We start from the raw sequence: 72,089 nt of genomic DNA, 5'->3' as shown, positions 1-72,089 counted from the left end.
CAGAAGACAAAATGCCTTTTTATACATATCTGTAAACAACAATGTCACTCTAACCACTATAACTTTTCTGAGAACATAATATAATGTTGGAAAAGTACTATGTACTTAAGAAGATTTTTCTATGGATTAGAATTAAATGTAGAGAGTCACATTCCAGTTAGTCTATTTATAACCTTGTGATCTTGATATTTTTACCTGAACTGTCTCTTCAGTATCCTTGTTGGAAAAATTTGTATGTATTCTATCTCATAAACTTTATGAAATAATTTACAGAAAGTAATTGGTACTTAGGGCTTCCCTGGTGGCTCAGAAGGTAAAGCATCTGCCTACAGTGCAGGAGACCCAGGTTCGATCCCTGAGTTGGGAAGGTCCCCTGGAGAAGGAAATGGCAACCCACTCCAGTACTCTTGCCTGGAAAATTCCATGGACCGCGGAGCCTGGTAGGCTACAGTCCATGGGATCGCAAAGAGTTGGACACGACTGAGCAACTTCACTTTCTTTCAGGTATTTATTTATTTATTTTAATTGGAGGCTAATTACTTTACATTATTGTATTGGTTTTGCCATACATTGAAATGAATCTGCCCTGAGTATACATGTGTTCCCCATCTAATAATAAATATAATAATAATATCATGATATGACTACTCCATGCTTAATTTGCTAAATTAATCCCTAATGTACTCTTGATTTAAGTAAAAATTGTCATATCATTATATATGTAGCTGTGAAAATTTATTTCCATTGTCATTTTTCATGAAATTTGAAGTTTTTAATGTGAGAAATCCATATCAAATGATTTGGTAAAAATATTTTAGTGAGATTTTTGCTAACATACATTAGCATGCCAATATTTGAGAGGAACATAGTTAGAGGAGCTTGTATACTAAAAACAATTGGACACATGCTCCCACTTCTCATTCCAATGGCCTCCAGTTAGAAAGACACTAGATCCAAATTATGTTTCTTTGGTATTTCCATCATAAGTTTTAAGCATAGATTTTGCAGTTTTATTTTATATTAATAATTTTGCCTTAAAGAAAATTCTGTTGAGACACTGACTTAATCTTCCTGGCACTTAGTGAACTCATTTTCAGAGTACAGTAAGAATAATTATTTCATATAATTATTGAGAGGATTAAGTTATTTAAGATGTAGATGATTATAAGAAGTAAAACTTGACAGAAATATACATTTTCTTAACATTGTTTAAAAGCTTTTCCTTAATTTTTCATTGGTACACCCAACCTTTTCTATTCTATATCTTTCATATCTAACTTATCATCAAATATTTTTAATTTGGGTAACATTGTATTGCAAATATGCCTATTATTCTTTATATTCATTGGTACCATTCTAAACAACCCCTTACTTCTTACCTACAACAAAGGAATGTTAACATTTTTCCACTCTTATTTCAGTTTTCACAACAGCACCCAGATCCAGCATCATAACATTCATATCATAAACCAAGCCAAAATTTTGTTTCCTGTTGTTCTTGCCATAAAACCTAGATCACCTACTCTCCTTTAAAAAAAAAAGAAAAAAAAAAAAGAAAATGTTTTTCAAGAAAGTTAAGCACATTCCTGCCTCTGAACTTCATGGTAGCCATACACTAAAATCTTTCTTCTGATTATCTGAATACACTGTTGACTAGATTCAGTTTTCAGTTGAATTTTCATGTCCTTTAAGAAAATTTCTTTCTTGATTTATATTCAGTCATTCTTCCTCATTCATTTCTGTGAATGGCTCTCTTTATGACACTATTATCATGAGGAATTATCTTTTTATTTATTTATTTTTTTTACTTATGTTTCTCAAGTAAAAGTTTTATGAGAGTAGGGACCTTGTTTGTCACATTGAATGCTTTGTTTTTAGTGTGGATTAGAACTGAGACAATGGATGTTGAATTTTAATCACTAGCCATTATGGCAGAAGGCACACAGATCAGATGGAATTAATGATGAAAGGGGTTTGTATGTTCTGGTGTGACAGATTCTCAATTTTAAGAGCAAATGCTTTCAGTTCAGTTCAGTTCAGTCACTCAGTTGTGTCCGACTCTTTGCAACCCCATGAATCACAGCACGCCAGGTCTCCCTCTCCATCACCAACTCCCGGAGTTCACTCAAACTCATGTCCATGGAGTTGGTGATGCCATCCAGCCATCTCATTCTCTGTCATCCCGATCTCCACCCAGCCCCAATCCCTCCCAGCATCTTTTCCAGTGAGTCAATTCGTCGCATGAGGCCAAAGTATTGGAGTTTGAGCTTTAGCATCAGTCCTTCCAATGAACACCCAGGATCGATCTCCTTTAGAATGCTTTAGTACTTCTCTATTAAATTAGTAGTTGTAAACAAAAAATAAACACAGCTGTAGAATCAAGTTAGTTTAATATTTTATTAGTCAAGATGTTGTGTATACAAATATTGATATCTTCACCATATTTTTTTCTTAAAGAGCTTGTACACATGGTAGACATATAAATATATATTATTAGGAGTTTAGCAGAAAGCATTTCAAAACAAGTTTGTTTTTTTGTTAAAAATAGTCCAATGTAACACAAAATATACAGTTAAAACATAGTACATAGTGTTATTAGGAAAAGTTTGGTTTAGACTAAAACTATCACTTAAAATTTCATGGAGAAATTAGTCAACGGCAATCACCACCATTGATTAAGAATATTTAGATAACTAAATGTTTAAGGTACAGGTTAAATTCTTTTTCAAAGGAACTTAAGGAATTAAAACCTTGCTGTTTAATAGGCATTTTTATGTAATTTTATTTTAGAGAAAGCTTTTTAGAAAAAATATAACAATATAACCAGTCAAAGCAAACAGAAAGCTTTTTTCAAAGAAGTAATTATTAAACGAGGCCACTGGCATCATTGTCACTCTAAGCAGTACAGGAAACAATTAAAAGTTGCCAGCTGCACAAGGCCTCCACTGGCAATACCAAGCTATTCATGTTGAGTGAGATGACATATTAGCAAACAAAATATAATGCTAAAAGTATTTTTACAAGTTAAAGGGTACTGAATTGGGCTTGGCATCTGAAATGCTTGATAGGGCAGCATTTCACAATGTGTTATAGCCCCAGAATATTTCACTGGAGATATATCCTGATTCCATCATTAAACATATAGAACTCAACCAAATTGACAGTTCAGTGATTCCTAAGTGATGAGATAGATTAACTTCAAAACAGTTGATTCTGAGCATTGACTTTAAATTTTATTTATCAAATACACATGGACAGCGCTTTTATTCAGTCCAAAATACTGTGTCCTTTTATGTTTGGTTAGGTAAAATTTATTTTGGTTTTTATTTCTATCACTCTAAGAGATGGATCCAAAGCAGTATTGCTGTGATTTATGTCCAAAAGTGTTCTGTCTACATTTTCCTTTAGTTTTATAGTACTCAGTCTTAATATTTAGATCTTTGGTGGGTGCGTGGCACTGGAGTGGAGAGCAAGAGGAGATACCCTATGTCCAAGGTCAGTACCAGCGGCCATGAGGAGGTACCCCACATCCAAGGTAAGGATCAGTGGCTGCACTTTGCTGGAGCAGCTGTGAAGGGATACCCCACGTACAAGATAAGAGAAAACCCAGTAAGACAGTGGGCACTGAGAGATGGCATCAGAGGGCAGACAGACTGAAATCACAATCATAGAAAACTAACCAATTTAATCACATGCACCACAGCCTTGCTAACTCAATGAAACTAAGCCATGCCATGTAGGGCGACCCAATACAGATGGGTCTTGGTGGAGAGTTCTGACAAACATGGTCCACTGGAGAAGGGAATGGCAAACCACTTCAGGATTCTTGCCTTGAGAACCCCATGAACAATATAAAAAGTCAGAAAGATAGGACACTGAAAGATGAACTCCACAGGTCATTAGTTGCCCAATATGCTACTGGAGATCAGTGGAGAAATAACTCCAGAAAAGAATGAAGAAATAGACCAAAGCAAAAACAACACCTAGTTGTGGATGTGACTAGTGATGGAAGAAAGGTCCAATGCTGTAAAGAGCAATATTGCATAGGAACCTAGAATGTTAGCTACATGAATAAGGCAAATCGGAAGTGGTCAAACAGGAGATGGCAAGAGTGAACATTGATATTTTAGGAATCAGCAAACTAAAATGGACTGGAATGGGTGAATTTAACTCAGATGACTATTATATCTACTACTGTGGGCAGGAATCCCTTAGAAGAAATGAAGTATCCATCATAGTCAACAAAAGAGTCCAAAATGCAGTACTTGGATGCAATCTCAAAAATGACAAAATGATTTCTGTTCATTTCCAAGGCAAACCATTCAATATCCAAGTCTATGCTCAAACAGTAATGCTGAAGAAGCTGAAGTTGAAAGGTTCTATGAAGACCTACAAAACCTTTTAGAACTAACACCCAAAAAAGATGTCCTTTTCATTATAGGGGACAGGAATGCAAAAGTAGGAAGTCAAGAAACACCTAGAGTAACAGGCAAATTTGATCTTGGTGTACAGAATGAAGCAGGACAAAGGCTAGTAGAGTTTTGCTAAGACAATGCACTGGTCATAGCAAACACCCTCTTCCAACAACACAAGAGAAGACTCTACACATGGACATCACCAGATGGCCAACACCAAAATCAGATTGATGATATCCTTTGCAGCCAAGCTCTATACAGTTAGCAAAAACAAGACTGGGAGCTGATTATGGCTCAGATCATGAACACCTTATTGCCAAATTCAGACTTAAATTGAAGAAAGTAGGGAAAACCACTATACCATTTAAGTATGACCTAAATCAAATTCCTTATGATTATACAGTGGAAGTGAGAAATAGATTTAAGGGACTAGATATAAGAGAGTACATGATGAACTATGAACAGAGGTTCGTGACATTGTACAGGAAGCAGTAATCAAGACCATGCCCAAGAAAAAGAAATACAAAAAAGCAAAATGACTATCTGAGGAGGCCTTACAAATAGCTGTGTAAAGAACAAAAGTAAAAGCAAAGGAAAAAGGAAAGATATACCTATTTGAATGCAGACTTCCAAAGAATAGCAAGGAGAAATAAGAAAGTGTTCCTCAGTGATCAGTGCAAAGAAACAGAGGAAAACAGTAGAATGGGAAAGACTAGAGATCTCTTCAAGAAAATTAGAGATACCAAGAGAAATTTTCGTGCAAAGATGGACTCAATAAAAGACAGAAATGGTATGGACCTAACAGGAGCAGATGATAAAAAGAAAAGGTGGCAAGAATACACAGAAGAACTGTGCAAAAAAGATCTTCACAATCCAGATAATCACGATGGTGTGATCACTCACGTAGAGCCAGACATCCTAGAATGTGAAGTCAAGGGGGCCTTAGGAAGCATCACTACAAACAAAGCTAGTGGAGGTGATGCAATTCCATTTGAGCTATTTCAAATCCTAAATGATGATGCTGTGAAAGTGCTGCACTCAATAGGCCAGCAAATTTGGAAAACTCAGCAGTGGCCACGAGACTGGAAAAGGTCAGTCTTCATTCCAATCCCAAAGAAAGGGAATGTCAAAGAATGCTCAGACTACTGCACAATTGCACTCATCTCACATGCTAGTAAAGTCATGCTCACAATTCTCCAAGCCAGGCTTCAGCAATAGGTGAACCATGAACTTCCAGATGTTCAAACTGTATTTAGAAAAGGCACAGGGACCAGAGATCAAATTGCCAACATCCATTGGGTCATCAAAAAATCAAGAGTTCCAGAAAAACATCTATTTCTGCTTTATTGACTATGCCAAAACCTTTGACTGTGTGGATCACAATAAACTGTGGAACATTCTAAAGAGATGGGTATACCAGACTACCTTACCTGCCTCCTGAGAAATCTGTATACAGGTCAGGAAGCAATTGTTAGAACTGGACATGGAACAACAAACTCGTTCAATAGGAAAAGGAGTACGTCAAGGGGGTATATTGTAACCCTGCTTATTTAACTTATATGCAGATTACATCAGGAGAAACTCTGGGTTAGATGACGCACAAGATGGAATCAAGATTGCCAGGAGAGATATCAATAGCCTCACATATGCAGATGACACAACCCTTATGGCATAAAGTGAAGAACTAAAGAGCCTCTTGATGGAAGTGAAAGAGGAGAGTGAAAAAGTTGGCTTAAAGCTGAATATTCAGAAAAGTAAGATCATAAAATCCAGTCCCATCACTTCATGGCAAATAGATGGAGAAACAGTGGAAACAGCGACTGACTTTATTTTGGGGGGCTCCAAAATCACTGCAGATGGTGACTGCAGCCATGAAATTAAAAGTCGCTTGCTCTTTGGAAGAAAACTTATGACCTAACTAGATAGCATATTCAATAGCAGAGACATTACTTTGCCAACAAAGGTCTGTCTAGTCAAGGTTATGGTTTTTCCAGTAGTCATATATAGATGTGAGAGTTGGACTATAAAGAAAGCTGAATGCTAAAGAATCAGTGCTTTTGAACTGTGGTGTTCGAGAAGACTCTTGAGAGTCCATTGGACTGCAAGGAGATCCAACCAGTCCATCCTAAAGGAGATGTGTCCTGAGTTTTTATTGGAAGGACTAATGTTGAAGCTGAAAGTCCAATATTTTATCCATCTGATGGGAAGAACTGACTCATTGGAAAACACCCTGATCCTGGGAAAGATTGAGGGCAGGGGGAGAAGGCGATGAGATGGTTGGATGGCATCACTGTCTCAATGGAGATGAGTTTGAATCAATACCCAGGTGTTGATGATGGACAGGGAGGCCTGGCGTGTTGTGGTCCATGGGGTTGCGAAGAGTCGGACATGATCGAGCAACTGAACCGAACTGAATCCATTTTTACTTTATTTGTGTATATGGTGTTAGCGAATGTTCTAGTTTCTTCCTGTTGCATACAGCTGTCCAGTTTTCCCACCATCACTTACTGAACAAGCTTTTTTTTTTTTTTCATTGTATATTCTTACCTTTTTTGTTGTAGATTAATTGACCTTAAAAGCTTTTGTATAGCAAAGGAAACCATAAACAAAACTAAAAGACTACCTATGAACTGTGAGAAAATATTTGCAAATGATGCTACTAAGAAAGGATTTTCAAAATATGCATATAGTTCATACAACTCATTATCAAAAATATTAAAAATATATATATAAAATGGTCAGAAGACCTAATTAGACATTCTCCAAAGAGGACATACATATGACCAACAACAACAAGGAAAGATTCTCAATATTGCTAATTATTGGAGAAATGCGACTCACATCTACAGTGTGGTATCAACTCACACCAATCAGAATGGACATCATTAAAAAGTCTACAAACAACAAATTCTAAGGTGGTATGGAGATAAAGGACCCCTCCTGCACTGTTAGTGGAAATGTAAGTTGTTACAGCCACTATGGAGAACAGCATGGAGATTCCCTAAAAAACTAAAAATAAAGTTGCCATTAATCCTGCAATCCCACTCCTAGGCATATATCCAAAAAAAGATAAATATTCTAATTCAGAAGATACATATATTTCAATATTCATAGCAGCACTATTTACAATAGGCAAGATATGCAAGTAACTTAAATGTCCATTGATAAATGAATGAATAGAAAAGATGTGGTACATATATACAATGGAACATTATTCATCCATAGAAATGAATGTAATAATGCCATTTGCTGCAATGTATAGATAGAGATTATCATAATAATTGAAGTCAGACAGAGAAAGACAAATATCATATAATGCTACTTATATGTGGAATCTAAAAAACAAACAAAAAAACGAAATGAATTTATTTACAGAACAAAAATTGACTGGCAGACACAGAAAACACACTTGTGGTTATCAAAGGGGATTAAGCTGAGAGATAAATTAGGAATTTGTGATTAACAAACATACACTGTGATATATATCTATGTATTGTCTAATGATTACAAAGGTGTTCAAAGGGTAGAAAGAGTGAAAAGGAGATATTGGAGCAACTAGAGATTGATATTTTCAGGAAGCCTCTCCCACAGCTGAGAGCTGTATAAAACAAAGAAAGGTTCATATTTTCCCTTGACTCAGCTGGAAACTGTCAATGCCAAATTCTCCAAAGACTGCTGAGGCCTGCAGCTACTCACTGCCTTAGCCATTAGTGTTCCTGAAAGCCTCTGTAGCCTGTACCTCCGACTACTACAGGGAGTTTCCCACTGCCACTGCTGCTGGATTAAAAAGGATTGAAGTCATTCACTATTCACTGACCTGCTGCCTGTCTTCCTCCTAAAATCCTACCAGTAATCTCTAGGGCATTATGCTTGGTAAACAAATACCAAAAGTTTACATATGGTGTGATTCTATTTAGATAATATTCTTAAAATGATAAAACAATAGATATGGAAAACATAATAGTGCTTGTCAGGTGTTATGGAAAGTGAAGGGGTAGGGAAGTGATGTGAGTGACTATAAAAGATGAATGAAATCTTTGTGGTGCTGAAATGTTTTTGTATCTTGCTTGTGGTGTAGGTTACATAAATCCATATAACTGATAAAATGAAATAGAACTGTACATATATTTTACAAATGTCAATTCCTGGTTTTGATATTGTACTAGAATTATGTAAAGTGTAACAATTGGGGGAAACAGAATAAAACGTGTGTTCTACTTCTGTTCTTTCTGGGAGAGGAGTCTGAGAAATTTAATATTTAGGGGTTCATAATCCTTCAATATAGAGCAGAAAAATATATGATAGGAGTGATGCTGATAACTTACAGATGAAGAAAGAAACGCCAAAGTTCAAAGCATCTTAAATGTCTACCCATTGGTTAGAAAATTAAACTGTACATTAAGAAATATTTGTAGAACTAAACATATTAAAATTATCCATACAATACTAACCAGTATCAATACCAATGATATTTAAGGCTGTAAAAAAATACTTGGAAATAGCAATGGTTGGGGAAAGCTTTTATTATACTCAAGAAAACAATATTCAAATATTATCATATTCCTACCACAAATACAAGATAAATAATATTTGTCAAGTGGCAGAAATGAATGAACAAAACCTAATAATTATTCTATCATGGTATTTTTCTGGTTAATACTATAAATTTTTTTAATAATTTTGTATTTGCAGTACTAAATAGCTGGGTACTAACATGGAGGATCTCAAGGAGTAAGAGCCTACTAATTCAGTTCAGTTCAGTTGCTCAGTTGTGTCCAACTCTTTGCAACCCCATGACTGCAGCACGCCTGGCTTCCCTGTCTACCTCCAACTTCCAGACCTTGCTCAAACTCATGTCCATCGAGTTGGTGATGCCATACAACCATCTCATCCTCTGTTGTCCCCTTCTCTTTCCGCCTTCAATCCGTCCCAGCATCAGGGTCTTTTCCAGTGAGTCAGTTCTCTGCATCAGGTGGCCAAAGTATTGGAGTGTCGGTTTCACAATCAGTCATTCCAATCAATATTTAGGAATGATTACCTTTAGGATGGACTAATTTGATCTTCTTGAAGTCCAAGGGACTCTCAAGAGTCTTCTTTGGCACCATAGTTCTAAAATATTAATACTTTGGCACTCAGCTTGCCTTATGGCCCAACTCTCACATCCATACATGACTACTGGAAAAGACTTAGGTTTGATTAGATGGGCTTTTGTCGGCAAAGTGATGTCTCTGCTTTTCAATATGTTGTCTAGGTTTATCATAGCTTTTCTTCCAAGGAGCAAGCATTTTTTAATATCATGATTTCAGTCACAATCTGCAGTGAATTTGGAGCCTAAGAAAAGAAAGTCTGTCACTGTTACCATTGTTTCCCCATCTATTTGCCATGAAATGTTGGGACCAGAAGCCATGATCTTCCTTTTTTGATTGTTGAGTTTTAAGCCAGCTTTTTCTGTCTCTTTTTTCATTTTCATCAAGAGGCTCTTTAATTCCTCTTCACTTTCTGCCATAAGGGTGGTGTCATCTGCATATCTGAGGTTATTGATATTTCTCCTGGCAATCTTGATTCCAGCTTGTACATCATCCAGCCCAGCGTTTCTCATGATGTAACCTGCATATAAGTTAAATAAACAGGATGACAATATACAACTTTGAGGTACTTCTTTCCTGATTTGGAACAAGTCCATGTTTGGTTCTACCTGTTGCTGCTTGACCTGCATGCAGATTTCTCAGGAAACAGGTAAGGCGTTTTGGTATTTGGTATTCCCATCTTATTAAGAATTTTCCACAGTAAGTTGTGATTCACATAGTGAAAGGCTTTACTGTAGTCAGTGCAGCAGCAGTAGATTTTTTTTCTTGGAATTCTCTTGCTTTTGCTACAATCCAGTGGATGTGGGAAATTTGATATCTGGTTCCTCTGCCTTTTCTAAATCTAGCTTGAACATCTGGAATTTCTTTGTTCACGTACTTTTGAAGTCTGGCTTGAAGAATTTTGAGCATTTCTCTGCTAGCATGTGAGATGACTGCAACTGTGCGGTAGTTTGAGTAATCTTTGGTATTGCCTTTATTTGGGATTGGAATGAAAACTGACCTTTTCGTTCCGTGGCCACTGCTGAGTTTTCCAAATTTGCTGGCATATTGAGTGCAGCACTTTCACAGCATCATCTTTTAGGATTTGAATTATCTCAACTGCAATTCCATCACCTCCACTAGCTTTGTTCATGGTGATACTTCCTAAGGCCCACTTGACCTAGTACTCGAGAATGTCTTGCTCTAAGTGAGTGTTCACAGCATTATTGTTATCTGGGTCATAAAGATCTTTTTAGTATAGTTCTTCTGTGCATTCTTGTCTATAGTTATCAGTTCAGTTCAGTTCAGTTCAGTCGCTCAGTCGTGTCCGACTCTTTGCGACCCCATGAATTGCAGCACGCCAGGCCTCCCTGTCCATCACCAACTCCCGGAGCTCACCCAAACTCATGTCCATAGAGTCAGTGATGCCATCCAGCCATCTCATTCTCTGTCATCCCCTTCTCCATCCGCCCCCAATCCTTCCCCGCATCAAAGTCTTTTCCAGTGAGTCAACTCATCGCATGAGGTGGCAAAAGTATTGGAGTTTCAGCTACCTTCCTAAATGGAACAACACCTTATTAGTGCATTTCTAAACAAGCATTTGTATATGTTTCTTCAGAAGTCTGTTTCATAATTTAGCTCGAAACACCAAATTGCATTTCCTTTATTTGACTTTCCTAGATGCCTCGTAAGCTAGCAAATGTGGGGAAATACTAAATAAAATCTGAATATTTTTCTTTTATAACTACTTTATTCATAATTTAACTTTAACCTAATGATTTAAATCTAAACAGATGTACAACAGAATATATGAAACAGAAACAAAAATTCACATAGATATATATCATATCAGTTCAGTTCAGTCACTCAGTCTGGTCTGACTCTTTGCAACCCCATGAATTGCAGCACTCCAGGCCTCCCTGTCCATCACCAACCCCTGGAGTCTACTAAAACTCATGTCCATTGAGTCGGTGATGCCATCCAACCATCTCATCCTCAGTTGTCTCGTTCTCCTCTCACCTTCAATATTTCCCAACATCAGAGTCTTTTTCAAGTGAGTCAGCTCTTCACATATGGTGGCCAAAATATTGGAGTTCCAACTTCAACATCAGTCCATCCAGTAAAACTTCAGGACTGATTTCCATTAGGATGGACTGTTTGGAACTCCTTGTTGTCAAAGGGACTCTCAAGAGTCTTCTCCAACACCACAGTTCAAAAGCATCACTTCTTTGGTGCTCAGCTTTCTTTATAGTCCATCTCTTACATCCACACATGACTCCTGGAAAACCATTGCTTTGACTAGATAGACCTTTGTTGGCAAATAATGTCTCTGCTTTTTAATAGGCTCTCTATGTTGGTCGTAACTTTTATTCCAAAGAGTAAGCATGTTTTAATTTCATGGCTGCAGTCACCATCTGCAGTGATTTTGGAGCCCCCAAAATAAAGTCTATCATTGTTTCCACTGTTTCCCCATCTATTTCCCATGGAGTGATAGGACCAGATGCCATGATCTTAGTTTTCTGAATGGTGAGTTTTAAGCCAACTTTTTCACTCTCCTCTTTCACTTTCATCAAGAAGCTCTTGAGTTCTTCTTCACTTTCTGCCATAAGGGTGGTGCCATTTACATAATTGAGGTTATTCATATATCTCCAAGGCAATCTTGATTCCAGCTTGTGTTTCATCCAGCATAGCCTTTCTCATGATGTACTCTGCATATAAGTTAAATAAGCAGGGTGACAATATACAGTCTTCATGTATTTCTTTTCCTATTTGGAACCAGTCTCTTGGTCCATGTCCAGTTCTAACTGTTGCTTCCTGACCTGCATACAGATTTTCCAGGAAGCAGGTCATGTGGGCTGGTATTCCCATCTCTTAAAGAATTTTCTACAGTTTGTTGTGATCCAAACAGTGAAAGGCTTTGCCATAGTCAATAAAACTGAAGGAGATGTTTCTATGGAACTCTTGGATTTTTGATGATCCAACAGATGTTGGCTATTTTATCTCTGGTTCCTCTGTCTTTTCTAAAACCATCTGGAACATCTTGAAGTTCATAGTTCACGCACTGGTGAAGCCAGACTTGGAGAATTTTGAGCATTACTTTGTTAGCATGTGAGATGAATGCAATTGTGTGGTAGTTTGAGAATTCTTTGGCATTGTTTTTCTTTGGGATTGGAATGAAAACTGACCTTTCCCATATACTAGACAGCAATCTCTTTTCGTTAGGCAGAGATACAGTTTGTAAAAGCTGAAATGATTTTAGACAGCTAGTCCACTGAAAGTTTGCATCATGAACAGATGTTGAATTTTGTCAAATACTTCCCATACATGCATTATTATGACAATATGGTTTCTCTTCTTTATTATTATGGTAAATGACATGGATTGATTTTACAAATCCATTGACTCTGCATAACCACTTTTAGCTATTTACACTAGAGAAATAAAAACTTGCAGTGGTCAAAAAACGTCAAATGGATATTTATAGCAGCAGTATTCAGTTTTGCCACAAATGAAAAACCCAGGTATACCTCAACATGTGAATGTGTAACTAGAAAGTAGACTTTGATATATCCACACAATGAAATATTATTCAGCAATTAAAAAAACAGAAAAGCAAACTATCAATTTTGCAACAACATGAATGAATCTTAACTGCAGAATGCTAAATGAAGGAGGCCAGTCTCAAAATGTTATAAATATGTGATTCCTTTTTAAAGCATTCTTAAAAAAGGCAAAACTGTAGCAACAGAGAAAACAGAAAAGTAGTTTCAGGGCATAGGTGAGTAGAGAGTCTGAACACAAAGGTGTTTTCTTGAGTGTTGAGAGTGTTCTGAATCCTGTGATGGTGGCTCTTTGTCTAAGTATATAATCTCATATCTCTTTCCAACAAAGAAGTGAATTTTACTGTGTGTAAATTTTGCTAGTAAGTAATGCTTAAAATTCTCCAAGCCAGGCTTCAGCAATATGTGAACCGTGAACTTCCAGATGTTCAAGCTGGTTTTAGGAAAGGCAGAGGAACCAAAGATTAAATTGCCAACATCCACTGGATCATCAAAAAAGCAAGAGAGTTCCAGAAAAACATCTATTTCTGCTTGACTGACTATGCCAAAGCCTTTGACCATGTGGATCACAATAAACTGTGGAAAATTCTTCAAGAGATGGGAATACCAGACCATCTGACCTGCCTCTTGAGAAACCTATATGCAGGTCAGGAAAAAACAGTTAGAAATGGACATGGAACAACAGACTGGTTTCAAATAGGAAAAGGAGTACGTCAAGGCTGTATATTGTCATCCTGCTTGTTTAACTTGTATGCCAAGTACATCATGAGAAATGCTGGGCTGGAAGAAGCACAAGCTGGAATCAGGATTGCCGGGAGAAATATCAATAACCTTAGATATTCAGATGACATTACTTTGCCAACAAAGTTCTGTCTAGTCAAAGCTATGGTTTTTCCAGTAGTCATGTTTGGATATGAGAGATGGACTCTAAAGAAAGCTGAGTGTGGAAGAATCGATGCTTTTGAACTGTGGTGTTGCAGAAGACTTTTGAGAGTTCCTTGGACTGCAAGGAGATCCAACCAATCCTTTCTAAAGGAAATGAGTCCTGAATATTTACTGGATGGCCTGATGACACCACCCTTATGGCAGAAAGTGAAGAGGAACTAAAAAGCCTCTTATGAAAGTGAAAGATGAGAGTGAAAAAGTTAGCTTAAAGCTCAACTTTCAGAAAACTAAGATCATGGCATCTGGTCCCATCACTTCATGGGAAATAGAAGGGAAACAGTGGAAACAGTGTCAGACTATTTTGGGGGGCTCCAAAATCATTGCAGATGGTGACTGCAGCCATGAAATTGAAAAACGCTTACTCCTTGGAAGGAAAGTTATGACCAACCTAGAGAGCATATGAAAAAGCAGAGATATAGAACAGTCTTTTGGACTCTGTGGGAGAGAGGGAGTGTGAAATTATTTAGAGAATGGCTTTGAAACATGCATATTATCATATGTGAGACGAATCGCCAGTCCAGCCTCGATTCATGACACAGGATGCTCGGGGCTGGTGCACTGGGATGAACCAGAGGGATGGTATGGGGATGGAGGTGGGAGGGGGGTTCAAGATGGGGAACACATTTACACCCGTGATAGATTCATGTCACTGTATGGCAAAACCAATACGGTATTGTAAATTAATTATCCTCCAATTATAAAAATAAATTAAAAAAAAAGAAAGAACTGAAACTCTAAAAAAATAAATAAAATTTTAAAAGTCCAGATGAAATCATCTGAAACTGAAATTTAGGTAAAATACATCTTTTCATTTTATCCTGGGGAAAAAAAAAAAAAGCAGAGATAGTACTTTGCCAACAAAGGTCCATCTAATCAAAGGCTATGGTTTTTCCAGTGGTCATTTATCAATGTGAGAGTCGGACTGTGAAGAAAGCTGAACACTGAAGAATTGATGCTTTTGAACTGTGGTGCTGGAGAAGACTCTTGCAAGTCCCTTGGACTGCAAGGCGATCCAACCAGACCATCCTAAAGGAGACCAGTCCTGGGTGTTCATTGGAAAGACTGATGCTGAGACTGAAACTCCAATACTTTGGCCACCTCATGCGATGAGTTGACTAACTGGAAAAGATTTTGATGCTGGGAGGGATTGGGGGCAGGAGAAGGAGACAGCAGAGGATGAGATGGTTGGATGGCATCACCGACTTGATGCACATGAGTTTGAGTGAACTCCGGGAGTTGGTGATGGACAGGGAGGCCTGGCGTGCTGTGATTCATTGGGTCACAAAGAGTTGGACATGACTGAGCGACTCAACTGAACTGAAATTTTACAGAATTCAAAAACAACTAAAAAAAAAAAAAAAGACCCCAAACCCCTCTTTTTATTAAACTGTCCTCAAATAACTCAACTTGTTTCCTACTGAAGCTCAATACAAATTGACACCACATCTATATGCAGATCAAGAAGCAGCAGTTAGAAACTTACATGGACAAACTGTCTGGTTCAAAATTGGGAAATTAGTACAACAGGGATTTATATTATCATCCTGCTTATTTAAGTTATATGCAGAGTACATCATGCAAAATTCCTCTTTGGTGAAAGTCAAGCTGGAATCAAGATTACAGGAGAAATATCAACAACCTCAGATATGCAGATAACACCGCTCTAATGGCAGAAATTGAAGAGGAACTAAGAAACCTTTTGATGAGGGTAAAAGAGTAGAGTGAACTAATTGACTTGAAACAGCATTCAAAAAACTAAGAACATCTATCCAGTCTCATCACTTTGTGTCAAATAGAAGAAGGAAAAGTGGAAACAGAGACAGATTTTCTTTTCTTGGGCTCCAAAATCACTGTAGACAGTAACTGCAGCTATAAAATTGATACACTTGCTCCTTGGAAGGAAAGCTATAACAAATCTAGACAGTGTATTAGAAAGAAGAGACATCACTTTGCTGACAAAGTTCTGTACAGTGAAAACTGATTTTTTCAGTAGTCATGTATGAATGTGAGAGTTGGCCCATAAAGAAGGCTGAAGGCGGAGGTACTGATGCTTTCAAATTGTGCTGGAGAAGACTTTTGAGAGTTCCTTGAACTGAAAGATCAAACCAGGCAATCCTCACTCACTCAATGGACATGAATTTGAACAAACACCAGGAGGTAGTGGAGGACAGAGGAGCCTGCAGTGCTGCAGCTCATAAGTTCTCAGAGTCAGAAGTGACTTAGTGATGTACAAACCTTGTCTTTAGCACCCCCCCCCATTTGGGTACTAAAGGACTATTGAAAAGGATTATAAATCCTTCAAGGACTATTAACGAGGAAAAACCTATTTCTTCCATTTCTTCTGGCTTCCTCATATTTATTCACACAAGGGGAGAGATATGTCTTGTTTAGTATTGAGACTTTATGGAATTTTACAATAGCTACTCATTTTTCACTTTTTTTCCCCCCAAGTGCTTGGTAAACCAATATTATAAAACATGCTTTCTAATATTAGCTATTTCTGATACTCTTCTTTATCACTAAGAATACAGAACTGTTTCATGTAATAACTCTATTTTCTCTGAATTAAATTCAAGGTCAACCCTTATCAAAATCATATGATAAGTACATGTTTTTGAATTCTTTCTCAGTTTTACTTTTTTCTTCCTACATTATGTGCCTTATTGAGAGTAGCTTCTGAGTTTTTCTCTTTCCCCCAAATCAATCATGCTTTCTCTTAATAAATCATCTGACAGTGTAAATGAAGAAATATTGATTGTATATCCACTGTTTACAGGAAAATATAAATGAGTGAATAAAAAAGTGAGTCCCCTCTCTAGGATATTTGCATTTTAATGAAAATAAAAGTCAAACACTGCACCAAGAAAATAAGGATCCAATTTGTATCCTTAGATATCAATGACATCATTTTGGGTCATTTTTAGAGAAGAGAGGGTTTATTGAAAATCATCACAAATAACTATATGACCTTCTCCTTTCCCATAAAAACAGAATCACATATTCCAAATTCTTCAAGATCTTTTCTCTTCTTTTTAAAAAAGACTAACTGAAGTTAAAAGTTCTCTAGTATAAATCATTTTACTAGACTTTATACTATTAATATGAGATCTAAAATTGTATGCTGACTTTAACTTAATGGCAAAAAAGAAATAAAATAAAACAATAAAGGCACTTTGGTTCACACAGATCATGGTGGTGAATTTGCAAATTAAACCTAAATCTATCCGATGAAATATTTAACCAGATCAGTTATGTCAGTTAACTATTCATCAAAACTGAAATTTTTGATCAAAAGTATTTATTTGAATATGAAATTTGCTCAAATGGCCTTCTATTTTTGTCTTACTACTCTCTGTACTTTTTTCTTTAGCCAATTCTTACATTGAAAAAATATGTGTTGGGGGATCATAACTTAGAAAAGGAATATGGCAAGTGAGGATAATGTGTGCTCCCAATGTATGCAGTCATTGTGAGATCATGACTTGTGTTAGATATGTTTTAGGGTCAGATTTTGAGGGCATGTCATGAATGTACTATTGTCAGTATTTTATTTCTAGGACATACTTAAGCATAATGCAGCTGGAATCAGCCAATGAATGCTCAGATTTGGAGTTTTTGGAACTATACTTTTTGTATCTTTGTAAAAATACTATTTTACAAATTATAATGTTTCATATAAAATAGTAGTCAGCTCTTAGGCTGAGCCAAAGATAAAATAGTTGTAAAAACTAATTTTCAATGTTGCAGTACATTTTTACCCATTAGACTAGACTCAGAAGTTTCAATTTCTTGTATTCTTATAAAAACTTCTGAAGTATGCAAATTCAATCTCTTGTGAATATTGGTATTTTAATATATAAAGATATAGGTTATAAATGGAACTGTATAAAACAATTCAGATTTACATATAAGTGATCTTGATGCTCTGTTCTTAGGTGATGCATAGATTTTGTAGTGAATGTCTAATATTTTATTGGGTATAAAAATTGTTTGATTATGTTGCTATCTGGGTAGATGTTAAAAATTTCCTTTTTCTGTGTTTTTTTTTTTAATTTAAAATGTGCTCAAACACCACTATTGAAATAATTTAAAATTCTCTCTCCAGGGCACTGGTGAATATACACCTGTGCTGAATATTTTAAGGAAGCAATAAGAAATATTATTGCATAAATTATAAAGTTGAATGGTAAGTTGATTTTAAAGAAGAGGTTAAATAGAATAAAAAGAAAACAAAATTGGTTTGATTTATATTTGACTATATGAGGAAAATTAATATTAAAAGTGTGGGAATTAGTAAAAATGAGGGTAGGAAAGATGTTTTAATTGGAAATGAAGGATTATACTCGGTAATAAAAAATCACTCTTTCTGATGATTCTTTTTCCCTTCTTTATCCAAGTGAAAGTGAGTTTTACCACTTTCAAGAAAGTAATATCGGAGCATACTCCCTTTGAAACAATAAGAGATTGCTAGTGAAGTAGTACATAACTAAGTAAAATATTTGGAAGACCCTTAATTGGAAAGCCAAGACTCTGCTAAAACTAAATGAAATTTAAAAATTTAAGCCCATCTAATCATGTAATTTGCACTGCTATAACATTAAACAATTCCTTTCCATCAATTTTTCAAAATTATAATCAGAAGACTGAAAATATTTCACAAATCATGTGTGGTTTCTTTGGATAAAGAGGTATCTTGCTGTGTAAAGTCATCTGTCAGAAACATATCATGGAGTCTATGTTCTCTATGTATTTGTGATTTAGTCACTAAGTCATGTACAATTCTTGAAGTACCATGGACTGTAGCCTGCCAGGCTCCTCTTTCCATGGAATTTCCCAGGAAAGAATATTGGAGTGGGTTGCTGTTTCTTTCTCCAGGGGATCTTCCCAACCCAGATATCGAACCTGGGTCACCTGCATTGCAGGCGGATTGTTTACTGACTAAGACACCAGTGCTATAAACAACTATTGTAGGGAAAGAATGCCAACCTGAAAACTCTATCCAAGGAAAAGAAGAGTAATGGAAAGGACCATTAAGTTCTTATTACAATATAATTAGACTTTATTTTTGCATGTGGACTTCTCTACAGAATGTGTTTCAATTACCTTATAATAAAAAGACATATGTTAAAATTTTAAAAGGTAAAAGTGAATTTAAGTGTCTTAGAAAATAAACAATATAGCACAAAAGTTTGAGTCAGATATTATATTTAAGAAAATGTTGAGAGCCAGTTGAGAGTAAATATCTCATTAATCTAATTCAGTTCAGTTCAGTTGCTCAGTCATGTCTGACTCTTTGCGACCCCAAGGATTGCAGCACACCAGGCCTCCCTGTCCATTACTAATTCCCATGGTTTACCCAAAGTCATGTCCATTGAGTCAGTGATGCCATTCAACCATATCATCCTCTGTCAATCCCTTCTCCTCCTGCCTTCAATCTTTCCCAGCATCAGGGTCTTTTCTAATGAGTTGGTTCTTCCCATCAGCTGGCCAACGTATTGGAGTTTCAGCTTCAGCATCATCCCGTCCAGTAAATATTCAGGACTGATTTTCTTTAGAATGGGATTGGTTGGAACTCCTTGAAGTCCAAGGAACTCTCAAGAGTCTTCTCCAACACCACAGTTAAAAAAGCATCAATTTTTCAGCACTCAGCTTTCTTTATAGTCCATCTCTCACATCCCTCCATGACTACTGGAAAAACCATAGTTTTGACTAGACAGAACTTTGTTGGCAAAATAATGGCTCTGCTTTTTAATATGCTGTCTAGGTTGGTCATAACGTTTCCTCCAAGGAGTAAGTGTTATTTAATTTTTTGGCTGCAGTCACCATCTGCAATGACTTTGGAGCCTAAAAATATAAAGTATGTCACTGTTTCCACTGTTTCCCTGTCTATTTGCCATGAAGTGATAGGACCAGTGGCCATGATCTTTGTTTTCTGAATGTTGAGTTTTAAGCCAACTTTTTCACTCTCCTCTTTCGCTTTCATCAAGAGGCTCTTTTGTTCTTCACTTTCTGTCATAAGAGTAGTTTCATCTGCATATCTTATGTTATTCATATTTCTCCTAGAAACCTTGATTCCAGCTTGTGCTTCATCCAGTCCAGCATTTCTCATGATGTACTTTGCATATAAGTAAAATAAGCAGGGTGACAATATACAGCCTGATGTACTGCTTTGCCAATTTGGAACCAGTCTGTTGTTCCATGTCCAATTCTAACTGTTGCATCTTGACTTGCATACAGATTTCTCAGGAGGCAGGTCAGGTGGTTTGGTATTCCCATTTCTTTAAGAATTTTCCACAGTTTGTTGTGATCCACACAGTGAAAGGCTTTGGCATATTCAAAAAAGCAGAAGTAGATGTTTTTCTGGAACTTTCTTGCTTTTTTGATGATCCAATGGATGTTGGCAATTTGATCTCTGGTTCCACTGTCTTTTCAAAATACAGCTTGAACATCTGGAATTTAACAGTTCACATACTGTTGAAGCCTGTCTTGGAGAATTTTGAGCATCAGTTTGCTAGCATGTGAGATGAATTCAATTGTGTGGTAGTTTGAGCATTCTTTGGCATTGCCTTTCTTAGGGATTGGAATGAAAACAGACCTTTCCATTCCTGTGGCCACTGCTGAGTTTCCCAAATTTGCTGGCATATTGTAAGCAGCACTTTCACAGCATCATCTTTTAGGATTTGAAATAACTCAACCAGAATTCCATCACCTCCACTAGCTTTGTTCATAGTGATGCTTCTTAAGGCCCACTTGTCTATGCATTCCAGGATGTCCGGCACTAGGTGAGTGATCATACCATCATGATTATCTGGGTTGTGAAGATCTTTTTTTGTATAATTCTTCTGTGAATTCTTGCTACCTCTTCTAAATATCTTCTGCTTCTGTTAGGTCCATACCATTTCTTTTAGTAGATGAAATAGACATTTTTTTCTTCATAGAATATGAGAGGGATCAAAAGAATTTAATTTATAAGAACAAGCTATACCTAGGCCATTGTTACCATGAATGAAAACACTGTTTTAAACCTACCCCATTGTTGCATTTAAAATTCAAAATGGTAACAGCTCTCCTTCCTTTCATCTGATCACCTTGTTGTGGACTGACAGAGCTATAAAGGGTACTATTTGTACTTTATTTTCACATTTGTTAGACATTTTTCTTATGCCATTTGGAGTTCTGAACCTTAAACACATACCTAATATATTTCTAAGAACATAAGATCTTTAGCATAATTTTTTGTAATTCAAAACTTTTATGTATATTGTGTGGGCTTCCCTGATGGCTCAGCAGTAAAGAGTCTGCCTATCAATGTAGGAGACATGAGTTTGATGCCTGGGTGGAGAAGGTCCCCTGGAGAAGGAAATAGAAACCTATTCCAGTATTCTTACCTGGGAAATCCCATGGACAGAGGGGCCTGGCAGGCTACAGTTCATGGGATCACAAAAAGTTGGGTACAACATAGTGACTAAACAACAACATATATGTATGTATGTTTGTATTTATTTAGTATTTTAGCTTTTGTGAGGAAATATAAATATTAAACTATTAGTTGCTTTAAAAGATAACAGTAGTAAATGGATAAACATTTTCTTAGAGATGTAAATGAATAAATGTAAATTTATTTGTACAATGAAACAAGTAAATTAAGAATTCCTACTTTATTGACTAGAATCTTGTTAGTCATTGGTGAATTCAGTTAGTGAAGAGTTAATGAGAAGAACATGTGCAGGAAGACCTAGTAGAAAAGCTAAAGTTTTGACAGAAATGAAAATTCTGGAGCTAAAAAACAGTTTTCCCACAGTAAACAAAAAACATACAGGTTTGCAAAGTAATCATCTTTCTATGAAATACTCAGTTGGCAAAATGATAGTCTGTCACTAGATAGCCTTGTTCAAGCTCTATTTTAAAATTGAGAGCATTTGACAAGTTTTTTTAAAATTTGATTACTAATATCCTTACTTCTTGCCTCTAAGATCTGCCTGTAGAGAACCAGCCCATAATTTCCCTTCTCAATAAAATTTTCCATTAAAAAAAAAAAAACTAATGAAAAGAGAGATTATATGTATGTTGACTATGATATCTGCATGCCTATAGAGGAGTAGAAAATTATTTAAGAATGTTAAGAACACTCCATTTTCAAAACCTATTAGTAATTTCTGGAGAAGGCAATGTCAAGCCACTCCAGTACTCTTGCCTAGAAAATCCCATAGATGGAGGAACCTGGTAGGCTGCAGTTTGTGGGGTCGCTAAGGGTCAGACACAACTGAGCGACTTCACTTTCACTTTTCACTTTCACACATTGGAGAAGGAAATGGCAACCCACTCCAGTGTTCTTGCCTGGAGAATCCCAGGGACGGGGAGCCTGGTGGGCTTCCGTCTGTGGGGTCACACAGAGTCGGACACGACTGAAGTGACTTAGCATCTGCATTAGTAATTTCTATTAAGGCAAAGAGAGAAGTTTGTCTAAAGTTCAGCCTTACTGCCACTACTTATTTCACAGGCTTGCACAAATTATGATGAAATAGATTGCTGCTAAGGAGGAATTTCTAAACCAGAGTAATCCTTTCAACAGCATTTACTTATTTCTCATACTTCAAGAAATTAGCTATTTTGGAGGTGCAGTGGAAAATGTACAGTCAGAAAGTCAAACCTAGTGGTCAGAGAAAGCTTGAAAAGAATTATGATTTTTTTTTTAACCTCTGAATTAAGCAGTAGGCTAAAACCTTAAATTGTTTAGGCTTGCAACAGTTAAGCAACTGTGATTGCCATAACTATTCTTCAGTGGAAACTTTTTAAAATAATAAATTGAAAATGAAACTGTTTCTTTACTCTTTCAATTGTAGGTAAGGTAATTTTCATAGTTATCAATAACAAATAGAAGTGTTTTCCTTAATATGTTCAAAATAAATAATCCTTTCAATCAATGCCAATGCAAGGGGCATCAAACATAGCATTGCTGCTGCTGCTGCTGCTAAGTCACTTCAGTCGTGGCATAGTCAATGAAGCAGAAATAGATGTTTTTCTGGAACTCTCTTGCTTTTTCCATGATCCAGCAGATGTTGGCAATTGGGTCTCTGGTGCCTCTGCCTTTTCTAAAACCTGCTTGAACATCTGGAAGTTCACGGTAGTATATTCAAAAGCAGAGACATTACTTTGTCAACAAAGGTCTGTCTAGTCAAGGCTATGGTTTATCCCGTGGTCATGTATGGATGTGAGAGTTGGACTGTGAAGACAGCTGATCACGGAAGAATTGATGCTTTTGAACTGTGGTGCTGGAGAAGACTCTTGAGAGTCCCTTGGACTGCAAGGAGATCCAACCAGTCCATTCTAAAGGAGATCAATCCTGGGTGTTCATTGGAAGTACTGATGCTAAAGCTGAAACTGCAATACTTTGGCCACCTCATGTGAAGAGTTGACTCACTGGAAAAGACTCTGATGCTGGGAAGGATTGGTAGTGGGAGGAGAAGGGGACCACAGAGAATTAGATGGCTGGATGGCATCACTGACTCGATGGACATGAGTTTGAGTGAACTCCGGGAGTTGATGATGGACAGGGAGGCCTGGCGTGCTGTCGACACGACCCAGCGACTGAACTGAACTGAAACCTCCTTGAAACCGTATCTGTTATAAATAAAAATATTTATTTTATATATATTTCTTCATAGCATTTGCCCTATTTCACATTTCACATTTATAATATTTTTAAATATTTGTAAATTGCATATTTTAAAAATATTCAGTATGAGCACACTGCTTCGGAACTATATTTTTTAAGAAGATAAAACTAGTCGTTTTGTTTTTAATTGTTGTGGGGTTTCTGAGTTTCATAAACATTATTTTTTATTTCTTTTAACTTTTCACTTCTATACAGAATTATAGGTTGCCCCTTTTCCAATACTTGAATGACTCTTTTTTCCAATACTTGAATACCTTTTGTTGTTGTTTCATCAGTGAAATTTGAACAAATGGCTATTTGACAATATTTTTAAAATTAGTGTTAACTTTTTAATATGTGACAAGGGAATTATGGTTTTATTTTTAAAAGAATTGTAATATTTTAGGTGTTCAGTTCAGTTTAGTCGCTCAGTCGTGTCCGACTCTCCGCGACCCCATGAATCACAGCACGCCAGGCCTCCCTGTCCATCACCAACTCCCGGAGTTCACTCAAACTCATGTCCACAGAGTCGGTGATGCCATCCAGCCATCTCATTCTCCGTCGTCCCCTTCTCCTCCCGCCCCCAACTATTCCCAGCATCAGAGTCTTTTCCAGTGAGTCAACTCGTCGCATGAGGTGGCCAAAGTATTGCAGTTTCAGCTTTAGCATCAGTCCCTCCAATGAACATCCAGGATTGATCTCCTTTAGAATGGACTGGTTGGATCTCCTTGCAGTATAAGGGACTCTCAAGAGTCTTCTCCAACACCACAGTTCAAAAGCATCGATTCTTCGGCGGTCAGCCTTCTTCACAGTCCAACTCTCACATCCATACATGACCACGGGAAAAACCATTGCCTTGACTAGACGGACCTTGGTTGGCAAATTAATGTCTCTGCTTTTTAATATACTATCAAGGTTGGTCATAACTTTCCTTCCAAGGAGCAAGCGTCTTTTAATTTCATGGCTGCAATCAGCATCTGCAGTGATTTTGGAGCCCAAAAAAACAAAGTCTGACACTGTTTCCACTGTTTTTCCATCTATTTCCCATGAAGTGATGGGACCAGATGCCATGATCTTTGTTTTCTGAATGTTGAGCTTCAAGCCAACCTTTTCACTCTCCTCTTTCACTTTCATCAAGAGGCTTTTGAGTTCCTCTTCACTTTCTGCCATAAGGGTAGTGTCATCTGCATATCTGAGGTTATTGATATTTCTCCTGGCAATCTTGATTCCAGCTTGTGCTTCTTCCAGCCCAGCGTTCCTCATGATGTACTCTGCATATAAGTTAAATAAGCAAGGTGACAATATATTTTAGGTGTACACACTGAAAATAATATGATATTCCAAAAGAATCGAATGGGGTGAGGGATGGGAGTTGTAGCAGCAGGTGTCTGTTAATTCCTTAACAACAGGCTCTTCCAGCATAGAATTGAATGTAGGGGAGAAGGCTTGATTTGTAGCATTTGCCAATTTCCATGATGTAAATACTCCCACCATGGTTGGCTGCAAACTCCCAGCAGTGTGTCATTGAACACAGAATTGGGAACAGAATCTTGGTTCTTGGAATGGAACATGGAACTGGGTCTTGGCAAGCAGAGCAAGTCAGCTCCAGGACATCACTGGTATCAGGCAAAGGCAAAACAAGATTAGCTTCGAGTCCATCCTGGCTGCACCAGAGTGAGACTCACAGGTCAAGACCCTGGGAACCAATGTCAGGCAGGAAAAGCTGAACTGTAGTTACTGCTGGAGGCTCGGTGTGGATAGCTCTGATCTTAAAAACCTAAGACCACAGGGGTAGAGGGACCCTCAGATATCATGAGATTCACCAGCAGGAGCTCAGCAGGGATAGGAAGGCCCCAAATATCATGGGGGTTACCAGCAGTAGCTCTGCCAGGTTCCCCTAGTATTAACAAATATCTGAGAAGAATCCCCTCAGGCTTCCTTTCATTGACTTCTTGTTTCCATGATTTCTGATAAGAAATCTGCTTTAATTTTTACCTGTATTTCTCAATATGTATTGTGTCTTTTTTCTTCCTTCATTATCCTTTAAGATTATTTTCTTTACTATTGGTTTCTAGCAGGTTTAATATAGGATGTTCTGCAAGTTTCTTTGCTTATATTTACATTTCATTTGTTTTCTGTGCATCTTGGACCTGTGACTTGATGCCTTTCCTTATTTTTCAGAAAATTCTTGACTGACATCTCTTCACATATATGCTCCTCCCTGTTACCGCTTTCATTTCAGTCAGAGATTTCAATTACATGTGTGTTACTTTTTGATATTTTCCCAAAGATCTTGATGCTATTTTCTTTGATTTTTACTTTCACATTTATTTTACTTTGTGTTCAGTTCAAGTTTCTATTTCCTTGTCTTCAAGTTCTCTTAAGGTTCGGTGTCAGTTTCATTGAAGGCGGTGATAATCTCATTGAAGACAGTCTTCATCTCTGTTATCATTACTTTATACCATGTCATTTTGATTGTTACTTCCAGTTCCCGTTTCTTTGAAGATATCACCCATCTGCTTTTGCATGTTGTCTACCCTTTCTATTATAGCCCTTAACATATTAATCACGTTATTTTAAATGCTCTGTCTGAAAGTTCCAATGCCTAGGTCACATCTGAGCTTATGTTTGTTGACTCCTTTGTTTGTTTTGTTCCTTATGTTCTTTCTTACTTCCTTTGTTGCACATTTTTTGGATAAAAAATCTAAATCACCTGTAGGTTAAGAGACAGAATTAATGTGTATCCCTCAAACTGGGAATTTCCTCCCAACTTTATTAAGTCATGATATAACTGACAAATACATTCATATACATTATATGCATTTCAGGTATGCAGCATTATGTTTTGATATGTGTATACATTGTGAGATGATTTTCCCAATCAACCTAATTAAACTATCCATCACCTCACATATTTAACCTTTTGTCTGTATATGTTGTAAGGACACTTAAGGTCTACTATGTCAGCAAGTTTTATGTATATAAAACTTTATTATTAAATACTGGCACCATGCTCTACATTAGATCACAGAACTTATGGATATGCTTCCTTTGCTAGAACTGCACTGTGGAACATTTTGTCAATATAGTCGTGAATCAAGCTGTGTTTGTGTTTTACTGTTGTTATTATTAGAATTATTACCCTACTGGCTTCAAATTCCTCAGGTGTTATCCATCCTTATTGTGGGGCTGGGTTAATAGAAATGTTTTTCTCAGTGTTTCTATTCTCTCAGATTAGGTAATTCTTGTGACTTCCTGGCTAAAAGAGAGTATCTTTCCAGGTACTCAATTTTGCCTTCAGGGATAAACTTCTGTTACTTGTTACTGTTACTTGCTAGTCTGGGGATGGATACGGCATTGAAATGCTCTGTTATCCTCTATCAACCTCAAACACAGGCTGTGTTTGTCTCACAAACACAGGGTCTCAGATTTGAGGGCCAGTGACTCTGCCCTTCCACTGTATGTATAGGGTAAGTAATGATCTGGGATCAGGATAGTTTCTGCTCATTGCTTATAGTTAGTAGTTATAGTTTTCTAATTTTAACCTAAGCTGTATTAAATATTATTCTAGTTTAATGACTGTTTACTATGAGGAAATTAGTCCAGTATAACTTTTCTGCCATAAGTGAATGTTAAATTTCAAGTGAGTCATATCACATGTGAACCTATAAATATATTAGAACAGAGTTGAAAATGGGTGTGTGTGTGTGTGTGAGTTAATTGGGTGTAAATATTTGTTATCTATTTTAGGGGTTTAGTCTGCTTTCTAATTCCAGAACTTGAGGAAAATAACTATCTTTTTAAATCTTTCAGTTCAGTTGCTCAGTCGTATCTGACTCTTTGCAACCCATGGACTGCAGCACACCAGGCCTCCCTGTCCATCACCAACTCCTAGAGTTTACTCAAACTCATGTCCATTGAGTCAGTGATGGCATCCAACTGTCTCATCCTCAGTCGTCCCCTTCTCCTCCTGCCTTTAATCTTTCCCAGCATCATGGTCTTTTCAAATGAGTCAGCTCTTCACATCAGGTAGCCACAACATTGAAGTCTCAGCTTCAGCATCAGTCCTTCCATGACTATTCAGGACTGATCTCCTTTAGAATGGACTGGTTGGACTCCTTGCAGTCCAAGGGACTCTCAAGAGTCTTCTCCAACACCATGGTTCAAAAGCATCAATTCTTCAGAGCTCAGCTTTCTTTATAGTCCCACTCTCACACCCATATATGACTACTGGAGAAACAATAGCTTTGACTAGACAGACCTTTGTTGGCAAAGTAATGTCTGCTTTATAATAAGCTGTCTAGGTTGGTCATAACTTTTCTTCCAAAGAGAATCTTTGGCTTCTACCTTAAGAAGTGATTGTGGGGCTTCCCTCATAGTTCAGCTAGTAAAGAATCCACCTGCAATGCAGGAGACCTGGGTTCGATCCCTGGGTTGGGTAGATCCCCTGGAAAAGGGAAAGCCTGCCCACTCCAATATTCTGGCCTGGAGTATTCTATGGACTGTGTGGTCCATGGGGTTGCAAACAGTGGGGCACGACTGAGTGACTCTCACTTTCACTTTCAAGAAGTGATTTATGTAAGTAATTATTTACTATTCCAAATAAGGCATTTTGGACTTACTCTAAATTATTAATATCTAATGGTATAGTAGTTTTAGGCCTTGGGCTTTGAATCTGTGGGCTTCCCTGGTGGCTCAGTGGTAAAGCATCCACCTGGCTTACAGAAGATGCAAGAGACGTGGGTTCAGTCTTTGGGTGGGGAAGATCTCCTGGAGGAGAAAATGGCAGCTCATTCCAGTATTCTTACCAGGAAAATCCCATGGACAGATGAGTTTGGTGGGCCACAGCCTGTGGGGTCACAAAGACCGAGTATGAATACACATAGGTAAACATATAAATCTGCACTAACATCCAAATTATCTTTTCCTTGAGGCTAGTGTACAGCTAGTCAACTGTCCATTAAAACAGGCATCATTTCAGTAAATCTTTTACATCTTGGTGTCCTGTTAACTTTTACTCTTGGTTGTTTTCTGTATAAGGGTGAAGAACTGTGTTCTTTCAGTTCATCCTAAAAGTTTATTTTTTCCAGATATTTGATCTGTCTTGTGGGTCTTGGAACAATTTTTAAAATAATTTCCTAGTTGAATGTTATACTGCAAAATGGATGTGCCCTTTAGGTAAAAAAATGTAGGGTGGATAAAAAGCAAGATGGAATATTTGCCTGTCTTAATTTCAAGGTAAGATTTGCATATTTCAAGTCAAGCTATCTTTCATAATATGTTAGTCTCCACTTTGTTTCAAGTGATAAAACTCAGATTAATTCTGGATATTTTATAGATGTTTGAAGTCTCTTTATATTTAGTTGTTAATTTATCTACTTCAATATTATGCTCAATTTGTTTGGTCCTCATTATTTAGGACTGATTAATTTTCAGAGTTATAGGGGAAAAAAGCTGAATAGAACCTCTAATGATAGCTCATCTATATTTACATTTTTTAAAATCAGAATTTATGTCATATATGCCATGCTGTAAGTAAAAAATGTCAATTTGTAAAGTAGAAGTATATTTATTTTTAATATTTTGAATTGAAGTAACATGCTAACAAAAATGATTTAGGGATGATACCTTAGCTGGAAAGGTTATTGTGATTCTCTATGATTTAAATTGTAGTGTTGCCTAGTATTTAACAGATGACCAAGGGTTATATTATTATTTTTTGAGTGATCCTCCAACTTATGTTATACCTCATGCAAATGTACTTGTTGACCTTTTTTTTCCCCTTATCTCTTCTTAGAAGCAAGAAATAAAATAGATCATGCTAATTTTCATGTTTTTATATAAGTAGAGGTGACTCTCTTCACATTTTTATTCTTGCTTTGGTTTTTACATAAGATATTTTACACCAATAACTTCACAGTAGAGTAAATAATGCCTAAGTTGTATATGTCAGTTACATTTATGCACTATAAAAATTAATGGGGAAGGAATCAAATTGTCAAAAAGAAAATTAAAGCAGAATCATGAAACTCTGGGTGTATATTTACAAATCACTAATAAGTAAAATGAAGATTGAATCAATTATGATTTCAGATTCATTTAAAAATAAAAAGTAAATCTGAATATTTTCTTAACTGATAAATCACAGATATGTTCAGTTCAGTTCGGTTCAGTCGCTCAGTCGTGTCCGACTCTCCGCGACCCCATGAATCACAGCACGCCAGGCCTCCCTGTCCATCACCAACTCCCGGAGTACACTCAAACTCATGTCCACAGAGTCGGTGATGCCATCCAGCCATCTCATTCTCCATCGTCCCCTTCTCCTCCCGCCCCCGACCTTTCCCAGCATCAGAGTCTTTTCCAGTGAGTCAACTCGTCACATGAGGTGGCCAAAGTATTGCAGTTTCAGCTTTAGCATCAGTCCCTCCAATGAACACCCAGGATTGATCTCCTTTAGAATGGACTGGTTGGATCTCCTTGCAGTTAAGCACATTGAATGTGAAAAATGCAGAGATAAATTTAACCTGAAAGACCTAAAGTGGATGTTTTTACTTTGAGAATGGAAAGAGGCATTGTTATTTTTTTCTGAAAGAATATCTCAATATCTTAGTGTGTTCTGAACCATAGCTATTCCATATTTGTTAGATTCAGTTTGGAGGAATCAGGGCATAGAAATAAAATATATTCCAATAAGAGAAGCAAGATCTAAGACAAAACGTTAATGAAAATAAAGATCATAGAAACATATCACTCAATCAAGTTTGTCCAGAATTTTTACAACAATTGCATTCTGCAGGTAATTTTTACATATATGTTAGTGGGCATTTTTAAGTTTCCCAGTAAAATTATTTTGTGGTAATTAGAAGTTAATTTATTCCTCATTAATCATTAATTCATTTCATAAAAACTTATTATGAAATATTTACTTGTTTCAAAACAAAGAAACAGAATGATGAGATCTATCTTTCTCCTCACATTCTCATAAACATTTTTCCCATTATCCTTATCCTCCAAGCTCCCACAATACATGTAAACACTAGTTTTAGCAAATATATATTCAGGAAGGAGAATATGCAAAACAAAAATCTTATGTCCCTTCCATCCCTCCACACCAGCTATACTGCATAATGTATGCTATAGAGGAGTGTAGCAAGTCAAAAAGTGGACATGAATAAAACTAGTTTTCAAAGGGCAGAAGAGTGACATATACAGAGGAAGCATGCATTCTACATGCTAGGTTGATTTTTAGGGGAAAATATAAAGAAGAAAGCTGATATTTCATGGTTTATTAAAACAATTTTGAAAACATAGGGCTGAAAATGTTTTTAATCTTTTTATTTCTGATTAATGAAGGTGCCCTGAATACTCAGTGGAAACAGGTTGAGGAAATCTAGATGGTAGAGGGCAGAAACATGACTCTCAGGTAGATACCAGATTGAACCCAATACCCTGATCATAAGCAAGGAGATCCTAATCTCAGCTAAGAGGCCACATGCTGCTATCCTGGAGGACAAGTCATTCTGCTCTGGAAGCAGCAAAGGGAGACTATTTGGCCCTTTCAGATTGCACCAGGCCAGCAGTCTAGATAAATTTAAATATGGCCTCAGTGTACACAATTTATTCTGAGAACACCACAGCAGACAAAAATCAATATAGTTAGAACAGAGAAACAATTCATTTGTATGGTCCAGAACTGAAGTAGTCACTTACTGTTTTCAGGAACATGTACATCAAGAACCCAAACCAAATGCACACAGTCTGATATTGACATAATAGTAAGGCATCTTCTCCTGAACCTGTATCTTGAAAAGGATACAGAAGGGTAAGAAATTAAGCATTAGATTAAATGGGATTCATTTAATGAATGAATTTGGAATTGAATGAATTTGAAACTGATTTGGAATCATTTAAAATTTTCTTAAAGATACAATCTTTTTTGTTACTATGCATTGAATTTTGGGTACATATGTTTTAGTATGGCACTAGGCTAAATTCTGAAATAGAAAAAAAAAAAACCATGAAAAAGACATATTATATTAGTTGGAGCTGTCATAACAAAATCCCATAGATTAGGTGGCTTAAACAACAGAATCCATTTTCTAACCATTGTGAAGTCTGAGAGTCCAGTATCAAGATGACAGCAGGTTCAGTTTCACCTAAGATTTCTCTCAGATCAGTTCAGTTCACACCCCCTTCCTGGCTAGCCCTAATTTGTATAGGGCAGGCTCCAAGGGGAAGAGACAAAGAGGGAGCCAAGACAGACTGATGCCTCTGCTTTGGGGTCGGCCTGCCCTTATGCCTTCAGTTCAGTTCAGTTCAGTTGCTCAGCTGTGTCCAACTCATTGAGACCCCATGGATTGCAGCACGCCAAGTTTCCCTGTCTAATACCAATTCCCAGAGTTTGCTCAAAATCATTTCCATTGAGTTGGTGATGCTATCCAACCATCCCATCCTCTGTCATCCCCTTCTCCTGCCGCCTTTGGTCTTTCCGAGCATCAGGGTCTTTTCCAATGAATCAGTTCTTTGCATCAGATGCCAAAATATTGGAGCTTCAGCTTCAGCATCAGTCTTTCCAATGACTGTTCAGGACTGATTTCCTTTAGATTGACTGGTTTGAGTCCAAGAGACTCTCAAGAGTCTTCTCCAACACCACAGTTCAAAAGCATCAGTTCTTCAGCACTCAGCTTTCTTTATGGTCTAACCCTTATATCCACACATTCCTACAGGAAAAACCATAGTATTGACTGTTTGGAAATTTGTCAGCAAAGTAATAATGTCTCTGCTTTTTAGTATGCTCTCTTGGTTTGTCATATCTTTTCTTTCAAGGAGTAACTGTCTTTTAATTTCATGGCTGCAGTCACCATCTGCAGTGATTTTGGAGCCCCCAAAATAAAAGCTGTCACTGTTTCCACTGTTTCTCCATCTATTTGCCATGAAGTGATAGAACCAGATGCCATGATCTTAGTTTTCTGAATGCTGAGTTTTAAGACAACTTTTTCATGCTTCTCTTTCACTTTCATCAAGAGGCTCTTCAGTTCCTCTTTGCTTTCTTCCATTAGAGTAGTATCATCTGCATATCTGATGTTGACATTTCTCCCTGCATTCTTGATTCCAGCTTGTGCTATTCCGTCCACTATCATATATGTACTCTCATAAAAGTTGAGTTTTGTGTTTTGACTTCTGACTCCAAAAATATTCTAAACTTGGATACTCACTCTTTCTTCAAATATAACTTTTAATTTACCTTTTTGCCATATTGCAGAAATATTCTATTTATGATAAATCAATTAAGCAAACTATACTATTTTTGAATGTTCAAAAACAAAATATAAGAATCTGTCATTTATTTTAAGAGAGGGCTTTAAGAGTATTTATCACACTGAGCTTAAATCTCAGTGGTTCTCATAAATATTTTGGGAATAATTTCTAGCTTCAGAGAACTAACATTCTCAAATATTTTTGTACAAAATTATGTTTACTTTAGGATGGAGACTCGAAGAAACACATATTAGAAAAATAAAAATATGTGTGTGGGTATTGTTTTTAAAGACATATTAAACAAATAAGCAAAACCCCAAACAGGCAACCCAAGCAGCATTCAGGCTCGTCCAATTTAGGCTAGCCTGAAAAGAGACATCATTATCCAAATCATAGTGGTAATCATGTCATTGCAAAGTTAAATGAGAACTCTGAATTGTGTGCAGGAAAGTTTTATTAAGAATGAAAGGAGAATCTAGAATGAAAGCTTATGTTTTCCAGATGCATCACTATAACCCTCTATAGGCTGCTGCTAAATTCTTTAGATACTCCAGGAAAAATCTGTCATTAAATTCAGACAATTTTACCCTAGCAAACTGAAAGTTATGAATCCATTTGCTGACTTTCTATTTTTAATATGTTTTGCATTTTAAATAACTTACTTGATTTCTTTTCAGGACAGTGAATTTGAACAAATCCAGAAAATTGACACTTATTGCTATTCTCAGCTTTGTTCCATTCACACCTGTAAAAGCATATTTTGAATTTCACATTATAGCAATTTTATTTACAAAATTATTGGTTCTACAAAATCTATATAATACTACCAGTTAGTTTTTATTGAATTGCTGTTTACCCATTATGATCCCCATTTCTCTTTGCAACTATAAAGATTCTAAGAAAATACATGTACATGTAGGAGCTACCATGTCATGGCATTTATAGACATTGGCTGTTATGAATATTGGGTGCATGTGCATTTCAAATTATAGCTACACTAGTTATTTAAAATGTAAAAGATTAGAGATAATAGTCTTAAAGCATTAAAGCACCTCACAAAATACTGTCTTAGCATCTATTTATCTGTTATGTATATTTGTACATATATATAATATTTATGCATGCCAACATATAATATGGGGCTTCCCAGATGGTGCTAGTGTTAAAGAACCCTGATACCAATGCAGGAGATGGAAGGGACCCAGGTTTGATCCCTGGGTCGGGAACATATCTTGAAGGAGGGCCTGTTAACCCATTCCAGTTTTCTGCCTGGAGAATTTCATGGACAGAAGAGCCTGGTGGACCACAGTCCATGGGGTCACAAAGAGTTGGACACGACTGAAATGACTTAGCATATATGCATATATTATAATAGTTATTTGAAGTTTCAGAACTTTCTCCTTCTATAAATCTTAAATTTCTCATATATGTGATTTGATTAAGTCTTAGTATTGTCCTTTTCACCTTGAAGTGAACTCAGTAATAGTCAAGTATCTTTAACTTTGTATAATCTCTGTGTCTAAGACATTTATTGAGGATCTTCTTACGTGGACTGTTTTATGGTTGAGAATTTTTTTATTTTTAGAGCTTAACAGGAAGTCCAGATATGAAAAGAGTTATAGACATATAAATTCAGTGTGAGACAAAAACAGAAAGTTTTTCTTTTTTTTTTTTTGCACTTTTTGAAATGAAGGAGAGTGACAGAGAGAGAGAGAGAGAGACACTCCCTTGAGATCTGAGGACAATTAAAAACTTTTGCTATTTGTAGTAATCTACATTTACAATGAAGCTAGAAAGGTAGCATTTATTATTCCTTTGTGTTTCCATAAACATTGTGTTTTAACATGTGTTTTGAAAGTTAGGCAAATGATACAGAATTCATATGGACAAAAGTTTATACCATAAGCATCAAGGCCTCCTCTCTCTGTCAGCTAGTATGCAACTTACCATCTGAAACATACTTACTGATTCTTTTGTAACTTCACTAAAAAATATTTTATTTAAATACAAACATATATGAAATTATTCATTCATTTTTATACCAATATTTGCTTTCTGTACAAAGAAATCTGTACCTTGTTTTTCTGTCAGTAGACAATGTATTTTAGAAGTTATTTCATATCAGTGTATACAGAATAACCTCATCCTTTTTAATGTCTGTTTATTATGCTATTGAATGAGGTGCCATGGTAGATAAAATAGTCCCTCAGTTGATGGACATATAAATTGTTTCCAGGCACTTGGTGTTATAATTATGCACTAAACATCCTGGTACCCTATTTGGAGATTACTGCTAGGACAAATACCCTAGAGAGTTATGTACCTTTTAAATTTGATGGATATTGCCAAATTGGCCTAAAAAATTGTTACCAATTTTCATTCCATATATAGTGCAAGAGAGTATCTCTTCCCCAACAAAATATTTTATTACACTTTTTTTTTCCTTTGTCAACTTGATAGGATAGAAACTTGTTGATTTTTGTGGTTAGAATTTTCATGATTTTTATAAAATCACATTTCTTTTACATGTCGAGGTGTTGACCTTTTCCTTATTGACTAATGGGAACTTTTAGACCACCATTGAGACCACAGCATTCCACTTTAGTGATGCAGACTTTATATTGTATTTTTTTTCAAATATTTTATTAGTAACTATAGTAGCCATAGAAAAACCTAATAATATTCATGAGCCATGGCTGATTCTTTATAACATGAAACTTCCTAGTGGACTTGATTTTTGTCAAGTGAGCAGTGGAACATTCTTGCCTGCTTGTATTTTAAGCTTCATTGATCATAGAATTGTTTTGATCATATTTCTTCTTACTTAGGATAATAGAAATTTATAATGGTATGCAGTAAAATTACTATGCCTGAAGCAAACTTGTTTCTTATGTAAAATATTGGCTTGAGAGTCCCAAATTTCCAGCTAGTTAGGAAAGCAGCTGTCATAAAGTAAACTTTTATGAATAAAATATTGGATTTGGCATACGATTAGATATTATTAGTTATGTTTCATAAGTTTCTGGTATTCTGTTTAAAGTTCCATTTTAAAATCACTGCATCTATAACTTAGTGAAGCATTGTTTATATTTTCTTATAGCCACTAACCAGCCAGGAGCCAACAGGGCAAGGCTCACTTGTGCCATAAGAAAGAAGAGAGAGACCATTTGGCAGTTTTGCAAAAATATTTTCTTAGAGGTATCTCCAATGTGATTTGTGGCAACAGTTTTTATGTTTTTGAAAATATCTTATAAAACTGAAGTACATTTGATTTACAGTGTTTCAGATATACAGCACAGTGATTCCATTATACATATGTATAATTTTTCAGATTTTTTTTCCACTATAGGTTATTACAAGATATTGAATGCTTTCCCTGTTATATATAGTAGTTCCTTGTTTATTTTATATATAGTAGTGCATAACTGTTAAACCCAACCATCTAATTTGTCCCTCCTCCTATTCTCCTTTGGTAACGGTAAGTTTATTTTCTGCCCATAGATCTATTTCTGTTTTGTAAGTAAGTTCATTTATATCATATTTTAGATTACATATACAAGTGGCCACAGGACTGGAAAGGTCAGTTTTCATTCCAATCCCTAAGAAAGGCAATGTCAAAGAATGCTCAAACTACCGCACAATTACACTCATCTCACATGTTAACAAAGTCATGCTCAAAATTCTCCAAACCAGGCTTCAACAGTAGATGAACCATGAACTTCCATATGTTCAAGCTGGATTTAGAAAACTCAGAGGAACCAGGGATCAAATTGCCAACATCGGTTGGTTCATCAAAAAGGCAAGAGAGTTCCAGAAAAATATCTACTTCTGCTTTATTGACTATGCCAAAGCCTTTGACTGAGTGGATCACAACAAACTGTGGAAAATTCTGAAAGAGATGGAATACCAGACCACCTGACCTGCCTCCTGAGAAATCTGTATGCAGGTCAAGATGCAAGTTAGAACCGTACATGGAACAATGAACTGGTTCCAATTTGGGAAAGGAGTACTTCAAGGTTGTATATTGTCACTCAACTTATTTAACTTGTATGCAGAGTCCATCATGCAAAATGCCAGGCTGGATGAAGCACAAGCTGGAGTCAAGATTGCTGGGAGAAATATCAATAACCTCATATATGCAGATAACACCAACCTTAGTCCAAAAAGTGAAGAGAAACTAAAGAGCCTCTTGATGAAATTGAGAGTAAAAAAAGCTGACTTAAAACTTAATGTTCAAAGAATGAAGATCATGGCAACCAGTCCCATAACTTCATGGCAAATAGATGGAGGAAAGGGAATAGTGACAGAGTTTATTTTCTTTGGCTTCAAAATCACTGTAGATGGCGACTGTAGCCATGAGATTATAAGATGTTTTTTTCCTTGGAAGAAAAGTTATGATGAACCTAGACAGTGTATTAAAAAGCAGAGACATTACTTTGCTAACAAAGGTCTGTACAGTCAAAGTTATGGTTTTTTCAGTAGTCATGTATGGATGTGAGAGTTGGATGATAAAGCAAGCTGAGCACTGAAGATTTGATGTTTTTGATCTGTGGTGTTGGAGAAGACTCTTGAGAGTCCCTCGGACAGCAAGACGATCCAGCCAGACCATCCTAAAGGAAATCAGTCCTGAATATTCACTGGAAGGACTGATGCTGAAGCCCCAATACTTTGGCCACCTGATATGAAAAGCTGACTCTTTAGAAAAGACCTTGATGCTGGGAGAGATTGAATGAAGGAGGACACATGGACAACAGTGGATGAGAAGGCTGAATGGCATCACTGATTCAATGGACAAGAGTTTGAAGTTGGTGACGGACAGGGAGGCCTGGTGTGCTCCAGTCCATGGTGTCGCAAAGAGCTGGACATGACTGAGCGACTGAACTGAACTGATGTCTTGGCTATTGTAAATAGTACTGTTATGAACATTGGGGCACATGTAACTTTTCAAATTAGAGTTTTCATCTTTTCTGGAAATAAGCCCAGGAGTGGGATTGCTACATCAATTTCTAAATTCTTCTCCATCCTTTAATTTTTTGCCCTCCAGTTCAGACTTCACATTGCCATTACAGTTGCTTTTAAAACGCAGATAAATGAAGGTCCTATTCAACTCTTTGATTATCCCCCCCCACCCCTCACAAATCTGCATTTATTAGTATGACATTCAACCCCCTCAGGATTTGGGGCATAGTTGGCTTTTCTCATTAAACTTGACTGTATCTTCCAATCACTCCCATTAGTACAAGTTTACTAAATAATTTCTCATTTCTCAACATACCTTGTATTTTCCTGTTTCTGCATTTTTACTCATGCTGATCTGTCAATCTAGAAGTCCTTTCCTCTCAGAAGTGTATTTAAATATAGCTAATATTTTTGTGATAGCTTACTGACCCAAGAACTGCTTTAAGCATCTCAGACTCCTGAAAAACATAGGTACTATAACTCTTAACATTTTACAAATGATGAAGTTGAAGTAGGGAGAGGTTAAGTAACATGAACTTAAACATAAAGCTAAGTTTCAAACATGGCATTCTAGAGTCGCAATAGGCAAAACTGCCTTGATCATCTCTTGATCCTCCAGAGCATATTATGCATTATTTGTACAATGCAGTGTTAAATAAATGTTGTTTAAATTGAATATTTTATTCAAATTATAATTTGAGTGTGAATGATCCAGAAAATTAACTTAATTATCCACTTGAGAATGTCAGTGTGGTGTTGACCCATTTTTTTTTGAGAGTGGCTCTTTCTTTTTTCTTAAATACTTCTGTTTTGATATTTACAGTCACAGTAGATGGTAGCAATTATCTAGAAGTGGCTACAGTTAGTAAAGTGACATGAAATCAAATTTGCTTTCCTTTTAAGGGAAACTTAGAAAGTAAAAGTAAAAAGCTGTATGTAAGAAAATTGACCTTAAAAATGTACATGCATTTTATTTAGTCACAAGAAGTATGGTTGAAACAAATTGGGTGAGACTATTCTCCCATGTAATAGTCTTTATTTGACAAAGCTAAATTCTCTATTAAATTAATAATCATTTATATTTTAATCACAAGCTATACTTAATATTAAAAGGAACTGTTCACAGACTTCATAGCCTTCATGTCAGTTGAGGCCAGTTGAGAATTTCAAATATGAACTGAAATTTACATTATGGAAATGGGAAATTAAAAATAAAAATCAAGGTCAGTGTAGTCTCTTTATCTTTCCCTAAGACTTGAAAGATTCAATTTTGGTATTAAAACTGTGAAACTTAAATATCCAGGTAGTCTTTACAATATAGTAAAGATTCATTTGGTAGAAAATGTCGTTTTTCTTGGTGTTTTTCTGTGTTAACCCTTCTGAAATATCTCTTTTGAATGTAATTATTCTTTAGAAGAATTTTGTCCTGGTGTAGCTTTCTTACTTTATACAAGGGTTATATACTGACTTTCTTCATATGGGGTTCCTCAGTATCAGTGGGGCTTCCCTGGTGGCTCAGAAGGTAAAGCCGGACTTTACCTGCAAACTCTGCCTGCAATGCAAGAGACCTGGGTTCGCTCCCTGGGTCAGGAAGAGCCCCTGGAGAAGGAAATGGCAACCCACTCCAGTACTCTTGCCTGGAAAATTCCATGGATGAAGGAACTTGATGGGTTATAGCCATGGGGGTCACAAAGAGCCAGACAAGACTAAGTGACTTCACTTTCTGTTTTCTCCCTCAGTGTCAGCACTGCTGGCATTTTGCACAGGTTAACTCTGTTCCATGGAAACTGTATGATGTTTGGCACCATTCCAGATCACCAGTTGTTACCAGAAGGGAGACCCCTTCCAGAGCCCAAAAGTGGACACTTGTGTAACACTTGGAAATGCATTGTCTGAGGAGATACATGTACTGGCAAAGCAGAAGACATTATTGGGAAGGAGCCCTCAAGAAGAGAGCAGCAGGGTAAGGGAATGCAGGAGAACTGCTCTGCCACGCCGAGCTCGCAGCTTCAGGCCTTATGGTAATAGGATTAGCTTTCTAGGTTGTCTCTGGCCAGTCATCTTGCTCATGCCCATATTTGGTCCCTTCAGAGTCCTTCCTGGTAGTGCATGCATCTCACAGACAAGATGGGTTCTTGAGGGTTTCTAGGGGGTTGGCAGGCATTTTATGGACTGGTGTTTCCTCCTTTTTGGCCCCTCCTGAATTCTCCCGGCTAGTTTTGTTGACAGCCCTGTGTTTCTTATCAAGCCTCTCCTGTTGTGACACAACTCATGCCAGCAGTAATTATCATGCCTGGCCAAGGCAGGCAGTTTTGGTCTCTGGTTCCCTAACATAGTCATTAGCACTCTTTAAGCTGTGACGGCAAAATGTCTCCAAACATTGCCAAGCATCCTGGGTCGGTAACGGGAGATTTCCTCCTGTTGAAAACCACTAATTTATGTGGACTCATTGCCCTTAGAATTTTTAGTCGTTCCAATGGATTTCTTAAAGAGAGCATGCTCTCAGGGAAGAAGACTACATCCCCTGTCTTTTTATCTTTCCTTTTCTGCATTATTAAAGAGCTTTAACCCTCACCCCGTTTTGTTGCCGTTCAGTCATGTCTGACTCTTTATGACCCTATGGAATGCAGCACACCAGGCTTCCCTGTCCTTCACCATCTCCCAGAGCTTGCTCAAACTCATGTCCATCGAGTCAGTGATGCCATCCAACCATCGTCCTCTGTCATCCCCTTCTCCTTCTGTCTTTAGTCTTTCCCATCATCAGGGTCTTTCTAATGATTTGACTCTTTGCATCAGGTGACCAAAATATTGGAGCTTCAGCATCAGTCCTTCTAATGTATATCCAGGATTGATATCGTTTAGGATTGACTGGTTTGACCTCCTTGCAGTCCAAGGGACTCTCAAGAGTCTTCTCCAACATCACAGTTCAAAAGCACCAATTCTTCAGTGCTCAGCCTTCTTTATGGTCCAACTCTCACATCCATACATGATTACTGGAAAAACCATAGCTTTGACTAGATGGACTTTTGTTGACAAAATAATGTTTCTGCTTTTCAGTATGTTGTCTTGGTTTGTCATAGCTTTCCTTCCAAGGAGAAAGTGTGTTTTAATTTCATGGCTGCAGTCCCATCTGCAGTGATTTTGGAGCCCAAGAAAATAGTCTGTACAGTTTCCATTGTTTCCCCATCTATTTGCCATGAAGTGATGGGACTGGATGCCATGATCATCATTTTTTGAACGTTGCATTTAGTTCCATCATATTTCTCTTAACCAGTCTGGCACATGTAGCATAGGTAGCAAGGGCACAATACCTTCATATAGTGAATTACTAATTACACACTCAGACTTTGATGCCTCAACTAACTCTATTTAGATACTGTGCTGCATTCCAGGATAGGAAGGGATGGTTGAGGTAAAACCTAAGTGCTTGTGTTTCAACATCACTATGGCAGGAATAGGGCTTCCCAGGTGGCACTAGTGGTAAAGAAACCACCTGCCAATGCAGTTAGATTTAAGAGATTCAGGTTCGGTCCCTGGGGGAGGACATGGCTACCCACTCCATCATTCTTTCCTGGTGAATTCCATGGACACAACAGCCTGGCGGGTTATGGACCATAGGGTCACAAAGAATCGGGCACAACTGAAGCACTTAGCACTCATACATGGCAGGAATTAGTGAAACAGCTCCACCTTGTGAGTTCCTTTCTCTCAAGTATCAGCAGCTGTTAATTCTGTTATTTAGGATATTATACATTAAAGTAATCCACAGAAACCTTGACATGAACTTCTACCTTCTTTTTAGAGCCTTCTATTACTGGCTGGGGGAAGTGGGAGAATCTCAGCGGGTAGATGTGTGGCCATAGAATAAAGGGAGCAGTGAACTACCACTACCTCCCAGCCTATTTTCTTTTGATCCTGAGGCAGTAGGTGAAGCTGTAGAGACCTGGAGTTATAATGCAGCCTGAATAGCCAGCAAACACAGATGATGTGGAGAGAGCATTGGGAATTCTTAACACCTTTAATAGCTTGCATTTGTATTCTTTAAAAAATAAACTCAGTATATATTGTTCAAATATTCATTTCATAGTCTTTGTCCCTTTTCACTTCATATTGATGTGACCCTCTGCGGGGGTGGGGAGGGGGGCAGCATGCACAGCAGATCCTCCCAATGATGAGCACTTAAAATGCTATCAAATCGCCCAGCAAATTAGAGCTGTCCGAATGGAGCAATTGACATTTTCCTGTCTAAACCCCACTCCCTTAGGGAATGCTCTGTCACCAGGGTTATTAACTGGGATCTAAATCTAACTACTGTATGGTACCATTTACATCCAGATGGTATAAAAATGAAAATTTCCATATTTTTCAGGTGAGCAGTAGGGTGAAAAACATTTTTTTCCCCTTTTATAACCCACTTTCAGCCTCTCACTCAAAAAAGAATACTAAGCATATAAAGCAATGTAGTAATTTATGATAACATGGTAAAAATATTGACCCCATACATTTGTCAGAATAGATATTTTTCTATGTGATCATTATTATTTACTTCTTCATTGTGACTTGCTCTAACTCCAAATGTAACAATCTAAGCTCCTTCTTTCTTATCTCTTGCCATATACTCTGGTTTTGATAGAATTTTACTTTTAATGTAATTCATTTTTAGATCAAAGGAATTCTTAGCATATCTCTGTTTTAAGGTAATCAACTACAAGTCAAAATTAGATAGAAAAAACTAGGTAGCACCTTAGATTAAGTGTACAGATTTTAGGGTCAAAAACAGAAATGTTAATCCAGTTTTACCACTTCATACTTGTTTGATTTCAGACAATTTAATTGCCATTTTGTAGCTCTGTTTTTCAAAAGACCGTGTCATCATTGGACTACATAATGTTAAATACCACTTCAAGTTGCACGAAACTTAATTATTAAATGTAAATCATGTGAGAATGTCAAGCCTTGATTTTCCTAGAGTCCAATCATTCTCTATCTAACATTCTCTGAATCCTTTTTTCAATATATTTGCTTTCTAATCATTCAACAGTAGGAAACATGTTGAATGATAATCATTTCTTCTTGTTGCTGGATCCCTATTTCTTACATTGTTACTCAGTTTTAACTGTTAAGAATGTAGGTGTGCACTCTGTTTATGTGATTGTTCTTGAAAACATTTGTTTGACCAAAAAGAAAAAATCAATTCTGATGAAGTTTGAAAACAAATCTTCTATGTATTTTCCTGCTATATTTCTTCAAAAAAGTTTAATTTTTTTAACCCAAAATTCTTAGGGTGATGGGCAGTAGTTCAATTTGATTGGTTGGCCAAATCTAGCAAACTAGACAATGTATCTGATTGAATCATCAAAAAGGTAGAGCAAAAGTTGCAATTTGAATCCAGAGTTTGAATAAATGAGAACCAGGAACCTACATAGAGGCAATACTGACTTAGAGTCTATCTTCCCATAGCTTTCGGGCTTCCTTTGTGGCTCAGCTGGTAAAGAATCTGCCTGCAATGTGGGAGACCTGGGTTCGATCCCTTGGTTGGGAAGATTGCCTGGAGTAGGGCAAGGCTACCTACTCCAGTATTCTGGCCTAGAGAAATCCATGGACTGTGTGGTCCATGGGGTCACAAAGAGTCAGACAGGATTGATTGATTTTCACTTCCCATAGCTTTCACTTGGTGGTATAGTATAGAGTTGGGTGTACTGCAGATAAAATCATCAATAATAGAATAAACCAAAGAAATAGTAAACTCTAAAGGTACTTTGAATCATGAGTATGGGAAACCTGTGCAGAGAAAAACAAGAAAATTATTTGTAATAAACTAGAATTGCATTATTACTGTTCTGCTGCTGACTGGAAAGGAAAAGATTCCTCATTACTCGGTTACTTCTACCACACTCACAACACTTCTTACACCAGAGGTTTAGGGCTCTTCCCTGAGCCAAGAAGTTCTCTGTGGTACCTGTTGGGTTTCTACTATTTCATACAATTCCAACGCTATCTGCTGTTGCTGCTGCTAAGTCGCTTCAGTTAAGTTCAGTTAAGTCGCTCAGTCGTGTCCAACTCTTTGCGACCCCATGAATCATGCACGCCAGGCCTCCCTGTCCATCACCAACTCCCGGAGTTCACTCAAACTCATGTCCATCGAGTCGGTGATGCCATCCAGACATCTCATTCTCTGTCGTCCCCTTCTCCTCCCGCCCCTAATCCTTCCCAGCATCAGAGTCTTTTCCAGTGAGTCAACTCGTCGCATGAGGTGGCCAAAATATTGGAGTTTCAGCTTTAGCATCAGTCCTTCCAATGAACACCCAGGATTGATCTCCTTTAGAATGGACTGGTTGGATCTCCTTGCAGTCCAAGGGACTCTCAAGAGTCTTCTCCAGCACCACAGCTCAAAAGCATCAATTCTTCAGCGATCAGCTTTCTTCACAGTCCAACTCTCACATCCATACATGACCACTGGTAAAACCATAGCCTTGACTAGACGGACCTTGGTTGGCAAAGTAATGTCTCTGCTTTTTAATATACTATCAAGGTTGGTCATAACTTTCCTTCCAAGGAGTAAGCATCTTTAAGTCGCTTCAGTCATGTCCAACTCTGTGCGACCCCATAGACGGCAGCCCACCAGGCTCCCCCATCCCTGGGATTTCCCAGACAAGAGTACTGGAGTGGGTTGCCACTGCCTTCTCCTCCAAACCTATTTAACTGGCAATAATATCAGATTTCACAGCTAAGGGCTCTGTCCAACAAGACTTCTCCCACCCTGCTTCAGAGGCTAGTACAAGTCTTGATTGTCACCTATAAATCTAAGATTTCAGTATCCCATTCTAGGATTTGATTAATTTGCTAGCAATGCTCAAAAAACATTAATAATCAATAATCTGCTAACTCAGAAAAACACAGTTAGCAGATTATTAAAAGACGTGATGAATGATACAGTTGAACAGACAGATAAAGAGATACATAGGCAATGTCTGGGAGGATCCTGAGCACAAGAGCTTCTGTCCTTCTGGATTTGGAGGTGTGTCACTCTACCCAGTACATGGATCTTTTCACTAACCCAGAAACTCTCATAATCTCATATTGTTGGGTTTATGGAGCCTTTATCACATAGACATGCTCAATTATTAACTCCATTTTCAACCTCTCTCCCCTCTAAGGAGAATTGGTGGTGGGGCTGAAAATTTCAAGCTTCTAATTATGACCTGATCTTTCTGGTGACCAGCTCCATCCAGGAGCCATCCAAGAGTCTTCCCAGGGTTATCTCATTAGAACAAAAGTCATTCATTCCTAAGGTTCTGACCCCTTAGGGATTTACAAGGGTTTTAAGAACTCTGTACCTAGAACCAGGACAGAGACTTATATATTTCTTATTATAAAACACAGTATCACAGTCCATTCCCTCATCTTATAATAAGAATTCCTTATAGTAAAATAATCTTAAGTCAAGAGAAGCTGACTCATTAACTCGAATCCCACTCACATGTTAATATAATATCCAGTCCATCATCAGGCTTTCCACATGGTGTTATTAGTAACAAATCTGCCTGCCAATGTAGGAGACATAAGAGAAGTAGGTTAGATCCCTGGGTCAGGGAAGACATGGCAATTCACCCCAGTATTCTTGACTGGAGAATCCCTTGGATAGAGGAGTCTGGCGGGTTATGGTCCATAGGGTCGCAAAGAGCCGTACACGACTGAAACAACTTAGCTCGAAGTTCATCATATCATCTGAAAATGTCTCCCAGGGCAAGGCCACTAGGCTGCCATGAAATGCTGTTCCAAAAGCAGCAATGGGGTCAGCAATATATGACTTCAGTTTTGCAGGCTTATGATATAATCCAGCCAAGAGACAATATCATCCTATATTTGAGTCTCTTCTGAGGTGTCAATGTAATACGAAAGTTCCTTATTATATAACCCAACTATTTAATCCTTTACCCAGAGCTACTACTTTTGTTTTATCTCCTTTTAATACCCAAACTTTTCCATCTTTGGAAGAGACAATAGGTCCAGACACTGTGCTGGTCTGGATTGTGTGCAGCAGTACTAGTCCAACAAGGTCCTCCTTGTCAGTGATCACAGTGATTTTTGTATGCATCATATTACATATGCTTATTTTCCAACTACTTTCACAAAAAATAGTGAGACAGACAAGTGGACAACAATAATACAGTGCATCCCAGTCAATGCAGAAATATTACATTTTTGGTAGTTAGGAATTTGGCAAAGTAAAGCAGCTAGCATATCCATCTAATATCCAGATTGAGAATAATTTTAGAACTGAAGCAGATAACTTATTCTCTCCAAGGCAGTGGTTCTTACCTCTGTCTATATTTTATCATCACCATGGGGTTGGAGGCTTTATTCAAAAATACTGAAATCTGAACCTTTCTCTGAACCATATTAGTCTAATATTCCAGATGATATATGGATCTTGATATTTTAAAAATATTTTCCAGGTGATTCTAATATGTAGCCAGTTTTGAGACATACTCTTGTGGGAAATTTATGCTCTGAAATCTTCTAATATGAATGAAGACATACTGATTAAATTTAAACAATGATCAGGTTAATTAAACTTTAATGAATGCAGTAGCTGTGTTCATTTTGCTTTGTACTTAAGCAATCTGTTGAAATTTTTATGATCTCAGTATTTTTGTGAATCAATTCTGTGTATTTTAATGCGACTATTTTGCTATATCTATCTCCTCTCTCCCTTATGCAAAGTTGTGTCTACATTCTGTTAAGTTTCAGTCACTGCAATTTTAAGAGGCTCAAACTCTAATGTTCTTCAACTGTACTGCTTCAGTCAGTCAGTCAGTTCAGTTGTTCAGTCATGTCTGACTCTTTGTGACCCCATGGACTGAAGCACACCAGGCTTCCCTCCCTGTCCATCACCAACTCCTGGAACTTGCTCAAACTCATGTCCATCGAGTCGGTGATGCCATCCAACCATCTCATCCTCTGTCGTCCCCTTCTCCTCCTGCCTTAAGTCTTTCCCAGCATCAGGGTCTTTTCTAAGGAGTCAGTTCTTCACATCAGGTGGCCAAAGTATTGGAGCTTCAGCTTTAGCATCAGTCCAATATTCAGGATTGATTTCCTTTAGGATTGACTGGTTTGATCTCCTTGTGGTCCAAGGGACTCTCAAGAGTCTTCTGCGACACCTCAGGTAAAAAGCATCAATTCTTCAGTGCTCATCTTTCTTTATGTTCCAACTCTCACATCCATACATGACTACTGGAAAAATCATAGCTTTGACTATATAGACTTTTGTTGGCAAAGTGATGTCTCTGCTTCTTAATATGCTATCTAGGCTGGCCATAGCTTTTCTTCCAAGGAGCAAGCATCTTTTAATTTCATGGCTGCAGTCACCCTCTGCATCTACCGTAGTTAATGAAGCAGAATTAGATGTTTTGGACTCCAAAATCACTGCAGATGGAGTCCAGATGCCATGATCTTAGTTTTTTGTGTGCTACTTGCTATGATCCAAATCACTTCTAACTTCTGTACTTTTCTCTTTCCATTTCCTTTCCAATTTGCCACCTTTTAGACTGCAAGTAGAGCATTATTTGGTGCTAAAATGAAATTCCAATTCATCACTGTAGCTAAGAGAAGAGTAAATTAGTGTATAACTCTTTTTTTGACATTTCAACTTTATTGCAGAGAAGCATGTGAATTCAATTAAATGCAGTTATGTCATATATCTAACTAATGTGCTTCTCAGGAATCATTTTGTACACACACCAATATACAAAAAGTATGACCTGCAAGAGTCATTTGATTCTATATACAGCAAGATTCCCAGGTCATATTAAGCAGCTAAGGTTTATGACTTGTTAAAATATTCTTGAAAGATTTGTAGTTGTATTTCAGTTGTAAAGCATAATATTACTTTGCAATTATTGACTAGCTTCAGGATATAATTTTTTCAGGATCATTAAAATTATTCTGTGGCATTAGAACTGTACTAATTTCTTTAACTTTTGTTAAAACTGATTTAATTAGATGACAACAGAAACAGAAACAAGCCAATATAAAATATGAAAATAGTTTATTGTATTTAAATTGCACTTCTTTCCCTAAAAGTACAGAGCAATATTTATATGCATTATTATGTTATAAATCCTCACATCATTCCTCCAAGGCAAGGACTCATTATTTTTCTCATTTGACAAGTAGAGGTTAAATTGAAGTTTTAAGTGACACACCTAAGGGAATGCAAAGTGGCCTTGGTGGAGGCAGCAGCTTTGTTTGTCTTTTAGAGAAATACTCTTTTCTTCTGTATGCTATGCCATTTGAACAACATAATAATTCATGAGCTCCACTGTGTTCTAGCACGTTTCTAATATTGAGGACAGATACAGCAGAAGACAATACAGCAAAAATATGTATACAGTATACACAAAGGTTAGCAGAATCACTTTCTCTTGTAACAGCCCTAAACTGGAACCACCCCAATTTGGGAATATTAAATTCCAGTATATTCATACTATGGGATATTATTTAGCAATAAATAGAAATTAAATGTTAATGTGCACAATCATAGATAGATTTTAGAAAACTATATTAACTATATGAAATAAATTAAATACAAATGAATACTCTGTATGATTCCATTTGTAAGAAATTCTGGAGGTGCAGAACTGTGACAAAAAGCAGATGGGTGGTACTCAGGACAAGATGTGGGGAACGGGATTGATGCAAAAGCCTTAAGGAAAACTTTTAGATTGATAGAGCTGTTCTAGATTCTTGCTCCTTGGAAGGAAAACTTACAACGAAACTAGATAGCACATTAAAAAAAGAAACATCACTTTGCTGACAAAGGTCTGTATAGGCAAAGCTGTGAATTCTTTGTGCACATCATGCACGGATGTGAGACTTGGACTGTAAAAAAGACTGAACACTGAAGAGTTGATACTTTCAAATTTTGGTGCTGGAGAACTCTTGAGAATTCCTTGGACTGCAAGGAGATCAAACCAGTCAATCTGAAAGGATATCAACCCTACATAGTCATTGGAATATCAGTTGCTGAAGCTGAAGTTCCAATACTTTGGCCACCCGATACAAAGAGCCAACTCACTAGAAAAGACCCTAATGCTGGGAAAGATTGAAGGGAGGAGGATGACAGAGTTAGATAGCATCACTAACTCAATGGACATGAGTGTGAACAGACTCTGGGAGATAATGGAGGACAGAGGATAGTTGGATGACATCACCGACTCAATGGACATGAGTTTTATCAAGCTCCAGGAGCCGGTGAAGGACGGAGAAGCCTGGAGTGCCACAGTCCATGGGTTTGCAAAGAGTTGGACAGGACTGAGGACTGAACAACAACAACAAATAGATGTTGTATTAGATCCGTCCGTCCCATCGCTCAGTCGTGTCTGACTCTATGCGACTCCGTGGACTGTAGCCTACCAGGCTTCTCCGTCCATGGGATTCTCCAGGCAAGAATACTGGAGTGGGTTACTGTTTCCTTCTCCAGGGGATCTTCCCGACCCAGGGATCGAACCCGGGTCTCCCGCATTGGGGGCAGATGCTTTAACCTCTGAGCCACCTAGATATACAGCAGAAAGAAGTGAATTGTTTCAGGTGGTGATGTAGAGAAGTAGACTGTAAAGCAAGACTGAGTTTGACTCATGAAAGGAAATCTGGCTTATCGTCTAATTCTGAGGGTTCCTTAGAAGGCCAATAGTATAGTTGATAAAATATATAAAGTAGATGAAAGTGGATCCTAACTTATCTAAGCTCACTAGTAGTCTTAATCCAAACAGCATTTGCTTGCAGGATTGCCAGACTGTCTATCAGAGCCACTTTTGTCAATCTATTAGGAGGAATATATACAGATATTAAAATAAGCTTTCCAATCCTAGATATAAGGAAAATTTTCTGTATAGACATTGAGTTACAGGTAACCCTGCACTGAAAGAAAATGTTATATTTTTTACTCCATCTCTTAATTTCCTTGACTTTAAACCACTTTGACTTAAAATGGTTGTTCTAAGTTTTTATCAATGACCTCATTATTTCTGTGTTGATTTATGTGGTTTAAGAAGGAAAATGGAAAGAAACCAAGAGAGGTAAATACAATATGTCTGTATGGGGTGAGTAACCATCCTGAACTTCATAATCAGAAATAATAGACTCAGAATGTTGTCAGTAGTCAAAATCCATGCTCTTGCCACTACACCAAATTGACAGAAAGAAGAAATACATGTACTTGAGTCTTCAGAAGAAGTAGCATTTGAAATACAAATAAAGTGAGGGCTGCGTGCATCTGTCACATCCACCACTGTCCTTTACTGGAAGCACGTTTGCTCAGGTTTGTTCTTAACCTGGTGAATTCCTATGTAATCTCAGGTGTCAATAGTACTGATTCTAAACAGACATGAGCTAATTTAAAGTCAAACTAATTTTGTTAGGACAGCTAAATCACATGTTGTTTTCCTCTATGCCTTCTTAATTCTTAGCTATGTTTATTTACAATTTGGGATCCCCAGATGTAGTATTTTACTGTTTAATGAAAGTTTTTAACTACTTACTATAGAAAATTCAGACCAAAAATGAGAGAGAATAAAATGAAGAAAGAGCAAATGAATAACCTAAAGGAGCAGCATCATTGAAACTCCAACTCATCTCCCTTATGAATTTTCATGACTATAGACAGTACCTTTAAATCAAACACACTAACTTTATTTCTGTCTTATGACAATATCTCTTCATCTTATATGTTTTAAGTAGTTGAGAATAAGGAATTTAAATGAATTCTGAAGTGTCTCATCTCCTCTAACGCTTATAAGCAGCATTTAGTGCTTCAAAGAAGAAATTAAACTCTTGATAAAGTAGCTATTCAAGATATTTTGCTTATTGACTTTCATAAGGCTGTACTTCATTGAAGAGACATCTTCAAACTAAAAGCTCCAGTAGTGAACAACAGAACTTAGAATATAAATTATTTTGAATGATTTATCAAGGAAATCCCACATAGTGTGGGACTAATCTCAAGCATGCTCTTCTGGTCAGTTTCATTTGGCCACATTCCAGCTGATTAGGTAGAAATTTCACTAACCTGAGCATTGAAGTTACCATCTATGAATATATTTTAAAACAAATGAACAAACCAAAAGATCAGCTCTACTCTGATTTTGTTAGTATGAAAACAGATTCTGTGGATTAGGTGCTTGAATTAAATATTATTCCGGGCTGGTGGCATTTTCTGAGTGAAAGAAAGAACATTTTTTTTTTTCCTTAAAGTATTGTTTTAATTCTCTCCTAAGCCACTATCGTTTAAAGTAGGGAAGTGGGGAGAATGGAAAGGGAGTTGTTAAGTAGGAAAGAAATGTGATCTTGGTCACTCTCTGTGTGTCCTGGCTGCATTAAGGCACTTGAAGGTGATAACATTTATCTGCATAGTGCTAGCTTTGTACTGCTGTCTTGATACAATAACAGCACTGCGTTGACTATATAATGCTTTGTTATAGTTCTAATATTGTAGGTAGTCTTTCCTTTTTTATTTTCTCTTGGGAGAGAATAATAAATGAGTACTAGAAATATAATATTAAATAACCTTAAATATGACAGTTGTAACATATTTGGATATAGTAGTAAATATTAAGCTCAGTAAAATTTATTGAAAAAACCAATAGAGGTGTGTTAGATGCAAATCAGAAAATTTTTTCATGTTAATAAACACAAGCTTTGTTTATTTACCATGAAAAAGCATTTGGGAATACTGAAAGAATAAGACAGGAAGAATAGTAAGAGGTAAAGCACTGAAAGCACTGAAAAGGATGTTTACCTCATCATATACACTAGAATCAACCTTCAATTGTAGACATGATTGTTCTTATGTTTTCAAAGTACTTACAAGAAGAAATCTTTATTCTAGTCCCTAGTAACTTACACATGTCTAAGTGGCTATACACAGGATGTTTTATATCTTACACTAGACTATGAGACTTCAAAAATCTCAAAGTTCTTTCAGTATAGAAAAAGAAGTTTTGTGATTTTTTTTAACATCAAAAAGTACTTGAACAGAATTTGGAATGCCAAAATTTAAAAGAGCAGACAATTCTCTTTTCCCTTTTATAGGGATTTTAGCCCAATTAGTCATATTTCTATAAAAGAGTAAATCCCAGGTTCAACAATGAGCTGCTATAACCAGTAGCTTTCCCAAAACACATCTGGCAGTTACAGGAGAGCTTCAATGTGAAGAGATATATGTAAAGTGGCAGTGTTAACTTTATCTCACCCACTATAAAAGAATTGAGCTATATGATTACTGATGAAAACATATATACTCCATATCAAGTTTCTCCCCTGATGAAAATGAAAAGATACCGTAATGCTCTTGCCTTTACAAGGGTCCCAGGAGTACATTATGGGCACTTAGAGGCACTAGTAAGTGGTTGAAAGCTAGATTTCTTTTTAAAGTGGGCTTCCATGGCCTCCTAGCCATATAAGATTTAAAATAAAATTAGGTTGTTAAATAATTTACTGCTGCTAATAGCAAATGATGACACAATTTATTATACTATTTACCTGCTATGTGACATTAAATACCTCTGAAAACAAAGGGAACGAAATATTTTTTAAAAGTGGTCTAGAGGTACCAAATTCCTACTTTGTGAATCAAAAACCAAGAATTTGCTTGAGGACCACATAGTTCCCAGTATTCTGTATTTAATGTTTGGAAAGTGTGTAGGTGGCACCATTCTGGTAACTATGAATAGACAGTGTGATTAAATATATATATATATTTGTATATGTAAATTATAGGTAGCATGCATTATATCCCATTGTCAGTGGGAAGGAAATTTCTTGCATTTCTATAGTAGAATTGAGTAGAGATAGATCAAAATAAGGAATAAATAGAAAGGAGTCACCATGTGAAAGTATGCCTATGACACTACCCTTATGGCAGAAAGTGAAGAGGAACTCAAAAGCCTCTTAATGAAAGTGAAAGAGGAGAGTGAAAATGTTGGCTTGAAGCTCAACATTCAGAAAACAAAGATCATGGCATCTGGTCCCATCCCTTCATGGGAAATAGATGGAAAAACAGTGGAAACAGTGTCGGACTTTATTTTTTTGGGCTCCAGAATCACTGCAGATGCTGATTGCAGCCATGAAATTAAAAGACGCTTGCTCCTTGGAAGGAAAGTTATGACCAACCTTGATAGTATATTTAAAAGCAGAGACATTACTCTGCCAAGCAAGGTCCGTCTAGTCAAGGCAATGGTTTTTCCCGTGGTCATGTATGGATGTGAGAGTTGGACTGTGAAGAAGGCTGATCGCGGAAGAATCGATGCTTTTGAACTGTGGTGTTGGAGAAGACTCTTGAGAGTCCCTTGGATTGCAAGGAGATCCAACCAGTCCATTCTAGAGGAGATCAATCCTGGATGTTCATTGAAGGGACTGATGCTAAACCTGAAACTCCAATACTTTGGCCACCTCATGCGACGAGTTGACTCACTGGAAAAGACTCTGATGCTGGGAGGGGTTGGGGGCGGGAGGAGAAGGGGACGACGGAGAATGAGATGGCTGGATGGCATCACCGACTCTGTGGACATGAGTTTGAGTGAGCTCCGGGAGTTGGTGATGGACAGGGAGGCCTGGCGTGCTGTGATTCATGGGGTCGCGGAGAGTCGGACACGACTGAGCGACTGAACTGAACTGAACTGACTGTATATATACATATGGGAGAAGGCACTGGCAACCCACTCCAGTACTCATACTTATTATATATATATACCTATTATACATATTATAGACATATAATATATATACCTATTATATACCTATTGTATATATATAGGTTTATAATATACCGAGTCGGACACGACTGAGTGACTGAACTGAGGTATCAGTTCAGTTCAGTTCAGTCGCTCAGTCGCGTCCGACTCTCCGCGACCCCATGAATCACAGCACACCAGGCCTCCCTGTCCATCACCAACCCCCGGAGTTCACTCAAACTCATGTCCATCGAGTCGGTGATGCCATCCAGCCACCTCATTCTCTGTCTTCCCCGTCTCCTCCTACCCCTAATCCCTCCCAGCATCAGAGTCTTTTCCAGTGAGTCAACTCGTCGCATGAGGTGGCCAAAGTATTGGAGTTTCAGCTTTAGCATCAGTCCTTCCAATGAACATCCAGGACTGATTTCCTACATAGGTATATAATATAGGTATGAGTGTGAGTGAAGTCGCTCAGTCTTGTCTGACTCTTTGCGACCCCGTGGACTGTAGCCTACCAGGCTTCTCTGTTCATGGGATTCTCCAGGCAAGAATACTGGAGTGGGTTACCATTTCCTTCTCCAGGGGATCTTCCCGACCCAGGGATCGAACCCAGGTCGCTCGCATTGGAGGCAGACGCTTTAACCTCTGAGCCACCAGGGAAGCCCAATACTATATTATACCTATACCTATATATTATACCTACCCAATATAGGTATAAGTATAATATAGGTATATAGGTATATAATATACCTGTTATATACCTATTATATATATATAACTACTAAACTTTAGCTTGTTCTTATATTCTTATTACATGCCCATCCTGGGATGTAATTATATTCTATTAGGTATTGAATTTTAATCTGTCATGACAGAGATAGAATATCTTGTACATTTATGCACAAATTTTGTGAAAGCACATTGCACTAGTAAATATAAAATCTAATTCTTATTCTATAAAACCCTATCCCAAATGATAAACATAGACAAATTTAATCAAAATATCTTCTAAAGTAGGGATTTTCAATGGCTACAAATTGGAATTGATAGAATCAGATGAATGCCAACCAAAGCAAAAAATTTCCAACATTACATTAAATGCACCATTCAATGAGTGGAGTATAGTGGAATGAGTAGATTGAGTTACATAAAAATTTGTTCAAGCCTTTCTTTAAATTTCCCAACTGATGCCAACCTCCTGTTTCTTTTAAATTACATAACCTTTTTAAAGTAAAACAAGAATGAAAGAATGAGAAACAAAGAAAGATGAGTATGTCTCTCTCTCTCTCTCTCTCTCTCTCTATATATATATATATATATATATATACACACACACACACATATCTATGCTAGATGCATTCCACTACTACATTTTAGTTGATTGTAAAACCAACAGATAACATAAGGGATCCATCAAATTGTGCTCACATTCCATTCTGATGGTTCCTTTAGGCAGTTTGTTCTTCTGTTGGAAATGATAACTTCCTTATGTTTGGTTGCCCACAAAGAATAGGCTTGGAAGATAGATTCTTATGAATAATCTCTGGGCTCAATAAAATCCATTTAACTTTATGAAAGTGTTCAGTGCCCAGATATGAATTTCTAACAATATTCTCCAGTAGAAGGAAGTGGTTGATTCTTGAGTTGGGGCAGATAATATATAAGATGAACTTTAACATCTTGTTGTCCCAAAAGTAAGGAAATGATCACACACACACAAACAATTATTTGCATCTTTACTGAATGAATTTGGACAAGAATTGCTTGTACTGAAACTGCCTTTCCACAAGTTAATGGTCTTTTTTTTAGAGTTATTAAATACCCTAATCAATAGAAAATGACCAGTCAAATACATGGACAAATTTAGAGACTTGCATAAAGAATATAAAGTGATCACAGCCTATTTTTAAGGTTTTGATTAATTTTCATTATGGTTTGTTTGATTTGGTTGCACAGGCAGAAATAATGTTATATCACTAGTATCTTGCCTGTTTAATTTTGTGCTACAGTGTAGATTTTGAAAAGCACAAATAAATTATTTCATAATTTTACTTTTATAGTTTATGTTTTTAATGACATAAAACAATAAGCACGTATTTCTTACTTATGAATCTGTAGATTGTATTTTAGCTTATTTAAGCTAGGCTTGAGTGGGCTTGTTGCCAGTAATGGATCAAATTCAAGTCAGTTACATGTGTTTCTTATTCTTGGATCAGGAAACTACGTAACATAGGTTTGTCCCATTGATGAGGTCAGATGGTTCTAGAGGATGAGCAGAATCATGCAAGGCCTTTTAATGCCTAGGCTCAGAAGTGGCATCTGTCATTTCTGCATGTATTCCACAATAACAAATGCAGTGTTCAAGCTCAGCATTCATGGGTACAGGATATACTCTTCTCATGATAATCAGAATTGAGAAGAAATAAACTAAATGTTCAATAATCCAGTATACTATAATATTGAATTCAAACTTTGGGGGTGACACACATTTCCAACGGCTAAGTTTTTATTTCACAATTTTATTAGATTTTTTCCCCCAGAGCATGAGTCACCAGTTTTCTTTTCAAGTCTTTAAAACAGGATGGTGCAGTGCAGTGCAGTGAAGTGAAGTGAAAGTTGCTCAGTTGTGTCTGACGCTTTGTGACTCCATGGACTATAGAGTCCATGGAGTTTTCCAGGATAGAATACTGAAGTGGGTAGCAGGGTGGAATCATTCCAGAAACAAGAAAAGTGTGTTCTGCACATGAATTTAAATTTTTATTTATTAAGATAAATAAGAACATGGTTCATTATCACTGTCTTCCTTCTAGCCTTAATCTTGAAATAAAATCATTCCTTAAGAAATATAAATTTTCCATGAAAATGTATTGTTTAGAAAATCCCAGTGTTAGCTGAGGAAGTGTTAGTAATAACTAGTCAGTTTTTGTAGAAGGATATCATGCATAATTCTTAGAACACAGATAGTTAGATGTAACAATTCTCAGAAAAACATAATCACAGATTATTTCAACTCTTTGTTATCCACCAAACTAAACAAGTAATATAAGAAAAGAAAGCATAGAAACAAAATATTAAATTTTAAAATGCTTGGATAACATTGCCAGAAGAGGCAATACTTAGGTATAAGAAAATATTCTAGAGCTCTTTTCTTCTGGGAATTTCTAAGGGGTTAAGTACCTTTTCCCAGTCTAAAAATATGTCAATTATTTTATGCCAGATATGTATTGTCCAGGCAAAACTGCATGTGTTTAATTGAACCTACAGGTGACTAGTTGCAGGTGCAATTGTATTTTGGCTAATTTGTATTTTGGCATGAAGTTCCAGTGACTAATTATCCATTTAGTTGCCCGTGGGTACAATTTAGTTTCCTGTACAATTTTTATGCCTGTTATGTGATAGTAGGCTCAAATCTTAAACTCATTTGGAAGGATGCTGTGACTGAAAGGTCAGCTTTAAAATCCATGAAAATTTGGCAGTTCTAGTAATAACTGAAGAAGCAATTTGTGTATTATGGAATTTTACAAATTTTCAACATGTAAAAGAAAACACAATTAAAAGAATAAAGGGATTATAGGAACCACATGGAATGTCAATTTTATTTATTGGCAGGCATAATTCCCTTTCACTTTTACAGTTCAAAATATTTTATTGTCTGGAAAATTGAATGACTGGAATAATCTAATACATATATCACTGCCGAGTTCTTCAAGTCAGTTTTAGTAAAGGAATATGAAAGACAAATAGCTTTATTATGATAATTTTAAGTTTTATGGATGTGGAAAAATGCAATGGATATTCTTATCTTAAAAATTAAAAAATAGACTATTATCTTACTCTGTTTGCTATGAAATTTACCAATTATGTAATAATTCTATGTATCTCTAATTACCTAGTTTAGACTGGAAAACCTTCAGGTAATTAAAACATTTTCTTTTTATCTAGTTAACACATAGGTAAATAGTCATTAGGACAAAAACTTATCTCTTTAAATTGCTAAACTATCTACAATGGTCATATAGAAAAAAAAAAAATCCTAGCCTGTAAAGGGGTGGTAGTATTTAAAGTTGTCTTTGCTCCAGTGACAGAAGAGTAGATAAAGATGATGTGGTACATATATACAATGGAATATTACTCAGTCATTAAAAATAATTAAACAATGCCATTTGTAGCAATGGCAAGCCACTCCAGTACTTTTGCCTAGAAAATCCCATGGATGGAGGAGCCTGGTAGGCTGCAATCCATGGGATCGCTATGAGTCGGACGTGACTGAGTGACTTCACTTTCACTTTTCACTTTCACACATTGGAGAAGGAAATGGCAGCCCACTCCAGTGTTCTTGCCTGGAGAATCCCAGGGACGGGGGAGCCTGGTAGGCTGCCGTCTATGGGGTCGTACAGAATCGGACACGACTGAAGTGACTTAGCAGTAGCAGTAGCAGACAAACCTAGAGAGTGTTTTACGAGTGTTTTACTCAGACAGAGAAGGAGAAATACTGTTGTTGTTCAGTTGCTAAGTTGGTGTCCAGTTATTTGCAAACCCACAGACTGCAGCATGCCAGGCTTCCCTGCCCTTCACTATCTCCTGGAGTTGCTCAAATTCCTGTCCTTTGAGTCAGTGATGCCATCCAGCCATCTCATCATCTGTCACCCCCTTTTTCTACTGCCCTCAATCTTTCTCAGCATCAGAGTCCTTTCCAAGTGAGTCAGCTCTTTCCATCAGGTGGCCAAAGTATTGGGGCTTCAGCTTCAGCAGCATTCTTTCCAATGAATGGTCAGGGTTGATTTCCTTTAGTATTGACTGGTTTGATCTCCTTGTTGTCACAAGAGTCTTCTTCAACACCACAATGTAAAAGTGTCAATTTTTTGGCACTCGGCCCTCTTTATGGTTTCCCACTTTCATATCTGTACTGGGAAAACCATAGCATTCACTATACAGACCCTTGTCAACAAAATGATTTCTCTGATTTTTAATAGGCTGTTTAGATTTGTCATGGCTTTTTCCAAGGAGAAAGTGACTTTTAATTTGTGGCTACAGTCATCATCTGCAGTGATTTTGGAGCACAAGAAAATTAAATCTGCTACTGTTTCCACTTTTCCCCATCTGTTTGCCATGAAGTGATGGGACTGGATGCCATGATCTTTGATTTTTGAACGTTGAGTTTTAAGCCAGCATTTTCACTCTCCTCTTTCACCCTCATTAGGAGGCACTTTAGTTCCTCTTCACTTTCTGCCATTAGAGTGGTATTGTCTGTATATCTCAGGTTGTTATTTCTCCCAGTGATTTTGATTCCAGCTTGTACTTCATCTAGCTCAACATTTTGCATAATGTCCTCTGCATATAAGTTAAATAAGCAGGATGGCAATATACAGCCTTGACATACCTCTTTTGCAATTTTGAATCAGTCCTTTCCACGTCCATTCTAACTTTTGCTGTTAGACCTGCATACAGGTTTATTAGGAGGTAGGTGAGGTGGTCTGTTATTCTCTTTAAGAATTTTCCACAGTTGTGATCCACACAGTCAAACGTTTTAATGTAGTCAGTGGAGCAGAAGTAGATATTTTTATGGAATTCCCTTGCTTTTTCTATGATCCAAAGGATGTTGGCAATTTAATCTCTGGTTCCTCTGCCTTCTGTAAATCCAGCTTGAACATCTGGAAATTTTTGGTTCATGTACTGTTGAAGCCTAGGTTTAAGGATTTTGAGCATTACCTTGCTAGCGTGTGGACTGAGTGCCATTGTATGGTAGTTTGAACATTCTTTGGCTTTGCCTTTCTTTGGGATTGGAATGAAAACTGACCTTTTCCAGTCCTGTGGCCACTGCTGCGTTTTCCAAATTTGCTGGCATACGGAGTGCAGTGCTTTAACAGAATCATTTTTTGGGTTTGAAATAGCTCAGCTAAAATTCTGTCACCTTTGCTGGCATTGTTGGTGTTAATGCTTTCTAAGGCCCACTTGACTTCACACTCAAGATGTCTGGCAATAGGTGAGTGATCACACCATTGTAGTTATCTAGGTCATTAAGACCTTTTTTTTTTTTTTGTATAGTTCTTCTGTGAATTCTTACAATTTCTTCTTAACCTCTCTGCTTCTGTTAGTTCCTTGTGATTTCTGTTCTTTATTTTGCCCATCTTTGCATGAAATCTTCCCTTGTTGTCTCCAGTTTTCTTGAAGAGATCTCTAGTCTTTCCTATGGTGTTGTTTTCCTCTATTTCTTGGCATTGTTCACTTAAGAAGGCTTTCTTATTTCTCCTTGTTAATCTCTAGAACTGTGCTTTCAGTAGAGTATATATTTCCTTTCTCCTTTCCCTTTAAATTCTCTTTTTTTCTCAGCTCTTGATAAGACCTCCTCAGACAGCAACTTTGCCTTCTTTCATTTCTTTTCCTTTGGAATGGTTTTAGTCACTGCTTCCTGTAAAATATTATGAACATCTTTCCATAGTTTCTCAGGCACTGTGTCTACCAGATCTAATCCCTTATATATATTCACCACCTCCACTGTATAATCTTAAGAGATTTGAGAAATACTGTGTGACATCCCTTATTTGTGAAATTTAAAAAGAAAATATACAAATGAAATTATCAGTACTTGCAAAACAGAAACAGATTCACAGAGTTAGAGAAGGAACTCATGGTCACTGAGGGGGAAGGATGGGGAAAGACAGAGTTAAAGAGTTTGAGATGGACATGCACAAATGCTATGTTTAAAAAATTATAACCAACAGGGACATCCTGGAATGTGAAGTCAAGTGGGCCTCAGGAAGCATCACTATGAACAAAGCTAGTGGAGGTTATGGATTCCAAATCCTGAAAGATGATGCTGTGAAAGTGCTGCACTCAATATGCCAGCAAATCTGGAAAACTCAGCAGTGGCCACAGGACTGGAAAAGGTCAGTCTTCATTCCAATCCCTAAGAAAGGAAATGGCAAAGAATGTTCAGACTACCACACAATTGCACTCATCCCACACGCTAGTAAAGTCATGCTCAAAATTCTATAAGCCAGGCTTCAGCAATATGTGAGCCGTGAACTTCCAAATGTTCAAGCTGGTTTTAGAAAAGGCAGAGGAACCAGAGATCAAATTGCCAACATCCACAGGATCATCAAAAAACCAAGAGAGTTCCAGAGAAACATCTATTTCTGCTTTATTGACTATGCCAAAGCCTTTGACTGTGTGGATCACAATAAACTATGGAAAATTCTGAAAAAGATGGGAATACCAGACCACCTGACCTGCCTCTTGAGAAGCCTGTATGCAGGTCAGGAAGTAACAGTTAGAATTGGACATAGAACAACAGACTGGTTCCAAATAGGAAAATGATTACATCAAGGCTGTAAATTGTCACCCTGCTTATTTAACTTATATGCCGAGTACATCATGAGAAACCCTGGGCTAGAAAAAGCACAAGCTGGAATGAAGACTGCCAGGAGAAATATCAATAACCTCAGATATGCAGAGGACACCTCCCTTGGGGAGAAAGTGAAGAACTAAAGAGCCTCTTGATGAAAGTGAAAGAGGAGAGTGAAAAAGAAGGCTTAAAGTTCAACATACAGAAAACTAAGATCATGGCATCCGGCCCCATCACTTAATGACAAATAGATGGGGAAACAGTGACAGACTTTATTTTCTGGGGCTCCAAAATCATTGTAGATGGTGGCTGCAGGCATGAAATTAAAAGACACTTACTCCTTGGAAGGAAAGCTATGACCAACATAGACAGCATATTAAAAAGCAGAGACATTACTTTGTCAGCAAAGGTCCGTCTAGTCAATGCTATGATTTTTCTAGTAGTCATGTATGGATGGATGTGAGAGTTTGACTATAAAAAATGCTGAGCACAGAAGAATTGATATTTTTGAACTGTAGTGTTGGAGAAGACTCTTGAGAGTCCCTTGGACAGCAAGGAGATCCAACCAGTGCATCCTAAAAGAGATCAGTCCTGGGTGTTCATTGGAAGGACTGATGTTGAAACTGAAATTCCAGTATTTTGGCCACCTGATGGGAAGAGCTGACTCATTTGAAAAGACCCTGATGTTGGGAAAGATTGAGGGCAGGGGGAGAAGGGGACGACAGAGGATGAGATTGTTGGATAGCATCACTGACTCGATGAACATGAGTTTGAGTGAACTCTGGGAATTGGTGATGGACAGGGAGGCCTGGCGTGCTGCAGTTCATGGTGTTGCAAAAGAATCGGATATGAGTGAGCAACTGAACTGAACTGAACAGGGACCTACTGTATAGCACATGGAACTCCACTCAATGTTATATGGCAGCCTGAATGAGAGGGGAGTTTGGAGGTAAATGGAACCATGTATATTTATGGCCGAGCCCCTTTGCTGTTCACCTGAAACTATCACAACATTGTTAGTTATCTATAACCATATGTAAAATAAAAAGTTTATAAAAAATAAATATGTTTTTGCTGCTGTCATGTATAAGGAGAAATCAGTTTGAGATACTGAGATGTCAGTATTAAAATGGAATATCTACCTGTGTGTATTAGTATACTGTTTTTATTTTTTTGCATCTATTAATAAATTTTATTTGTTTAAATTGTGTTTTTCTTATGCATAATTTAAGGGAAAATTATTTTATTCTGAAGTGAGTTATCAATTAATAGTTTTATCAGTATTTATGTATGTTAGACTCACAAACCAATGCCAGTCAGTTCTGAGAAACTATTAATTACCTTATTTTGACTATATTGAAGGACGGTATTCATTCATCTCTATCAGTATGAAAAATCAGCAATCTCCAGATTTACTGATATAAATTATGATGATATATCTATTTCAAGGGGCTTTCTAATTGTGATAAGGCAGGATATGCAGTTTTAGTGTGAACTGTAATATTTTATATAATAAAAAAATAAAAATATCTTCAAAGTAATTGCCCCTTTAGAACAGGGGAAAAGATGACTTCCTTTCAACCTGTGTTCCAATCTAACAAATAAATAGGGGTACTCATGCAAATGATGAAAATGCAAAGCAGTTTAAATTGCAAAACATTTTTTTTTCCACTGTGAGTATGGTTAGGTTTTGTTTGACTGATTCCTTGTATTCAAATTTCCTTTCAAAAAATAATCATGGCTATCTGCCTGTTCCAACACTATTATTTCACTTCTAAGCTTTTCATACAGTATGCACACAAAGCTATCTGAAGTGGTTTTAAAAATCTAACTCTACATGCTTTATATAGGCCAATTTAAAAATCCTCTGAAATTCCTCCCCAAAGGTAAGGATTTCCATATTTCCTCATTTGGAGTTTGGTATTTGAAAATCACTACCTTAATATCTGTTCCTTGAAACTCTTTTCCTAAAACTTCTGAACTTCTGAGCCTATAGCTAAGATATTGTGTCTGGAATCTGACAGCCTCTTAGTTATGTTGGGCATTTCATAGAATATCAAAGTGCCTGAGAGAGCACATGATAGATATGCTCAAAATTATTTCTTTAATTTGATTGAGATGCAGACTTTGAAAGAGTTGAAGTTCAAAAATAAAAGTATAATCTTGTCTAAAGCATGGATTATCTTTCTTAATGCAAGTAGGCAGTCTTACTTGGCCTTTGAAATGAAGAATTTGTTCTTTTGGTCAGCTTTTCACTGGGTTTTTAATATCTGGAGACATAGTCTGATCTTCCATGGAGGGATTTGTCCAGTAGCATGGAGTCATGGCCCTTTAATCAGAGGCTTTCTTCTCACCTTGGTTGAGTCCCCACTCCCCACATTCTCCGTTTTTTGTTTTTTTTTTCTCTTAGGAAAATTTCAGGGAAGTGGAATAAAGTTTTCTTATTTAGGGTACAAGTATTGAATAGTTGGGCTTCTGTGGTAGGCTCAGCTGCTAAAGAATTTGTCTGCAATGCAGGAGACCTTGGTTTGATTCATGGGTCACGAAGATACCCTGGAGAAGGGATAGTCTAACCTCTCCAGTATTCTTGTGCTTCCCTGGTGGCTCAGATATATGGTAAAGAATCCACCTGCAATGTGGAAGACCTGGGTTCGATCCTTAGGTTGGGAAGATGCCTTGCAGGAGGGCATGGCAATCCACTCCAGTATTCTTGCCTGAAGACTCGCCATGGATGGAGAAGCTTGGCAGGGTACAGTCAATGGGGTCACAAAGAGTCGGACATGACTGAGCAACTAAGCACATTGAACATTTACTGTATAACAGGGAATCATCATACTTCTACCAAGAAAACACGATAAAGTCCTTGAACTCAAACTTGCAAAATGTAGGTGAAACAAATAACTTAAATGGATTAGTTTAGTTTGTCCCAAGAATGAAAGTGTCATGGTAAAGTTAGTCATATGATATAATAAATAGACTAGATAAAAAACCCAACTAAGGTTTACACAAGTCTTTGAGAAGATAGATACTTAAGTAGAGTCTTGAAGGACTAGAGTTGGTTGCACATTGAAGGAAGAGGAATTAAGTTATAAGATACAACAGTGGCATGGGCAAACCCACTTATTATGAAACGGAATTAACTCTAAATACCTGGTTTAAAGTAATTAAGGAGGAAGAGAGCTGTGGGAGAAGAAGATGAAAAGAGGACAGAGAAGGGATCATGCATGATCTATATATTATGCTGGAGATTTGTTTTAATGTAAAAACAACAAAAATGTAGTGATTGAATACTTTTAAACATAATCCTGGTAATAACTGATGAGAACCAGGGAAAAGTTAGCAACAGTTAAGTTAAATGTACAAACAAAAACACAGCACTATCTTAGAAAATATTTAGCAAATAGAATGAGGAAGACCTGAAAAATGTTTGAAATTTGAAAATTTCAAAGATTGTAGCCTAAATTAGCAAGCCTCTTGACTTCTAGCTTCAGTGGCATGGGGAATGGTGATGCAATTCTCTCTGTAGGGAAGGCACAAAGAGGATATAGATCATGAGTTCATTTTGGTGCATTTACATTTGACAGCCTGCTAGGTCATCTGATTCATGAGGAAGAGATTGTATTTGGGGAAGCTTAAACAAAGATATGATCTTCCCTGTAGCTCCCTGTAAGCAAAGATAAAATAGGAAATCAAAGGAATCTTTTGGAATGAAGGGTTATGTTATAAAAATTCTAACATAGGACAAATAAGTTAAAGAGTAGTATTAGCATCAAAAAGTCTCATTACTCTAGACAATGCATTATTTAAAATTCAGGAGAAAGTTAAAACATATATGTAACTGGAACTCAGGTCTTCTTTATCAAATTCTACCTATTCTCCCGGTACTGGCTCTAGTCAGGGAGGTTCTCTCTCTTTTATGGTCCACATTGTATCCTGAGCACACTTTGCTGCTGCTGCTAAATCACTTCAGTCGTGTCCGACTCTGTGTGACCCCATAGACGGAAGCCCACCAGGCTCCCCCGTCCCTGGGATTCTCCAGGCAAGAACACTGGAGTGGGTTGCCATTTCCTTCTCCAATGCATGAAAGTGAAAAGTGAAATTGAAGTCGCTCAGTTGTGTCCGACCCTTAGCGACCCCACGGACTGCAGCCCACTTTGCTAGTCTAAATTTTTAGAATGCTCTTGTCTTCCTTACTCTTTATGCAGATTTTATTTATTTGTGAACTCAACTCAGGTCCTATCATGTCTATGATAGCTCAGAATTGATCCTTTTAATGGACAGGAACCTGGTGGTCTGGAGTCAATGATAAGAAAGTGAAAGAGATGAAAGAGGCGGATATTCCCTGGTTTATGCAGAGAACCATTAAAGTCCTTGACACAGGGCTTGCATTGCTCACAAAGGCACAGGGAGCCCCCTCGAGGGGTTAAAGGCACAAGGCGCCTTCTCAAGGGGGTCTTAGAAGCCTGGGCAGGAGAGAGAGCACGATGGGATTTTACACTCTAGAGAATTAGCCATGGAGAGAGAGAGAGAGAAAAGATACAGGGACCTAAGCTCTGATGAAGCAAAGGTGCTTTAATGATCTTTCTGTGAGTATATATAGGCTGTTGTACAAGAAATTTCTTTCAACAATGAAAAAGATCAGAAAACCAAACGTACAGCCACCGTTACCAAGGGAACAAGGGATTAATAATGGTCCAAGGTCAGGAGACAATCCATATCTCAAGAAAGGAGATCGAGATAAGTAGTTTTGTCATAAAGAGAATGTCTACTAAAGGAGATTTTTTATTTTTTTTTAACTTAGAAAGGCATTGACTTTTTTTATTATTTTTTTTAATTTATTTTTTTATTTTATTGGAGGCAAATTACCTTACATTAATATATTGGTTGGTTTTGCCATACATTGACACGAATCTGCCCCGGGTGTACATGTGTTCCCTTTCTTGAACCCCCCTCCCACCTCCCTCTTCCCCATATCCTCCCTCCAGGTCATCCCCGTGCACCAGCCCCAAGCATCCCATATCATGCGTCGAACCTGGACTGGTGATTCATTTCATATATGATAATATACATGCTACAATGCCATTCTCCCAAATCATCCCACCTTCACCCTCTCCCACAGAGTCCCAAAGACTGTTCTATATACCTATGTCTCTTTTGCAGTCTCGTATACAGGGTTAAGGTTACCATCTTTCTAAATTCCATATATATGCGTTAGTTTACTGTATTAATGTTTTTCTTTCTGGCTTACTTCACTCTGTATAATAGGCTCCAATTTCATCCACCTCATTAGAACTTACTCAAATGCATTCTTTTTGATGGCTGAAAAATACTCCGTTGTGTATATGTACCAAAGCTTTCTTATCCATTCGTCTGCAGATGGACATCTAGGTTGCTTCCATGTCCTGGCTATTATAAACAGTGCTGCAATGAACATTGGAGTACATGTGTCTCTTTCAATTCTGGTTTCCTCGGTGTGTATGCCCAGGAGTGCGATTGCTGGATCATATGGCAGTTCTCTTTCCAGTTTTTTGAGGAATCTCCACACTGTTCTCCATAGTGGCTGTACTAGTTTGCATTCCCACCAACAGTGTAAGAGAGTTCCCTTCTCTCCACACCCTCTCCAGCAATTATTGCATGTAGACTTTTGGATAGCAGCCATTCTGACTGGGGTGAAATGGTATCTCATTGTGGTTTTGATTTGCATTTCTCTGATTATGAGGGATGTTGAGCATTTTTTCATGTGTTTGTTAGCCGTCTTTATGTCTTCTTTGGAGAAATGTCTGTTTAGTTCTTTGGCCCATTTTTTGATTGGGTCACTTATTTTTCTGTAATGGAGCTGCAGGAGCTGCTTGTATATTTTGGAGATTAATCCTTTATCAGTTGCTTCATTTGCTATTATTTTCTCCCATTCTGAAGGCTGTCTTTTCACCTTGCTTATAGTTTCCTTTGCTGTGCAGAAGCTTTTGATTTTAATTAGGTCCCATTTGTTTATTTTTGCTTTTATTTCCAATATTCTGGGAGGTGGGTCTTGGAGGATCCAGCTGTGATTTATGTCGGAGAGTGTTTTGCCTACGTTCTCCTCTAGGAATTTTATAGATTCTGGTCTTACATTTAGCTCTCTAATCCATTTTGAGTTTATTTTGGTGTATGGTGTTAGGAAGTGTTCTAGCTTCATTCTTTTACAAGTGGCTGACCCGTTTTCCCAGCACCACTTGTTAAAGAGACTGTCTTTTCTCCATTTTATATTCTTGCCTCCTTAGTCAAAGACAAGGTGTCCACAGGTGCATGGGTTTATCTCTGGGCTTTCTATTTTGTTCCATTGATCTATATTTCTGTCTTTATGCCAGTACCATACTGTCTTGATGACTGTGGCTTTGTAGTAGAGCCTGAAGTCCGGCAGGTTGATTTCTCCAGTTCCATTCTTCTTCCTCAAGATTGCTTTGGCTATTCGAGGTTTTTTGTATTTCCATACAAATTGTGAGATTATTTGTTCTAGTTCTGTGAAAAATATCATTGGTAGCTTGATAGGGATTGCATTGAATGTATAAATTACTTTGGGTAGTATACTCATTTTTACAACATTTATTCTTCCAATCCACGAACACGGTATATTTCTCCATCTATTAGTGTCCTCTTTGATTGCTTTCAGTAGTGTTTTATAGTTTTCTATGTACAAGTCTTTTGTTTCCTTAGGTAGATAGATTCCTAAGTACTTAATTCTTTTCGTTGCAACAGTGAATGGAATGGTTTCCTTAATTTCTCTTTCTATTTTCTCATTATTAGTGTATAGGAATGCAAGGGATTTCTGTGTGTTGATTTTATATCCTGCAACTTTACTGTAATCATTGATTAGCTCTAGTAGTTTTCTGGTAGAGTCTTTAGGGTTTTCTGTGTAGAGGATCATGTCATCAGCGAATAGTGAAAGTTTTATTTGTTCTTTTCCAATTTGTATTCCTTTTATGTCTTTTTCTGCTCTGATTGCTGTAGCCAAAACTTCCAGAACTATGTTGAATAGTAGTGGTGAGAGTGGGCACCCTTGTCTTGTTCCTGACTTTAGGGGAAATGCTTTCAGTTTTTCACCATTGAGGATAATATTTGCTGTGGGTTTGTCATATATAGCTTTTATTATGTTCACATATGTCCCTTCTATTCCCACTTTCTGGAGGGTTTTATCATAAATGGATGTTGTATTTTGTCGAAGGCTCTCTCTGCATCTATTGAGATAATCATATGATTTTTATTCATCAGTTTGTTAATGTGGTGTATTACATTGATTCATTTGCAGATATTGAAGAATCCTTGCATTTCTGGGATAAAGCCCACTTGGTCATGATGTACAATCTTCTTAATGTGTTGTTGGATTCTGATTGCTAGAATTTTGTTAAGGATTTTTGCATCTATGTTCATCAGTGATAAAGGAGATTTTTTTTTAAAAAAATTATTTATTTTAATTGGAGGCTAATTACTTTACAATGTTGTACTGGTTTTGCCTTACATTGACATGAATCCGCCCCGGGTGTACATGTGTTCTGCATCTTGAACCTATGTCACATAATGACAACAGTCCTGGGAGCAGCTTGTTGTTCCACTTGATAAAGAACAAAGGACTTATGAGAAATAGCACATTCAATTTAGTTCAGTTCAGTCGCTCAGTCGTGTCTGACTCTTTGTGACCCCATGAATCACAGCACGCCAGGCCTCCCTGTCCATCACCAACTACCGGAGTTCACTCAAACTCATGTCCATCGAGTCGGTGATGCCATCCAGCCACCTCATTCTCTGTCGTCCCCATCTCCTCCCGCCCCCAACCCCTCCCAGCATCAATCTTTTCCAGCGAGTCAACTCGTTGCATGAGGTGTCCAAAGTATTGGAGTTTCAGCTTTAGCATCAGTCCTTCCAGTGAACACCCAGGATTGATCTCCTCTAGAATGGACTGGTTGGATCTCCTTGCAGTCCAAGGGAATCTCAAGAGTCTTCTCCAGCACCACAGTTCAAAAGCATCAATTCTTTGGCTATCAGCTTTCTTCACAGTCCAACTCTCACATCCATACATGATCACGGGAACAACCATAGCCTTGACTAGACGGACCTTGGTTGGCAAAGTAATGTCTCTGCTTTTTAATATGCTATCTAGGTTGGTCATAACTTTCCTTCCAAGGAGTAAGTGTCTTTTAATTTCATGGCTGCAATCAGCATCTGCAGTGACTTTGGAGTCCCCCCAAAAATAAAGTCTGACACTGTTTCCACTGTTTGCCCATCTATTTCCCATGAAGTGATGGGACCAGATGCCATGATCTTTGTTTTCTGAATGTTGAGCTTCAAGCCAAACTTTTCACTCTCCTCTTTGACTTTCATCAAGAGGCTTTTTAGTTCCTCTTCACTTTCTGCCATAAGGGTGGTGTCATCTGCATATCTGAGGTTATTGATATTTCTCCCGGCAATCTTGATTCCAGCTTGTGCTTCTTCCAGCCCAGGAATCCCAATTAAAACAAATAAATTTAAAATAATTAATTAATTTAAAAAAACTGAAAATTGATTTACATTGTGATGTAATGGCATTATGTATTTGAATCTCATTTTATCAACTAATATTTGAAACAAAAGGGTTTTTCTTAACTATCTTTGTTTCCCCTTTAATGACTTTTTAGATCTGAACATCTACTGAAAGTGAAAGTGAAGCCACTCAGTTGTGTCCGACTCTTTGCGACCTCGTGGACTGTAGCCCGCCAGGCTCCTCTGTCCATGGGATTCTCCAGGCAAGAATACTGGAGTGGGTTGCCATTAAGTCCTAGTAAATATTGCTGATTAAAAAGAAGCATTGGGCTGATTGCTTAGAAATAAAAATAAATACAGAGGAAGGATATCTCTCCCAAGATGAACCACTTAATCTCATAAATTTTTTTATAACTTGGGAGTACATTCAAATATTTATGAAAGATTGTAAGGTACTTTGCTAATTGTTCAGAAAATTGTTGCTTGAGGATTTTAAATTGTTTTCTATAGACATGAGAGAATCTATGCAAATTCTAGAGAGGCTGACAAGGTAGTAAGGGGACAATAATATTCAGAACAATACTATACAGAATACCTCACTTTTTTCCTTTATCCCAGGAATACTCTCTACCAGGAGTCACACTAAAGGAGATATATAAATTAGAAGGTCTAGTGACATGCTCCTGAGAAGAGTAACTGTCCATCTTTTCTAGATTTGTATCATTACACTTAGTGTTATATGAAGCTACAACTAGTCAGGTTAGTTTCCTTTTTTTATTCAACAAGCTGAATCTTGCTGTGGTTTGCCCAAGGTCACAAACCTTTGAAAAGAAATTCAAAGTGCTCTCCAATAAATGACACTTAACATTTGTATTTCAAATGCAGATATATTTATTAATAGTAATACAAGAATAAAAAGCAAACCTATTGTAATTACATAATTCAAATAATTAGCAGCACCAAAAAAAGAAAAAAAAGCCTTCTAAATTTGCTTTTTTTAAATATATGTCTTCCTAAGGCTAGAATCATTTTTGCCTAGATTTTGCTGGAGTACTTTTTCTAATTCAAATTATGAAGTACAAAAAATAAGAGAATGTAGTGAAATTGTGGATAGACCTTTAACATAAATACCACTAATTTATAACATAATGTCTTTAATTTAAAAGAAAGTAACAAGAGGTCTCTTAAAAATGTGTGAATACATTGATAGTCATTTTCCATAATTTACATATATGAATGTTAAACTGGAAGATATAACTAGAATACTATTACTGAAAAACCTGATGGATTTAGATTATAATACACAGTGAAAATAACTAGGTGTATATGATATTTTACATTGTGGTTACTTTTTATTATAATTGCTCTAATACCATCCTAAAATAAAACATATACATTTATTCTTTCAGTACTTTTCTTTGAATCGAGCATAACCAATAACAGATTGGAAGGATTACAAAATCTGTCATAGTGACTTGAGGAAGAAAATATTTTCGAAAATGCTATTTGAACAAAAGTATAATTAGAGGCAATATATATAATTGTTATTTTTTTTTTCATAGAAACTTTACCTTTAACACTGCACTTTCTTTGGACTCAATATATAAAGAACAAAAGCACAATGAAACAAATAAGAAAATAGTCATTTCTTAAAAGACCACATTTTAAGATGTTTATATCTGCTATAGATTTGATGTTTAGTCAGAAAAAACCATGTTTACAGCAAATGGTGATTAAACGATATTATACAAATGAAAAAAATCAGTAAATGAAGGTTTGTGGAGGATCATATTTTTATTAGCAATGATTTCCATATGATCAGATGTGAGATGTGAGACAGATGATCAGATGTCAGATGAGACAGAATGGTTACATGAAGCTTGCTTTTTAAAAATTTCATTTCAAGTGGTTTTACTGATGATTTGATTTATAGCCCAATTAGTCAATTTTTCAAATACCATAAGGGTAAAGCATGCTGGGAGAGTTTTTTTTATTCTCATCTGTGATACACTCTGAATTTTATTCCATTTAATGTTTAACAATTGTTTTGAATGTATTTGGCAAGTTAGAGATGTTCTAAGATAACAAAATGCTATGGTAGCATCAAAATAATGGAAGCATTTAAATGGTCAAAAATGATAGGGATATATGTTTATAATAATCTTTAGTGAGAAAATGCTTGCAAAGTGAAAATTTAAACACTGTATTTCTTAATTGCCATATACAGAGTCTATCATTCTTAAAAAATGTTTTGTTACTTATAAATGTTGGAAATGTGTATATTTGTTTTGCATAGATTATAGTTTGGAGAGGATAGTTTGTTGTTGTTGTTTTGTTTTGTTTAATTCTAAACTCTCTTCTGTCTCTGGTTCACTATTCCATAAAAGTATTTGGTGATGATTGCTGAAATTAAAATAAGTATATTAAAAGTACTTCTAAATTTATTCAAATTCACTCACATTGAAATTTTCAAAAGTGTTTATAAAATTACTGTTTGTAAATAAATATTATCATATGATAAATGCAGTAAGTTATACAATTATTCAGGATCTCAATGTTCCAGTTTCAGACCTGAATATTATATCAGTGTTATATTGCATATTGTTGGGGATTAGGCCTTCCAGGTGGCACGGTGGTAAAGAATCCACCTGCCAGTATGGAG

The sequence above is a fragment of the Moschus berezovskii genome, chromosome 1, assembly GCF_049115385.1.
Source record: "Moschus berezovskii isolate FMDL1 chromosome 1, NW_MosBer_1.0, whole genome shotgun sequence".
NCBI lineage: Eukaryota > Metazoa > Chordata > Mammalia > Artiodactyla > Moschidae > Moschus > Moschus berezovskii.
The sequence above is the reverse complement of the archived record's forward strand: the minus strand, read 5'-3'. Positions refer to the sequence as shown.